We start from the raw sequence: 72,089 nt of genomic DNA on the forward strand, positions 1-72,089 counted from the left end.
ACACAAAGTTTCTTTTTAGTTGAAAACTATACACCGTACATTTATATGGGGAAGTACTAGCTCCAACTCGGTTTAACACTAAAAACTGCTGGAACTTCAAACCAGCACGAGGAAACAGACTGAGAAACCAGAGTAAAGGTTTCTCCTGCAACCCGTTCTGTTTGTGCTAGATGAAGGAATGTCTCTCCACATGCTCAGTTCAGAGAGATAAGTGTGTTTGAAAGCCATCCTTCAGCTAGCATTTTGCGAACTCATAGATTCTTTTCAGCTGCAAAGTACACTGCATAAATATATAACGGTAGGTACTATAACCAACTCGCTTTTACAATGATAACTGCAGAAATATCAAAACAGATTAAGGAAAAAGACTGAGAAACCTGAGTAAAACATTCTCCTGCAAACCGTTCCCATTTTGCTACATGAATGAAGGTCTCTCCACATGCTCAGTTCCGAGAGGTAAGTTTGTTTGTAAGCCATCCTTCAGCTAGCATGTTGGGAACACATAGTTACTTTTCAGCTGCAAAGTACACTGCATACATATATATGGGGAGGTACTAGAACCAATTCGGTTTTACACTAAAACTGCAGAAATATCTAACCAGATCTAGGAAGGAGAATGAGAATACAGAGTAAAACTTTCTCCTGCAACCCATTATCTTTGTGATAGATGAACGAACATCACTCCACATGCTCAGTTATGAGATATAATTATGTGTGAAAGCTGTCCTTCACCTAGCTTGTTGGAGACACAAAGATTATTTTAAGGTGCAAACTACACTCCATACATATATATAGGTAAGTACTAGCTCCCATTCGATTTTACTGAAAACTGCAGGAACTTAAAACCGGCACTAGGAAACACATTGTGAAACAAGAGAAAAACTTTCTCCTGCAAACCGTTCACGTTGTGCTCGATGAATGAATGTGTCTACACATGCTGAATTCTTATATAAGTGTGTGTTAATGCCGTACTTCACCTAGCTTGTTGGGAACACAAAGATTCTTTTCAGTTGGAAACTACAATCCATACATATATATGGGGACGTATTTGCTGAAAGTAACTTTTACAATGAAAATTGCAGGAACTTCAACCAGCACTAGGAAACAGACTGAGAAACCAGAGTAAAACTTTCTCCTGTAAACCGTTCAGTTTGTGCTAGATGAATGAACGTCTCTAAACATGCTCAGTTTAGAGAAATAGTGTGTTTGGAAGCCGTACTTCAGCTAGCATGTTTGGAACACTTAGTTTTTTTTTCAGCAGCAATGTACACTGCATAAATATATAAGGGGAAGTACTATAACCAATTCGGTTTTTCAATGATAACTGCAGAAATATCAAACCAGATGTAGGAAAAAGACTGAGAAAGCAGATTAAAACTTTCTCCTGCAAAACGTTCCCCTTGTGCTAGATGAATGAACGTCTCTCCACATGCTCAGATCTGAGATATAATTATGTGTGAAAGCTGTACTTCACCTAGCTTTTTGGAGACACAAAATTTCTTTTAAGGTGCAAACTACACTCCATACATATATATATAAGTAAGTACTAGCTACCGTTCAGTTTTACACTGAAAACTGCAGGAATTTCAAACCAGCACTAGGAAACCGATTGTGAACCAAGAGAAAAACTTTCTCCTGCAAACCGTTCCCTTTGAGCTAGATGAATGAAAGTGTCTACACATGCTAGGTTCTTATATATAGGTGTGTGTTAAAGCCGTCCTTCAACTAGCTTGTTGGGAACACAAAGTTTCTTTTCAGTTGGAATCTACAATCCATACATATATATGGGGAACTACTAGCTGAAACTAAGATTTACAATGAAATTTGCAGGAACTTCAAACCAGCAGTAGGAAACAGACTGAGAAACCAGAGTAAAAGCTTCAACTGCAAACAGTTACCTTTGTGGTAGATGAATGAACGTATCTCCACAAGCTCAGTTCAGAGAGATAACTGTGTCCGAAAGCCGTCAACACATAATTTTTGGGAACTCAATGTTTCTTTTAATTGCAAAATAGACTTGAAACATATATATGGGTAGGTAATTGTTCCAACTCGGTTTTACAGTGAAAACTGCAGGAACTTCAAATTGGAACTAAGGAAGAGATTGTGATTCAAGAGTAAAAGTTGCTCCTGCAACCCCTTCCATTTGTGCTAGAAGAACATACTTCTCTCCACATGCTCAGGTCTGAGAGATAAGTGTGTGTGAAAGCCGTATTTCACCTAGCTTGTTGGGATCACAATGTTTCTTTTTAGTTACAAACTACTCTACATATATATATATATGGGGATGTACTAGCTATAACTCGATTTTACAGTGAAAACTGCAGTAATTTCAAATCGGCAGTAGGAAAAAGACAGAGAAACCACAGTAAAAGTTTCCCCTGCAAACCGTTCCCTTTGTGCTAGATGAAAGAACGTTTATCTACATGCTCAGTTCAGAGAGATATGTGTGATTAAAAACCGTCCTACACCTAGCTTGTTGGGAACACAAGGTTTCTTTCCAGTTTCAAACAGCAATCGTTACATATATATGGGTTGGTACTAGTTCCAACTCGATTTTACACTGATCAATGAAGGACTTTCAAACTGGCACAATGAAACAGACTGAGAAACCAGAATAATATTTTCCCCTGCAGCCTGTTCCTTTGTGCTAAATGAACGAAAATCTCTCCACATAACCACTTCTGTGAGATAAGTGTGTGTGAAAGCCGTCCCACACCTAGCTTGTTGGGAACACTGTTTCGTTTCAGCTGGTATCTGCACCCCATAAATTTATATTGGGATGTACTAGCTGAAACTCGGTGTTACAATGAAAATTGCAGGAACTTCAAACCGGCCATAGGAAACAGATTGTGAAAGATGAGTGAAACTTTTCCTGCAAAAAGTTTTCTTTGTGCTAGACGAAAGTACGTCTCTCCACACGCTCAATTCTGATGGATAATTTGTGTGTAAGCCGTCCTTCACATAGCTTGTTGGGAACACAAATTTTCTTTTTAGTTGCAAACTATACACCGTACATTTATATGGGGAACTACTAGCTCCAACTCAGTTTAACACTAAAAACTGCTGGAACTTCAAACCGGCACGAGGAAATAGACTGAGAAACCAGAGTAAATGTTTCTCTTGCAACCCGTTCCGTTTGTGCTAGATGAACGAATGTCTCTCCACATGCTCAGTTCTGAGAGATAAGAGTGTTTGAAAGCCGTCCTTCAGCTAGCTTGATGAGAACACAAAGTTTCCTTTAAGTTTCAGTGTACAGTGCATAAATATATATGGGGAGGTAATAGAACAAATTCAGTTTAACACCAAAAACTGCTGGAACTTCAAACCGGAACTAGGAATGGGACTGAGAAACCAGAGAAAAGGTTTCTCCTGAAACCCGTTCCCTTTGTGCTAGATGAACGAACGTCTCTCCACATGCTCAGTTCTGAGAGATAAGAGTGTTTGAAAGCCGTCCTTCAGCTAGCTTGATGAGAACACAAAGTTTCTTTTAAGTTTCAGTGTACAGTGCATAAATATATATGGGGAGGTAATAGAACAAATTCGGTTTAACACCAAAAACTGCTGGAACTTCAAACCGGAACTAGGAATGAGACTGAGAAACCAGAGAAAAGGTTTCCCCTGAAACCCGTTCCCTTTGTGCTAGATGAACGAACGTCTCTCCACATGCTAAGTTCTGAGAGATAATGTGTGTATGAAAGCCGTACTTAACCGAAATTTTTGTGAACACAAAGTTTATTTTCAGTTGCAAATTACACTCCATTCATATATATGGGAAGTACGAGTTCTAACTCGGTTGTACAATGAAAATTCCAGAAAATTCATACCGGCACTTGGAACAGACAGTTATACCAGAATAAAAGTTTCCCTGCAAAACGTTCCCTTTGTGCTAGATGAGCGAACGTCTCTCCACATGCTAAGTTCTGAGAGATAATGTGTGTATGAAAGCCGTACTTAACCGAAATTTTTGTGAACACAAAGTTTATTTTCAGTTGCAAATTACACTCCATTCATATATATGGGAAGTACGAGTTCTAACTCGGTTGTACAATGAAAATTCCAGAAAATTCATACCGGCACTTGGAACAGACAGTTATACCAGAATAAAAGTTTCCCTGCAAAACGTTCCCTTTGTGCTAGATGAGCGAACGTCTCTCCACATGCTCAGTTCTGAAAGATAAGAGCGTGTGAAAGCCTTCTTCCAAGTAGCATGATGTGGACACAAAGTTTATTTTAATTTGCTAACTACACTCCATACATATATATGGGGAGGTAATTGCTTCAACTCGGTTTATAGTGAAAACTGCAGGAACTTCAAACCGGCACTAGGAAACAGACTGAGAAGCCCGAAGAAATGTTTCTCCGGCAACCCGTTCACTTTGTGCTAAATGAACGAACTTCTCGTCACATGCTCAGTTAAAAGAGATAATGTGTGTGAAAGCCTTACTTTAACTAGATTATTGGGAACACGAAAATTCTTTTTAGTTGCAATCAATACTCCATACATTTAAATGGGAAAGTACTAGCTACAACAGGGTTTAACACCGTAAACTGCAGGAACGTTAAAACGGTACTAGGAAACAGACTGAGAAACAAGAGTAATTGTTTCTCCTGCAAACCATTCCCTTTGTGCTAGAAGAATGAACGTCACTCCACATGCTCAGTTCTGAGAGATAAGTGTGTGATAATGCCATTGTTCACCTAGCTTGTTGGGAACACAAAGATTCTTTTTATTTGCACACTACACTCCATACATATATAAGGGGTGGTACAAGCTTCCATTCAATTTTACAGTGAAAACTTCAGGAACTTCAAAATGGTGCTGGGAAACAGACAGTGAAACAAGAGTAAAACTTTCACTTGCAACACATTCCATTTGTGCTAGATGAACGAAAGTCTCTGCAAATGCTGAATTCTGTGATATATTTGTTTGTGAAAGCCGTACTTCACCTAGATTGTTCGGAACACAAAGTTTCTTTTCAGCAGCAAACTACACTCCATACATTTATATGGTTAAGTACTTGCTCCCGTTCGGCATTACACTGAAAACTGCAGGAACTTCAAACCGGCACTAGGAAACAGATTGAGAAACCAGAGTAAAAGTTTTCCTGGAAACTTTTCCATTTGTGCTAGAAGAACGAACGTCTCTTCCCATGCTCATTTCTGAGAGAAAATGTGTGTGAAAGCCGTTCTTAACCTCGCTTGTTGAGAACACAAAGATTCTTTTCAGTTGCAAACTATACTCCGTATATTTATAAGGTGAAGTAATAACTCCAACCCATTTTAACACTGAAAAATGCAGGAACACCTAACCGGCACTAGGAAACAGACTGACAAACCAGAGAAAAATTTTCTCCTCCAACCCCGTCCATTTGTGCTAGATGAACGAACGTATCTACTCATGCACATTTCTTAGAGATAATTGTGTGTGAAAACGTCATTCATCTAGCTTGTTGGGAACACAAAGTTTCTTTTCATTTGCAAACTACACTCCATAAATATATATGGGGACGTACTAGCTGAAACTAACTTCTACTTTGAAAATTGCAGGAACTTCACCCAGCAATAGGAAACAGACTGAGAAACCAGAGAAATACTTTCTCCTGCAAACCGTTCCCTTTGTGATAAATGAAAGAAGTTCTCGCCACATGCTCAGTTAAAAGAGATAATTTGTGTGAAAGCCTTACTTTAACCTGATTATTGGGAACACGAAGATTCTTTTTAGTTGCAAACAATACTCCATACATGTAAATGGGAAAGTAGTAGCTACAACAGGGTTTAACAGTGTAAACTGCAGGAACGTTAAAACGGTACTAGGAAACCGACTGAGAAACAAGAGTAATAGTTTCTCCTGCAAAACATTCCCTTTGTGCTAGAAGAATGAACGTCACTCCACATGCTAAGTTCTGAGAGATAAGTGTGTGATAAAGCCATTGTTCACCTAGTTTGTTGGGAACACAAAGATTCTTTTTATTTGCAAACTACACTCCATACATATATAAGGGGTGGTACAAGCTTCCATTCAATTTTATAGTGAAACATTAAGGAACTTCAAAATAGTGCTGGGAAACAGACAGTGAAACAAGAGTAAAACTTTCACTTGCAACACGTTCCATTTGTGCTAGATGAACGAACGTCTCTGCAAATGCTGAATTCTGTGATATATTTGATTGTGAAAGCCGTACTTCACCTAGATTGTTCGGAACACAAAGTTTCTTTTCAGCAGCAAACTACACTCCATACATTTATATGGTTAAGTACTTGCTCCCGTTCGGCATTACACTGAAAACTGCAGGAACTTCAAACCGGCACTAGGAAACAGATTGAGAAACCAGAGTAAAAGTTTTCCTGGAAACTTTTCCATTTGTGCTAGAAGAACGAACGTCTCTTCCCATGCTCATTTCTGAGAGAAAATGTGTGTGAAAGCCGTTCTTAACCTCGCTTGTTGAGAACACAAAGATTCTATTCAGTTGCAAACTATACTCCGTATATTTATAAGGTGAAGTAATAACTCCAACCCATTTTAACACTGAAAAATGCAGGAACACCTAACCGGCACTAGGAAACAGACTGACAAACCAGAGAAAAATTTTCTCCTCCAACCCCGTCCATTTGTGCTAGATGAACGAACGTATCTACTCATGCACATTTCTTAGAGATAATTGTGTGTGAAAACGTCATTCATCTAGCTTGTTGGGAACACAAAGTTTCTTTTCATTTGCAAACTACACTCCATAAATATATATGGGGACGTACTAGCTGAAACTAACTTCTACTTTGAAAATTGCAGGAACTTCACCCAGCAATAGGAAACAGACTGAGAAACCAGAGAAATACTTTCTCCTGCAAACCGTTCCCTTTGTGATAAATGAAAGAAGTTCTCGCCACATGCTCAGTTAAAAGAGATAATTTGTGTGAAAGCCTTACTTTAACCTGATTATTGGGAACACGAAGATTCTTTTTAGTTGCAAACAATACTCCATACATGTAAATGGGAAAGTAGTAGCTACAACAGGTTTTAACAGTGTAAACTGCAGGAACGTTAAAACGGTACTAGGAAACCGACTGAGAAACAAGAGTAATAGTTTCTCCTGCAAAACATTCCCTTTGTGCTAGAAGAATGAACGTCACTCCACATGCTAAGTTCTGAGAGATAAGTGTGTGATAAAGCCATTGTTCACCTAGTTTGTTGGGAACACAAAGATTCTTTTTATTTGCAAACTACACTCCATACATATATAAGGGGTGGTACAAGCTTCCATTCAATTTTATAGTGAAACATTAAGGAACTTCAAAATAGTGCTGGGAAACAGACAGTGAAACAAGAGTAAAACTTTCACTTGCAACACGTTCCATTTGTGCTAGATGAACGAACGTCTCTGCAAATGCTGAATTCTGTGATATATTTGATTGTGAAAGCCGTACTTCACCTAGATTGTTCGGAACACAAAGTTTCTTTTCAGCAGCAAACTACACTCCATACATTTATATGGTTAAGTACTTGCTCCCGTTCGGCATTACACTGAAAACTGCAGGAACTTCAAACCGGCACTAGGAAACAGATTGAGAAACCAGAGTAAAAGTTTTCCTGGAAACTTTTCCATTTGTGCTAGAAGAACGAACGTCTCTTCCCATGCTCATTTCTGAGAGAAAATGTGTGTGAAAGCCGTTCTTAACCTCGCTTGTTGAGAACACAAAGATTCTATTCAGTTGCAAACTATACTCCGTATATTTATAAGGTGAAGTTCTAACTCCAACTCATTTTAATACTGAAAAATGCAGGAACACCTAACCGGCACTAGGAAACAGAATGACAAACCAGAGTAAAAGTTTCTCCTCCAACCCCGTCCATTTGTGCTAGATGAATGAACGTCTCTACTCATGCACATTTCTTCGAGTTAAGTGTGTGTGAAAACGTCATTCATCTAGCTTGTTTGGAACACAAAGTTTCTTTTCAGTTGCAAACAACACTCCATAAATATATATGGGGACGTACTAGCTGAAACTAACTCCTAGTTTGAAAATTGCAGGAACTTCACCCAGCAATAGGTAACAGACTGAGAAACCAGAGAAATACTTTCTCCTGCAAACCGTTCACTTTGTGCTAGATGAACGAACGTGTCTCCACATGCTCAGTTCTTAGATATAATTGAGGGTTAAAGCCATCCTTCACCTAGCATGTTGGGAAAAGTAAGATACTTTTCAGTTGCAAACTACACTCCATACATATATATGGGGATGTACTGGATCCAACTAAGCATTACAGAGAAAATTGGAGGAAATTCAAATTGGCACTAGGAAACTAATGGAGAAACCAGAGTAAAAGTTTCTCCTGCAAACCTTTCCATTTGTGCTAGAAGAACGAACGTCTCTCCACATGCTCAGTTCTGAGAGACAATGTGTATGAAAGACGTACTTCAGCTAGTTTGTTGAGAACACAAGGATTCTTTTCAGTTGCAGTCTATACTCCTTATATTTATATGGTGAAATAATAACTCCAACTCATTTTAACACTGAAAAATGCAGGAATATCTAAACGGCACGTGGAAACAGACTGAGAAACCACAGTAAAAATTTCTCCTACTACCTTTTTCCTTTGTGCTAGAAGAACAAACTTCTCTCCACATGCTCATTTCTTAGAGATAAGTGTGTGTGAAAGCCGTACTTCATCTACATTGTTGGGAACACAAAGTTCCTTTTCAGTTGCAAACTAATCTCCATACGTATATATGGGGAGGTACTAGCTCTAAATTGATTTTACAGTGATAGCTGCAGTAATTTCAAACTGGCAGTAGGAAACAGACTGAGAAACCAGAGTAAAACTTTCCCCTGCATAATGTTCCCTTTGTGCTAGATGAATGAACTTCTCTCCACATGCTCAGTTCAGAGAGAAATTGTGTATGAAAGCCTTCAACACATAATTTTTGGGAACTCAAAGATTCTTTTAATTGCAAAATAGACTCGAAACATATATATGGGTAGGTAATCGTTCCAACTCCGTTTTACAGTGAAAACTGCAGGAACTTCAAACCGGCTCTAGGAAACATAATGTGAAACGAGAGTAAAAGTTTCTCCAGTAACCCGTTCCCTTTGTGCTAGATGAACGAACGTCTCTCCACATGCTCAGATCTGAGAGATATTGTGTGTTAAATTAGTCCTTCACCTCTTTTGTTGTGAACATGCAGTTTCTTTTCATTTGAAACCTTTACTCCATACACTTATATGGGAAATAAAAGCTCCAACTCGGTTTAACAATGAAAACTACAGGAACTTTAAATCAGCTCTAGGAAACAAACTGAGAGGCCAGAGTGAAGAGTATCTCCTGCAACCCGTTCCATTTGTTCTAGATGAACGAACGTCTCTCCACATGCTCAGTTCATAGAAATAAGTGTGTTTGAAAGCCGTACTTCACCTAGCTTGTTGGGAACACAAAGTTTCTTTTCAGTTGCAAAGTACACTGCATACATACATATGGGGATGTAATAGAAACAACTCGGTTTTACACTGAAACTTCAGAAACTTCAAACCGAAACTTGGAAAGAGTCTGAGAAAACAGAGTAAAAATTTCTCCTGCAATCTGTTCCCTTTTGTGCTACATGAACGAACGTCTCTCCACATGATCAGTACTGGGATATAATTGTGTGGGAAAGCTGTCCTTCAACTAGCTTCTTTGGAACACAAAGTTTCTTTTCAGGTGCAAACTACACTCCATACATATATATTGGTAGGCACTAGCTCCCATTTCGTTTTTCATTTAAACCTGCAGGAACTTCAAACCGGCATTAGGAAACAGATTGTGAAAGATGAGTTAAAGTTTCCCTGCAAAACATTCCTTTTGTTCTAGATGAACGAACATCTCTCCACATGCTCAGTTCTGAGAGATAAGAGCGTGTGAAATCCTCTTTCAAGTAGCATGATGTGAACACAAAGTTTATTTTAAGTTGCTAACTACACTCCATACATATGTAGGGGAGGTAATTGCTTCAACTCGGTTTATATTGAAAACTGCAGGAACTTCAAACCGGCACTAGGAAACAGACTGAGAACCCTGAAGAAATGTTTCTCCTGCAACCCGTTCCCTTTGTGCTAGACGAACGTACTTCTCTCCACATGCTCAAATCTGAGGGATAATGTGAGTGTAATCCGTCCTTCACATTGCTTGTTGGGAACACAAAGTTTCTTTTTAGTTGAAAACTATACACCGTACATTTATATGGGGAAGTACTAGCTCCAACTCGGTTTAACACTAAAAACTGCTGGAACTTCAAACCAGCACGAGGAAACAGACTGAGAAACCAGAGTAAAGGTTTCTCCTGCAACCCGTTCTGTTTGTGCTAGATGAAGGAATGTCTCTCCACATGCTCAGTTCAGAGAGATAAGTGTGTTTGAAAGCCATCCTTCAGCTAGCATTTTGCGAACTCATAGATTCTTTTCAGCTGCAAAGTACACTGCATAAATATATAACGGTAGGTACTATAACCAACTCGCTTTTACAATGATAACTGCAGAAATATCAAAACAGATTAAGGAAAAAGACTGAGAAACCTGAGTAAAACATTCTCCTGCAAACCGTTCCCATTTTGCTACATGAATGAAGGTCTCTCCACATGCTCAGTTCCGAGAGGTAAGTTTGTTTGTAAGCCATCCTTCAGCTAGCATGTTGGGAACACATAGTTACTTTTCAGCTGCAAAGTACACTGCATGCATATATATGGGGAGGTACTAGAACCAATTCGGTTTTACACTAAAACTGCAGAAATATCTAACCAGATCTAGGAAGGAGAATGAGAATACAGAGTAAAACTTTCTCCTGCAACCCATTATCTTTGTGATAGATGAACGAACATCACTCCACATGCTCAGTTATGAGATATAATTATGTGTGAAAGCTGTCCTTCACCTAGCTTGTTGGAGACACAAAGATTATTTTAAGGTGCAAACTACACTCCATACATATATATAGGTAAGTACTAGCTCCCATTCGATTTTACTGAAAACTGCAGGAACTTAAAACCGGCACTAGGAAACACATTGTGAAACAAGAGAAAAACTTTCTCCTGCAAACCGTTCACGTTGTGCTCGATGAATGAATGTGTCTACACATGCTGAATTCTTATATAAGTGTGTGTTAATGCCGTACTTCACCTAGCTTGTTGGGAACACAAAGATTCTTTTCAGTTGGAAACTACAATCCATACATATATATGGGGACGTATTTGCTGAAAGTAACTTTTACAATGAAAATTGCAGGAACTTCAACCAGCACTAGGAAACAGACTGAGAAACCAGAGTAAAACTTTCTCCTGTAAACCGTTCAGTTTGTGCTAGATGAATGAACGTCTCTAAACATGCTCAGTTTAGAGAAATAGTGTGTTTGGAAGCCGTACTTCAGCTAGCATGTTTGGAACACTTAGTTTTTTTTTCAGCAGCAATGTACACTGCATAAATATATAAGGGGAAGTACTATAACCAATTCGGTTTTTCAATGATAACTGCAGAAATATCAAACCAGATGTAGGAAAAAGACTGAGAAAGCAGATTAAAACTTTCTCCTGCAAAACGTTCCCCTTGTGCTAGATGAATGAACGTCTCTCCACATGCTCAGATCTGAGATATAATTATGTGTGAAAGCTGTACTTCACCTAGCTTTTTGGAGACACAAAATTTCTTTTAAGGTGCAAACTACACTCCATACATATATATATATAAGTAAGTACTAGCTACCGTTCAGTTTTACACTGAAAACTGCAGGAATTTCAAACCAGCACTAGGAAACCGATTGTGAACCAAGAGAAAAACTTTCTCCTGCAAACCGTTCCCTTTGAGCTAGATGAATGAAAGTGTCTACACATGCTAGGTTCTTATATATAGGTGTGTGTTAAAGCCGTCCTTCAACTAGCTTGTTGGGAACACAAAGTTTCTTTTCAGTTGGAATCTACAATCCATACATATATATGGGGAACTACTAGCTGAAACTAAGATTTACAATGAAATTTGCAGGAACTTCAAACCAGCAGTAGGAAACAGACTGAGAAACCAGAGTAAAAGCTTCAACTGCAAACAGTTACCTTTGTGGTAGATGAATGAACGTATCTCCACAAGCTCAGTTCAGAGAGATAACTGTGTCCGAAAGCCGTCAACACATAATTTTTGGGAACTCAATGTTTCTTTTAATTGCAAAATAGACTTGAAACATATATATGGGTAGGTAATTGTTCCAACTCGGTTTTACAGTGAAAACTGCAGGAACTTCAAATTGGAACTAAGGAAGAGATTGTGATTCAAGAGTAAAAGTTGCTCCTGCAACCCCTTCCATTTGTGCTAGAAGAACATACTTCTCTCCACATGCTCAGGTCTGAGAGATAAGTGTGTGTGAAAGCCGTATTTCACCTAGCTTGTTGGGATCACAATGTTTCTTTTTAGTTACAAACTACTCTACATATATATATATATGGGGATGTACTAGCTATAACTCGATTTTACAGTGAAAACTGCAGTAATTTCAAACCGGCAGTAGGAAAAAGACAGAGAAACCACAGTAAAAGTTTCCCCTGCAAACCGTTCCCTTTGTGCTAGATGAAAGAACGTTTATCTACATGCTCAGTTCAGAGAGATATGTGTGATTAAAAACCGTCCTACACCTAGCTTGTTGGGAACACAAGGTTTCTTTCCAGTTTCAAACAGCAATCGTTACATATATATGGGTTGGTACTAGTTCCAACTCGATTTTACACTGATCAATGAAGGACTTTCAAACTGGCACAATGAAACAGACTGAGAAACCAGAATAATATTTTCCCCTGCAGCCTGTTCCTTTGTGCTAAATGAACGAAAATCTCTCCACATAACCACTTCTGTGAGATAAGTGTGTGTGAAAGCCGTCCCACACCTAGCTTGTTGGGAACACTGTTTCGTTTCAGCTGGTATCTGCACCCCATAAATTTATATTGGGATGTACTAGCTGAAACTCGGTGTTACAATGAAAATTGCAGGAACTTCAAACCGGCCATAGGAAACAGATTGTGAAAGATGAGTGAAACTTTTCCTGCAAAAAGTTTTCTTTGTGCTAGACGAAAGTACGTCTCTCCACACGCTCAATTCTGATGGATAATTTGTGTGTAAGCCGTCCTTCACATAGCTTGTTGGGAACACAAATTTTCTTTTTAGTTGCAAACTATACACCGTACATTTATATGGGGAACTACTAGCTCCAACTCAGTTTAACACTAAAAACTGCTGGAACTTCAAACCGGCACGAGGAAATAGACTGAGAAACCAGAGTAAATGTTTCTCTTGCAACCCGTTCCGTTTGTGCTAGATGAACGAATGTCTCTCCACATGCTCAGTTCTGAGAGATAAGAGTGTTTGAAAGCCGTCCTTCAGCTAGCTTGATGAGAACACAAAGTTTCCTTTAAGTTTCAGTGTACAGTGCATAAATATATATGGGGAGGTAATAGAACAAATTCAGTTTAACACCAAAAACTGCTGGAACTTCAAACCGGAACTAGGAATGGGACTGAGAAACCAGAGAAAAGGTTTCTCCTGAAACCCGTTCCCTTTGTGCTAGATGAACGAACGTCTCTCCACATGCTCAGTTCTGAGAGATAAGAGTGTTTGAAAGCCGTCCTTCAGCTAGCTTGATGAGAACACAAAGTTTCTTTTAAGTTTCAGTGTACAGTGCATAAATATATATGGGGAGGTAATAGAACAAATTCGGTTTAACACCAAAAACTGCTGGAACTTCAAACCGGAACTAGGAATGAGACTGAGAAACCAGAGAAAAGGTTTCCCCTGAAACCCGTTCCCTTTGTGCTAGATGAACGAACGTCTCTCCACATGCTAAGTTCTGAGAGATAATGTGTGTATGAAAGCCGTACTTAACCGAAATTTTTGTGAACACAAAGTTTATTTTCAGTTGCAAATTACACTCCATTCATATATATGGGAAGTACGAGTTCTAACTCGGTTGTACAATGAAAATTCCAGAAAATTCATACCGGCACTTGGAACAGACAGTTATACCAGAATAAAAGTTTCCCTGCAAAACGTTCCCTTTGTGCTAGATGAGCGAACGTCTCTCCACATGCTCAGTTCTGAAAGATAAGAGCGTGTGAAAGCCTTCTTCCAAGTAGCATGATGTGGACACAAAGTTTATTTTAATTTGCTAACTACACTCCATACATATATATGGGGAGGTAATTGCTTCAACTCGGTTTATAGTGAAAACTGCAGGAACTTCAAACCGGCACTAGGAAACAGACTGAGAACCCCGAAGAAATGTTTCTCCGGCAACCCGTTCACTTTGTGCTAAATGAACGAACTTCTCGTCACATGCTCAGTTAAAAGAGATAATGTGTGTGAAAGCCTTACTTTAACTAGATTATTGGGAACACGAAAATTCTTTTTAGTTGCAATCAATACTCCATACATTTAAATGGGAAAGTACTAACTACAACAGGGTTTAACACCGTAAACTGCAGGAACGTTAAAACGGTACTAGGAAACAGACTGAGAAACAAGAGAAATTGTTTCTCCTGCAAACCATTCCCTTTGTGCTAGAAGAATGAACATCACTCCACATGCTCAGTTCTGAGAGATAAGTGTGTGATAATGCCATTGTTCACCTAGCTTGTTGGGAACACAAAGATTCTTTTTATTTGCACACTACACTCCATACATATATAAGGGGTGGTACAAGCTTCCATTCAATTTTACAGTGAAAACTTCAGGAACTTCAAAATGGTGCTGGGAAACAGACAGTGAAACAAGAGTAAAACTTTCACTTGCAACACATTCCATTTGTGCTAGATGAACGAAAGTCTCTGCAAATGCTGAATTCTGTGATATATTTGTTTGTGAAAGCCGTACTTCACCTAGATTGTTCGGAACACAAAGTTTCTTTTCAGCAGCAAACTACACTCCATACATTTATATGGTTAAGTACTTGCTCCCGTTCGGCATTACACTGAAAACTGCAGGAACTTCAAACCGGCACTAGGAAACAGATTGAGAAACCAGAGTAAAAGTTTTCCTGGAAACTTTTCCATTTGTGCTAGAAGAACGAACGTCTCTTCCCATGCTCATTTCTGAGAGAAAATGTGTGTGAAAGCCGTTCTTAACCTCGCTTGTTGAGAACACAAAGATTCTTTTCAGTTGCAAATTATACTCCGTATATTTATAAGGTGAAGTTATAACTCCAACTCATTTTAACACTGAAAAATGCAGGAACACCTAACCGGCACTAGGAAACAGACTGACAAACCAGAGAAAAATTTTCTCCTCCAACCCCGTCCATTTGTGCTAGATGAACGAACGTATCTACTCATGCACATTTCTTAGAGATAATTGTGTGTGAAAACGTCATTCATCTAGCTTGTTGGGAACACAAAGTTTCTTTTCATTTGCAAACTACACTCCATAAATATATATGGGGACGTACTAGCTGAAACTAACTTCTACTTTGAAAATTGCAGGAACTTCACCCAGCAATAGGAAACAGACTGAGAAACCAGAGAAATACTTTCTCCTGCAAACCGTTCCCTTTGTGATAAATGAAAGAAGTTCTCGCCACATGCTCAGTTAAAAGAGATAATTTGTGTGAAAGCCTTACTTTAACCTGATTATTGGGAACACGAAGATTCTTTTTAGTTGCAAACAATACTCCATACATGTAAATGGGAAAGTAGTAGCTACAACAGGGTTTAACAGTGTAAACTGCAGGAACGTTAAAACGGTACTAGGAAACCGACTGAGAAACAAGAGTAATAGTTTCTCCTGCAAAACATTCCCTTTGTGCTAGAAGAATGAACGTCACTCCACATGCTAAGTTCTGAGAGATAAGTGTGTGATAAAGCCATTGTTCACCTAGTTTGTTGGGAACACAAAGATTCTTTTTATTTGCAAACTACACTCCATACATATATAAGGGGTGGTACAAGCTTCCATTCAATTTTATAGTGAAACATTAAGGAACTTCAAAATAGTGCTGGGAAACAGACAGTGAAACAAGAGTAAAACTTTCACTTGCAACACGTTCCATTTGTGCTAGATGAACGAACGTCTCTGCAAATGCTGAATTCTGTGATATATTTGATTGTGAAAGCCGTACTTCACCTAGATTGTTCGGAACACAAAGTTTCTTTTCAGCAGCAAACTACACTCCATACATTTATATGGTTAAGTACTTGCTCCCGTTCGGCATTACACTGAAAACTGCAGGAACTTCAAACCGGCACTAGGAAACAGATTGAGAAACCAGAGTAAAAGTTTTCCTGGAAACTTTTCCATTTGTGCTAGAAGAACGAACGTCTCTTCCCATGCTCATTTCTGAGAGAAAATGTGTGTGAAAGCCGTTCTTAACCTCGCTTGTTGAGAACACAAAGATTCTATTCAGTTGCAAACTATACTCCGTATATTTATAAGGTGAAGTTCTAACTCCAACTCATTTTAATACTGAAAAATGCAGGAACACCTAAACGGCACTAGGAAACAGAATGACAAACCAGAGTAAAAGTTTCTCCTCCAACCCCGTCCATTTGTGCTAGATGAATGAACGTCTCTACTCATGCACATTTCTTCGAGTTAAGTGTGTGTGAAAACGTCATTCATCTAGCTTGTTTGGAACACAAAGTTTCTTTTCAGTTGCAAACAACACTCCATAAATATATATGGGGACGTACTAGCTGAAACTAACTCCTAGTTTGAAAATTGCAGGAACTTCACCCAGCAATAGGTAACAGACTGAGAAACCAGAGAAATACTTTCTCCTGCAAACCGTTCACTTTGTGCTAGATGAACGAACGTGTCTCCACATGCTCAGTTCTTAGATATAATTGAGGGTTAAAGCCATCCTTCACCTAGCATGTTGGGAAAAGTAAGATACTTTTCAGTTGCAAACTACACTCCATACATATATATGGGGATGTACTGGATCCAACTAAGCATTACAGAGAAAATTGGAGGAAATTCAAATTGGCACTAGGAAACTAATGGAGAAACCAGAGTAAAAGTTTCTCCTGCAAACCTTTCCATTTGTGCTAGAAGAACGAACGTCTCTCCACATGCTCAGTTCTGAGAGACAATGTGTATGAAAGACGTACTTCAGCTAGTTTGTTGAGAACACAAGGATTCTTTTCAGTTGCAGTCTATACTCCTTATATTTATATGGTGAAATAATAACTCCAACTCATTTTAACACTGAAAAATGCAGGAATATCTAAACGGCACGTGGAAACAGACTGAGAAACCACAGTAAAAATTTCTCCTACTACCTTTTTCCTTTGTGCTAGAAGAACAAACTTCTCTCCACATGCTCATTTCTTAGAGATAAGTGTGTGTGAAAGCCGTACTTCATCTACATTGTTGGGAACACAAAGTTCCTTTTCAGTTGCAAACTAATCTCCATACGTATATATGGGGAGGTACTAGCTCTAAATTGATTTTACAGTGATAGCTGCAGTAATTTCAAACTGGCAGTAGGAAACAGACTGAGAAACCAGAGTAAAACTTTCCCCTGCATAATGTTCCCTTTGTGCTAGATGAATGAACTTCTCTCCACATGCTCAGTTCAGAGAGAAATTGTGTATGAAAGCCTTCAACACATAATTTTTGGGAACTCAAAGATTCTTTTAATTGCAAAATAGACTCGAAACATATATATGGGTAGGTAATCGTTCCAACTCCGTTTTACAGTGAAAACTGCAGGAACTTCAAACCGGCTCTAGGAAACATAATGTGAAACGAGAGTAAAAGTTTCTCCAGTAACCCGTTCCCTTTGTGCTAGATGAACGAACGTCTCTCCACATGCTCAGATCTGAGAGATATTGTGTGTTAAATTAGTCCTTCACCTCTTTTGTTGTGAACATGCAGTTTCTTTTCATTTGAAACCTTTACTCCATACACTTATATGGGAAATAAAAGCTCCAACTCGGTTTAACAATGAAAACTACAGGAACTTTAAATCAGCTCTAGGAAACAAACTGAGAGGCCAGAGTGAAGAGTATCTCCTGCAACCCGTTCCATTTGTTCTAGATGAACGAACGTCTCTCCACATGCTCAGTTCATAGAAATAAGTGTGTTTGAAAGCCGTACTTCACCTAGCTTGTTGGGAACACAAAGTTTCTTTTCAGTTGCAAAGTACACTGCATACATACATATGGGGATGTAATAGAAACAACTCGGTTTTACACTGAAACTTCAGAAACTTCAAACCGAAACTTGGAAAGAGTCTGAGAAAACAGAGTAAAAATTTCTCCTGCAATCTGTTCCCTTTTGTGCTACATGAACGAACGTCTCTCCACATGATCAGTACTGGGATATAATTGTGTGGGAAAGCTGTCCTTCAACTAGCTTCTTTGGAACACAAAGTTTCTTTTCAGGTGCAAACTACACTCCATACATATATATTGGTAGGCACTAGCTCCCATTTCGTTTTTCATTTAAACCTGCAGGAACTTCAAACCGGCATTAGGAAACAGATTGTGAAAGATGAGTTAAAGTTTCCCTGCAAAACATTCCTTTTGTTCTAGATGAACGAACATCTCTCCACATGCTCAGTTCTGAGAGATAAGAGCGTGTGAAATCCTCTTTCATGTAGCATGATGTGAACACAAAGTTTATTTTAAGTTGCTAACTACACTCCATACATATGTAGGGGAGGTAATTGCTTCAACTCGGTTTATATTGAAAACTGCAGGAACTTCAAACCGGCACTAGGAAACAGACTGAGAACCCTGAAGAAATGTTTCTCCTGCAACCCGTTCCCTTTGTGCTAGACGAACGTACTTCTCTCCACATGCTCAAATCTGAGGGATAATGTGAGTGTAATCCGTCCTTCACATTGCTTGTTGGGAACACAAAGTTTCTTTTTAGTTGAAAACTATACACCGTACATTTATATGGGGAAGTACTAGCTCCAACTCGGTTTAACACTAAAAACTGCTGGAACTTCAAACCAGCACGAGGAAACAGACTGAGAAACCAGAGTAAAGGTTTCTCCTGCAACCCGTTCTGTTTGTGCTAGATGAAGGAATGTCTCTCCACATGCTCAGTTCAGAGAGATAAGTGTGTTTGAAAGCCATCCTTCAGCTAGCATTTTGCGAACTCATAGATTCTTTTCAGCTGCAAAGTACACTGCATAAATATATAACGGTAGGTACTATAACCAACTCGCTTTTACAATGATAACTGCAGAAATATCAAAACAGATTAAGGAAAAAGACTGAGAAACCTGAGTAAAACATTCTCCTGCAAACCGTTCCCATTTTGCTACATGAATGAAGGTCTCTCCACATGCTCAGTTCCGAGAGGTAAGTTTGTTTGTAAGCCGTCCTTCAGCTAGCATGTTGGGAACACATAGTTACTTTTCAGCTGCAAAGTACACTGCATACATATATATGGGGAGGTACTAGAACCAATTCGGTTTTACACTAAAACTGCAGAAATATCTAACCAGATCTAGGAAGGAGAATGAGAATACAGAGTAAAACTTTCTCCTGCAACCCATTATCTTTGTGATAGATGAACGAACATCACTCCACATGCTCAGTTATGAGATATAATTATGTGTGAACGCTGTCCTTCACCTAGCTTGTTGGAGACACAAAGATTATTTTAAGGTGCAAACTACACTCCATACATATATATAGGTAAGTACTAGCTCCCATTCGATTTTACTGAAAACTGCAGGAACTTAAAACCGGCACTAGGAAACACATTGTGAAACAAGAGAAAAACTTTCTCCTGCAAACCGTTCACGTTGTGCTCGATGAATGAATGTGTCTACACATGCTGAATTCTTATATAAGTGTGTGTTAATGCCGTACTTCAACTAGCTTGTTGGGAACACAAAGTTTCTTTTCAGTTGGAAACTACAATCCATACATATATATGGGGACGTAGTAGCTGAAAATAAGTTTTACAATGAAAATTGCAGGAACTTCAAACCAGCACTAGGAAACAGACTGAGAACCCAGAGTAAAACTTTCTCCTGTAAACCGTTCAATTTGTGCTAGATGAATGAACGTGTCTCCACACGCTCAATTCTTGGATATAATTGAGTGTTAAATCCATCCTTCACCTAGATTGTTGGTAAAATTAAGATACGTTTCAGTTGCAAACTACACTCCATACATATATATGGGGATGTACTGGATCCAACTCAGCATTACAGTGAAAATCGCAGGAAATTCAAATTGGCACTAGGAAACTAATGGAGAAACCAGAGTAAAAGTTTATCCTGCAAACCTTTCATTTGTGCTACAAGAACGAACGTCTCTCCACATGCACATTTCTGAGAGACAATGTGTTTGAAAGACGTACTTCAGCTAGTTTGTTGAGAACACAAGGATTCTTTTGAGTTGTAATCTATAATTCTTATATTTACATGTTGAAATAATAACTCCAAATCATTTTAACACTGAAAAATTCAGGAATATCTAAATGGCACTTGGAAACAGACTGAGAAACCACAGTAAAAATTTCTCCTACTACCTGTTCCCTTTGTGCTAGAAGAACAAACTTTTCACCACATGCTCATTTCTTAGAGATAAGTGTGTGTGAAAGCCGTACTTCATCTACATTATTGGGAACACAAAGTTCCTTTTCAGTTGCAAACTAATCTCCATACATATATATGGGGAGGTACTAGCTCTAACTCGATTTTACAGTGATAGCTGCAGTAATTTCAAACCGGCAGTAGGAAACATACTGAGAAACCAGAGTAAAAATTTCCCCTGCAAACATTTCCCTTTGTGATAGATGAATGAACTTCTCTCCACATGCTCAGTTCAGAGAGAAAAGTGTGTGTGAAAGCCTTCAACACATAATTTTTGGGAACTCAAAGATTCTTTTAATTGCAAAATAGACTCGAAACATATATATGGGTAGGTAATGGTTCCAACTCCGTTTTACAGTGAAAACTGCAGGAACTTCAAACCGGCTATAGGAAACATAATGTGAAACCAGAGTAAAAGTTTCTCCAGTAACCTGTTCTCTTTGTGCTAGATGCACGAACGTCTCTCCACATGCTCAGTTCTGAGAGATATTGTGTGTTAAATTAGTCCTTCACCTATTTTGTTGGGAAGATGAAGTTTCTTTTCATTTGGAATCTTTACTTCATAAACTTATATGGGAAGTAATAGCTCCAACTCGGTTTAACAATGAAAACTACAGGAACATTATATCGGCACTAGGAAACATACTGAGAGGCCAGAGTGAAAAGTATCTCCTTCAAACCTTTCCATTTGTTCTAGATGAACGAACGTCTCTGCAAATGCTGAATTCTGTGATATATTTGTGTGTGAAAGCCGTCCTTCACCTAGATTATTCGGAACACAAAGTTTCTTTTCAGCAGCAAACTACACTCCATACATTTATATGGTTATGTACTTGCTCCCGTTCGGCATTACACTGAAAACTGCAGGAACTTCAAACCGGCACTAGGAAACAGATTGAGAAACCAGAGTAAAAGTTTCTCCTTGAAACTTTTCCATTTGTGCTAGAAGAACGAACGTCTCTCCACATGCTCATTTCTGAGAGAAAATGTGTGTGAAAGCCGTTCTTAACCTCGCTTGTTGAGAACACAGAGATTCTTTTCAGTTGCAAATTATACTCCGTATATTTATAAGGTGAAGTTATAACTCCAACTCATTTTAACACTGAAAAATGCAGGAACACCTAACCGGCACTAGGAAACAGACTGACAAACCAGAGAAAAAGTTTCTCCTCCAACCCCGTCCATTTGTGCTAGATGAACGAACGTATCTACTCATGCACATTTCTTAGAGATAAGTGTGTGTGAAAACGTCATTCATCTAGCTTGTTGGGAACACAAAGTTTCTTTTCAGTTGCAAACTACACTCCATAAATATATATGGGGACGTACTAGCTGAAACTAACTCCTACATTGAAAATTGCAGGAACTTCACCCAGCAATAGGAAACAGACTGAGATACCAGAGAAATACTTTCTCATGCAAACCGTTCACTTTGTGCTAGATGAACGAACGTGTCTCCACATGATCATTTCTTAGATATAATTGAGGTTTAAAGCCATCCTTTACCTAGTTTATTGGGAAAATTAAGATACTTTTCAGTTGCAAACTACATTCCATACATATATATGGGGAAGTACTGGATCCAACTCAGCATTACAGTGAAAATTGCAGGAAATTCAAATTGGCACTAGGAAACTAATGGAGAAACCAGAGTATAAGTTTCTCCTGCAAACCTTTCCATTTGTGCTAGAAGAACGAACGTCTCTCCACATGCTCAGTTCTGAGAGACAATGTGTGTGAAAGACGTACTTCAGCTAGTTTGTTGTGAACAGAAGGATTCTTTTCAGTTGCAATCTATACTCCTTATATTTATATGGTGAAGTAATAACTCCAACTCACTTTAACACTGAAAAATGCAGGAATATCTAAACGGCACTTGGAAACAGACTGAGAAACCACAGTAAAAATTTCTCCTACTACCTGTTCCCTTTGTGCTAGAAGAACAAACTTCTCTCCACATGCTCATTTCTTAGAGATAAGTGTGTGTGAATGCCGTACTTCATCTACATTGTTGGGAACACAAAGTTCCTTTTCAGTTGCAAACTAATCTCCATACATATATATGGGGATGTACTAGCTCTAACTCGATTTTACAGTGATAGCTGCAGTAATTTCAAACCAGCAGTAGGAAACATACTGAGAAACCAGAGTAAAAGTTTCCCCTGCAAACTGTTCCCTTTGTGATAGATGAATGAACTTCTCTTCACATGCTCAGTTCAGAGAGAAAAGTGTGTGTGAAAGCCTTCAACACATAATTTTTGGGAACTCAAAGATTTTTTAATTGCAAAATAGACTCGAAACATATATATGGGTAGGTAATCGTTCCAAATCCATTTTACAGTCAAAACTGCAGGAACTTCAAACCGGCTCTAGGAAACATAATGTGAAACCAGAGTAAAAGTTTCTCCAGTAACCCGTTCCCTTTGTGCTAGATGAACGAACGTCTCTCTACATGCTCAGTTCTGAGAGATATTGTGTGTTAAATTAGTCCTTCACCTATTTTGTTGGGAAGATGAAGTTTCTTTTCATTTGAAAACTTTACTCCATACACTTATATGGGAAGTAATAGCTCCAACTCGGTTTAACAATGAAAACTACAGGAACTTTAAATCGGCACTAGGAAACAAACTGAGAGGCCAGAGTGAAGAGTATCTCCTGCAACCCGTTCCATTTGTTCTAGATGAACGAACGTCTCTCCACATGCTCAGTTCATAGAAATAAGTGTGTTTGAAAGCCGTACTTCACCTAGCTTGTTGGGAACACAAAGTTTCTTTTCACTTGCAAAGTACACTGCATACATACATATGGGGATGTAATAGAAACAACTCGGTTTTACACTGAAACTTCAGAAACTTCAAACCGAAACTTGGAAAGAGTCTGAGAAAACAGAGTAAAAATTTCTCCTGCAATCTGTTCCCTTTTGTGCTACATGAACGAACGTCTCTCCACATGATCAGTACTGGGATATAATTGTGTGGGAAAGCTGTCCTTCAACTAGCTTCTTTGGAACACAAAGTTTCTTTTCAGGTGCAAACTACACTCCATACATATATATGGGTAGGCACTAGCTCCCATTTCGTTTTTCATTTAAACCTGCAGGAACTTCAAACCGGCATTAGGAAACAGATTGTGAAAGATGAGTTAAAGTTTCCCTGCAAAACGTTCCTTTTGTTCTAGATGAACGAACATCTCTCCACATGCTCAGTTCTGAGAGATAAGAGCATGTGAAATCCTCTTTCAATTAGCATGATGTGAACACAAAGTTTATTTTAAGTTGCTAACTACACTCCATACATATGTAGGGGAGGTAATTTCTTCAACTCGGTTTATATTGAAAACTGCAGGAACTTCAAACCGGCACTAGGAAACAGACTGAGAACCCTGAAGAAATGTTTCTCCTGCAACCCGTTCCCTTTGTGCTAGACGAACGTACGTCTCTCCACATGCTCAAATCTGAGGGATAATGTGTGTGTAAGCCGTCGTTCACATTGCTTGTTGGGAACACAAAGTTTCTTTTTAGTTGAAAACTATACACCGTACATTTATATGGGGAAGTACTAGCTCCAACTCGGTTTAACACTAAAAACTGCTGGAACTTCAAACCGGCACGAGGAAACAAACTGAGAAACCAGAGTAACGGTTTCTCCTGCAACTAGTTCCGTTTGTGCTAGATGAATGAATGTCTCTCCACATGCTCAGTTCTGAGACATAAGAGTGTTTGAAAGCCTTCCTTCAGCTAGCTTGATGAGAACACAAAGTTTCTTTTAAGTTTCAATGTACACTGCATAAATATATATGGGGAGGTAATAGAACAAATTCGGTTTAACACTAAAAACTGCTGGAATTTCAAACCGGAACTAGGAAGGAGACTGTGAAACCAGAGTAAAACTTTCTCCTGAAACCCGTTCCCTTTGTGCTAGATGAAGGAAAGTCTCTCCACATGCTCAGTTCAGAGAGATAAGTGTGTTTGAAGCCGTCCTTCAGCTAGCATGTTGCGAACACATAGATTCTTTTCAGCTGCAAAGTACACTGCATAAATATATAACGGTAGGTACTATAACCAACTCGCTTTTACAATGATAACTGCAGAAATATCAAAACAGATTTAGGAAAAAGACTGAGAAACCAGAGTAAAACATTGTCCTGCAAACCGTTCCCATTTTGCTACATGAATGAAGGTCTCTCCACATGCTCAGTTCAGAGAGGTAAGTGTGTTTGTAAGCCGTCCTTCAGCTAGCATGTTGGGAACACATAGTTACTTTTCAGCTGCAAATTACACTGCATACATATATATGGGGAGGTACTAGGACCAATTCGGTTTTACACTAAAACTGCAGAAATATCTAACCAGATCTAGGAAGGAGAATGAGAATACAGAGTAAAATTTTCCCCTGCAACCCATTATCTTTGTGATAGATGAACGAACGTCACTCCACATGCTCAGTTATGAGATATAATTATGTGTGAAAGCTGTCCTTCACCTAGTTTGTTGGAGACACAAAGATTCTTTTAAGGTGCAAACTACACTCCATACATATATATAGGTAAGTACTAGCTTCCGTTCGGTTTTACACTGAAAACTGCAGGAAATTAAAACCTGCACTAGGAAACACATTGTGAAACAAGAGAAAACCTTTCCCCTGCAAACTTTTCACGTTGTGCTAGATGAATGAATGTGTCTACACATGCTGAGTTCTGATATATAAGTGTGTGTTAAAGCCGTACTTCACCTAGCTTGTTGGGAACACAAAGTTTCTTTTCAGTTGGAAACTACAATCCATACATATATATGGGGAAGTAGTAGCTGAAAGAAAGTTTTACAATGAAAATTGCTGGAACTTCAAGCCAGCACTAGGAAACAGACTGAGAAAGAAGAGTAAAACTTTCTCCTGTAAACCGTTCAATTTGTACTAGATGAATGAACGTCTCTCAACATGCTCAGTTTAAAGAATTAGTGTGTTTGGAAGCCGTACTTCAGCTAGCATGTTGGGAACACTTAGTTTCTTTTAAGCAGCAATGTACACTTCATAAATATATAAGGGGATGTACTATAACCAATTCGGTTTTACACTTAAACTGCAGAAATATCTAACCAGATCTAGGAAGGAGAATGAGAATACAGAGTAATACTTTCTCCTGCAACCCGTTCCCTTTGTGATAGATGAATGAAAGTCTCTCCACATGCTCAGTTCTGAGATATAATTATGTGAGAAAGCTGTCTTTCACTTAGCTTGTTGGAGACACAAATTTTCTTTTAAGGTGCAAACTACACTCCATATATATATATATATATATATGTAAGTACTAGCTACCATTCGGTTTTACACTGAAAACTGCAGGAATTTCAAACCAGCACTAGGAAACAGATTGTGAACCAAGAGAAAAACTTTCTCCTGCAAACCGTTCCCTTTCAGCTAGATGAATGAAAGTGTCTACACATGCTCAGTTCTGATATATAATTGTGTGTTAAAGCTGTCCTTCAAATAGCTTGCTGGGAACACAAAGTTTCTTTTCAGTTGGAATCTACAATCCATACATATATATGGGGACGTGCTAGCTGAAACTAAGATTTACAATGAAATTTGCAGGAACTTCAAACCTGCAGTAGGAAACAGACTGAGAAACCAGAGTAAAATTTTCAACTGCAATCAGTTCCCTTTGTGCTAGATGAATGAACGTCTCTCCACAAGCTCAGTTCAGAGAGATAAGTGTGTCTGAAAGAGGTCAACACATAATTTTTGGGAACTAAAAGTTTCATTTAATTGCAAATTAGACTTGAAACATATATATGGGTAGGTAATTGTCGCAACTCGGTTTTACAGTGAAAATTGCAGGAACTTCAAAATGGAACTAAGGAAGAGATTGTGATTCAAGCGTAAAAGTTTCTCCTGCAACCCCTTCCATTTGTGCTAGAATAACAAACTTCTCTCCACATGCTCAGGTCTGAGAGATAAGTGTGTGTGAAAGCCGTACTTCACCTAACTTGTTGGGATCACAATGTTTCTTTTCAGTTGCAAACTACTCTCCATATATATATATGGGGAAGTAGTAGCTATAACTCGATTTTACAGTGAAAACTGCAGTAATTTCAAACCGGCAGTAGGAAAAAGACAGAGAAACCACAATAAAAGGTTCCCCTGCAAACCGTTCCATTTGTGCTAGATGAAATAACGTTTATCTACATGCTCAGTTCAGAGAGATAAGTGTGATTGAAAGCCGTCCTACACCTAGCTTGTTGGGAACACAAGGTTTCTTTCCAGTTGCAAACTGCAATCTTTACATATATATGGGTTGGTACTAGTTCCAACTCGATTTTACACTGATTAATGCAGGACTTTCAAACTGGCACAATGAAACAGACTGAGAAACCAGAATAATAGTTTCCCCTGCAGCCTGTTCCTTTGTGCTAAATGAACGAAAATCTCTCCACATAACCACTTCTGTGAGATAAGTGTGTGTGAAAGACGTCCCTCACCTAGCTTGTTGGGAACACAGTTTCATTTCAGCTGGTATCTGCACTCCATAAATTTATATTGGGATGAACTAGATGAAACTCGGTGTTACAATGAAAACTGCAGGAACTTCAAACCGGCCATAGGAAACAGATTGTGAAAGATGAGTAAAAGTTTTCCTGCAAAAGGTTCCCTTTGTGCTAGACGAACGTACGTCTCTGCACACGCTCAATTCTGAGGGATAATGTGTGTGTAAGCTGTCCTTCACATAGCTTGTTGGGAACACAAAGTTTCCTTTATTTTGCAAACTATACACCGTACAATTATATGGGGAAGTACTATCTCCAACACAGTTTAACACTAAAAACTGCTGGAAATTCAAACCGGCACTAGGAAACAGACTGAGAAACCAGAGTAAATGTTTCTCCTGTAACCCGTTCCATTTGTGCTAGATGAACGAATGTCTCTCCAAATGCTCAGTTCTGAGAGATAAGAGTGTTTGAAAGCCGTCCTTCAGCTAGCTTGATGAGAACACAAAGTTTGTTTTAAGTTTCTATGTACAGTGCATAAATATATATGGGGCGGTAATAGAACAATTTTGGTTTAACACCAAAAAATGCTGAAACTTCAAACCGGAACTAGGAAGGAGACTGAGAAACCAGAGTAAAATTTTCTCCTGAAACCCGTTCCCTTTGTGCTAGATGAACGAACGTCTCTCCACATGCTCAGTTCTGAGAGATAATTTGTGTATGAAAGCCGTACTTAACCTAAATTTTTGTGAACACAAATTTTATTTTCAATTGCAAATTACACTCCATCCATATATATGGGAAGTACGAGTTCCAAGTCGGTTGTACAGTGAAAATTGCAGGTAATTCATACCGGCACTAGGAACAGACATATATACCAGAGTAAAAGTTTCCCTGCAAAACGTTCCCTTTGTGCTGGTTGAGCGAACGTCTCTCCACATGATCAGTTCTGAGAGATAAGAGAGTGTGAAAGCCTTCTTTCAAGTAGCATAATGGGGACACAAAGTTTATTTTAAGTTGCTAACTACACTCCATACATATATATTGGGAGGTAATTGCTTCAACTCGGTTTATACTGAAAACTGCAAGAAATTCAAACCGGCACTAGGAAACAGACTGAGAACCCTGAAGAAATATTTCTCCTGCAACCCGTTCCTTTTGAGCTAAATGAACGAACTTGTCGCCACATGCTCAGTTAATAGAGATAATGTGTGTGAAAGCCGTACTTTGCCTAGATTATTGGGAACACGAATATTCTTTTTAGTTGCAAACAATAATCCATATATTTAAATGGGAAAGTACTAGCTACAACAGGTTTTAACACTGTAAACTGCAGGAACGTTAAATCGGTACTAGGAAACAGACTGAGAAACAAGAGTAATAGTTTCTCCTGCAAACCATTCCCTTTGTGCTAGAAGAATGAACGTCTCTCCACATGCTAAGTTCTGAGAGATAAGTGTGTGATAAAAACATTGTTCACCTAGTTTGTTGGGAACACAAAGATACTTTTCATTTGCAAACTACACTCCATACATATATAAGGGCTTGTACAAGCTTCCATTCAATTTTACAGTGAAAACTGCAGGAACTTCAAAATGGTACTGGGAAACAGACAGTGAAACAAGAGTAAAACTTTCTCTTGCAAAGCGTTCTCTTTGTGCTAGATGAACGAACGTCTCTGCAAATGATGATTTCTGTGATATATTTGTGTGTGAATGCCGTCCTTCATCTAGATCATACGGAACACAAAGTTCCTTTTCAGCAGCAAACTACAATCCATACATTTATATGGTTATGTACTTGCTCCCGTTCGGCATTAAACTGAAAACTGCAGGAACTTCAAACCGGCACTAGGAAACAGATTGAGAAACCAGAGTAAAAGTTTCTCCTGGAAACTTTTCCATTTGTGCTAGAAGAACGAACGTCTCTCCACATGCTCATTTCTGAGAGAAAATGTGTGTGAAAGCCGTTCTTAACCTCGCTTGTTGAGAACACAAAGATTCTTTTCAGTTGCAAACTATACTCCGTATATTTATAAGGTGAAGTAATAACTCCAACTCATTTTAACACTGAAAAATGCAGGAACACCTAACCGGCACTAGGAAACATACTGACAAACCAGAGAAAAAGTTTCTCCTCCAACCCCGTCCAATTGTGCTAGATGAACGAACGTCTCTACTCATGCACTTTTCTTAGAGATAAGTGAGTGTGAAAACGTCATTCATCTAGCTTGTTGGGAACCCAAAGTTTCTTTTCAGTTGCAAACTACACTCCATAAATATATATGGGGACGTACTAGCTGAAACTAACTCCTACTTTGAAAATTGCAGGAACTTCACCCAGCAATAGGAAACAGACTGAGATACCAGAGAAATACTTTCTCCTGCAAACAGTTCACTTTGTGCTAGATGAACGAACGTGTCTCCACATGCTCACTTCTAAGATATAATTCAGGGTTAAAGCCATCCTTCACCTAGCTTTTTGGGAAAAGTAAGATACTTTTCATTTGCAAGCTACACTCCATACATATATATGGGGATGTACTGGATCCAACTCAGCATTACAGTGAAAATTGCAGGAAATTCAAATTGGCACTAGGAAACTAATGGAGAAACCAGAGTAAAAGTTTCTCCTGCAAACCTTTCCATTTGTGCTAGAAGAACGAACGTCTCTCCACATGCTCAGTTCTGAGAGACAATATGTGTGAAAGACGTACTTCAGCTATTTTGTTGAGAACACAATGTTTCTTTTCAGTTGCAATCTATACTCCTTATATTTATATGGTGAAGTAATAACTCCAACTCACTTTAACACTGAAAAATGCAGGAATATCTAAACGGCACTAGGAAACAGACTGAGAAACAACAGTAAAAATTTCTCCTACTACCTGTTCCCTTTGTGCTAGAAGAACAAACTTCTCTCCACATGCTCATTTCTTAGATATAAGTGTGTGTGAAAGCCGTACTTCATCTACCTTGTTGGGAACACAAAGTTCCTTTTCAGTTGCAAACTAATCTCCATATATATATATGGGGAGGTACTAGCTCTAACTCGATTTTACAGTGATAGCTGCAGTAATTTAAAACCGGCAGTAGGAAAAAGACTGAGAAACCAGAGTAAAAGTTTCCCCTGCAAAACGTTCCCATTGTGCTAGATGAATGAACGTCTCTCCACATGCTCAGTTCAGAGAGAAAATTGTGTGTGAAAGCCTTCAACACATAATTTTTGGGAACTCAAAGATTCATTTAATTGCAAAATAGACTCGAAACATATATAAGGGTAGGTAGTCATTCCAACTCCGTTTTACAGTGAAAACTGCAGGAACTTCAACCCGGCACCAGGAAACATAATGTGAAACCAGAGTAAAAGTTTCTCCAGTAACCCGTTCCCTTTGTGCTAGATGATCGAACGTATGTTCACATTCTTATTTCTGAGAGATATTGTGTGTTAAAATAGTCCTTCAACTATTTTGATGGGAACACGAAGTTTCTTTTCATTTGAATCCTTTACTCCACACACTTATATGTGAAGTAATAGCTCCAACTCGGTTTAACAATGAAAACTTCAGGAACTTTAAATTGGCACTAGGAAACAAACTGAGAGGCCAGAGTGAAGAGCTTCTCCTGCAAACCTTTCCATTTGTTCTAGATGAACGAAAGTCTCTCCACATGCTCAGTTCAGAGAGATAAGTGTGTTTGAAAGCCGTCCTTCAGCTAGCATAATGGGAACACATAGTTTCTTTTCAGCTGCAAAGTACACTGCATACATAAATATGGGGAGGTACAAGAACCAACTGAGTTTTACACTGAAAACTGCAGAAATATCAAACCTGAACTAGGAAGGAGACTGAGAATACAGAGTAAAACTTTCTCTTGAAACCCGTTCCCTTTTTGCTAGATGAACGAACGTCTCTACTCATGCTCAGTTCTTGGAGACAAGTCTGTGTGATAAACGTCCTTCACCTTGGTTGTTGGGAACACAAAGTTTCTTTTCAGTTGCAAACTACACTCCATACATATATATGTGGAGGTACTAGAACCAACTCGGTTTTACAGTGAAAAATGCAGGAACTTCAAACCGGCACCAGGAAACATAATGTGAAACCAGAGTAAAAGATTCTCCTGTAAACCGTTCCCTTTGTGTTGGAGGAATGAACGTCTCTCCACACGCTCAGTACTGAGAGATAATTGTGTGTGAAAGCCAGCCTTCACATAGCTTGTTGGGAACACAAAGTTTCTTTTCAGGTGCTAAAAACACTCCATATATATATATTGGTAGGTACATGCTCCCATTATATTTTACACTGAAAACTGCAGGAAATTCAAACCGGACCTAGGAAACAGTTTGTGAAAGAAGAGTAATACTTTCTGTGGTAAACATTCACTTTTTGCTATATGAATGATCGTGTCTCCACATGCACAGTTCTGAGATATAACTGAGTGTTAAAGCCGTCCTTCTCCTAGCTTGTTGGGAAAACAAGGATTCTTTTCAGTTGCAAACAATACTCTGTATATTTATATGGTGAAGTACAAACTTCAACTCATTTTAACACTGAAATATGCAGGAACATCTAACTGGCACTAGGAAACTGAGAAAACAGAGTAAACATTTCTCCTGCAAACCATTCAATTTGTGCTGGATGAATGAAATTCTCTCCACATGCTCATATCTTAGAGATAATTGTGTGTGAAAGCCGTCCTTCACCTAACATGTTGGGAACATAAAGTTTCTTTTCAGTTGCAAACTACACTCCACACATATTTATGGGTACGAACCAGTTGATAATAAATTTTACACTGAAAATTGCCGGAACTTCAAACCACCACTCGGAAACAGAATGAACTACAAGAGTAAAACTTTCTCCTGCAAACTGTTCCCTTTGTGCTAGATGAATGAAAGTCTCTCCAAATGCTCAGTTCAGAGAGATAAGTGTGATTGAAAGCCGTCCTTCAGCTAGCATGTTGGGAACACACAGATTCTTTTCATCTACAAAGTACACTGCATACATATATACGGGGAGGTACTAGAACCAACTCGGTTTTACAGTGAAAACTGCAGGAACTTCAATATGGCACTAGGAAACAGATAGTGAAACAAGCGTAAAATTTTCTCCTGCAAACGGTTCCCTATGTGCTAGATGAATGAAAGTTTCTCCACATGCTCAGTTCTGAGATATAAGTGTGTGATAAAGCCTTTGTTCATCAAATTTATTGGGAACACAAAGATTCTTTACATTTGCAAACTACACTCCTTACATATATATGGGGATGTACAAGCTCCCAATCAGTTTTACAGTGAAAACTGCAGGAACTTCAAAATGGTACTAGGAAACAGTGAAACAAGAGTAAAACTTTCTCTTGCAATCAGTTCCCTTTGTGCTAGATGAACGAACGTCTCTTCACATGCTCAATTCTGTGATATATTTGTGTTTGAAAGCCGTCCTTCAACTTGCTTGTTGGGAACACAAAGTTTCTTTGCATTTCAAAGTACACTGCATACATATATATGGGAGGTACCTGAAACAAATCGGTTTTACACTGAAAACTGCTGAAATTTCAAACCAGAACTAGGAAAGACACTGAGAAACAGAGTAAAATTTGGTCCCTCAAACCGTTCCCTTTGTGCTAGATGAACAAATGTCTATCCTCATGCTCAGACCTGGGATATAAGTGTGTGTGAAAGCCGTCCTTCACCTAGCTTGTTGGGAACACAAAGATTCTTTCAGGTGCAAACTGCACTCCATACATATATATGGGGAGGTACTAGCCCCCATTCTGTTTTACACTGAAATGTGCAGGAACATCAAACCTGCACAAGGAAACAGATTGTGAAACGAGAGTCAATTTTCTCCTGCAAAGCATTCACACTGTGTTAGATGAACGAACGTGTCTCCACATGCTCAGTTCTGAGAGATAAGTGAATGTTAAATAGTTTCTTCAACTTCCTTGTTAGGAAAACTAAGTTTCTTTTCAGTTGCAAACTATAATCCACACATATGTATGTATATGTACTAGATCCAAATCGGTTTTACAGTGTAAACTGTAGTAACTTCAAACTGGCCCTAGGAAACAGAAATAGAAACCAGAGTACTAGTTTCCCCTGCAAACCATTCACTTTTTGCTAGATGAATGAACGTCTCTTCACATACTCACTTTAGAGAGAGTATTGGGTGTGAAAGCCATTCTTCAACAAGCTTGATGGGAACACAAAGTTACTTTTCAGTTTTAAAGTACAATCCATACATATATAAGGGTGGTACTAGCTCCGACGATGTTTTACATTGAAAATGGCAGGAATTTCAATCCGGCACTAGGAAACAGACATTCAAACCAGAGAAAAAGTTTCTCATGCAAACCTCTCCCTTTATGCTAGATGAATGAACATCCCTGCACATGCTAATTTCAGAGATATAAGTGTGCTGGAAACCCGTCCTTCAGCTAGCATGTTGGGAACACAAAGTTTCTTTTCAGATGCAAACTAAACTGCATACATATATATGGTTAGTTACTAGAACCAACTCGGATATACAATGAAAACTGCAGAAATATCAAACCAGTAGTAGTAAACAGAGTGAGAAACCAGAGAAAATCTTTCTCCAGCAAAATGTTCCCATTGTGCTAGATGAATGAACGTCTCTCCACATGCTCAGTTCTGAGAGATATTGTGTGTTAAAGTAGTCCTTCACCTATTTTGTTGGGAACACGAAGTTTCTTTTCATTTGAAACCTTTACTCCATACACTTATATGGGGAAGTAATAGCTCCAACTCAGTTTAACAGTGAAAACTACAGGAACTTTTACTCGGCACTAGGAAACAAACTGAGAGGCCAGAGTAAAGAGTTTCTCCAGCAAACCGTTCCATTTTTTCTAGATGAACGAAAGTCTCTCCACATGCTCAGTTCAGAGAAATAAGTGTGTTTGAAAGCCGTACTTCACCTAGCTTGTTGGGAACACAAAGTTTCTTTTCAGTTGCAAAGTACACTTCATACATATATATGGGTAGGCACTAGCTCCCATTCGGTTTTACACTGAAAACTGCAGGAAATTCAAACCGGCATTAGGAAACAGATTGTGAAAGATGAGTAAAAGTTGTCCTGCAAAACGTTCTCTTTTTGCTAGACGAACGAACGTCTCCCCACATACTCAATTCTGAGAGATAATGTGTGTGTAAGCCTTCCTTCACATAGTTTGTTGGGAACACAAAGATTATTTTTAGTTACAATCTATACTCCTTATATTTATATGGGGAAGTACTAGCTCCAACATGGTTAAACACTAAAAACTGCTGGAAATTCAAACTGGCCCTAGGAAACAGACTGAGAAACCAGAGTAAATGTTTCTCCTACAACCCGTTCCGTTTGTGCTAGATGAACGAACGTCTCTCCACATGCTCAGTTCTGAGAGATAAGAGTGTTTGAAAGCCGTCCTTCAGCTAGCTTGTTGGGAACACAAAGTTTCTTTTAAGTTTCAAAGTACACTGCATAAATATATATGGGGAGGTACCAGAACAAATTCGGTTTTACACTAAAAACTGCAGAAACTTCAAACCGGAACTAGGAAGGAGACTGAGAAACCAGAGTAAAATTTTCTCCTGAAACCCGTTCCCATGTGCCAGATGAATGAACGAATCTCCACATGCTCAGTTCTGAGAGATAATGTGTGTATAATAGCCGTACTTAACCTAAATTATTGTGAACACAAAGTTTATATTCATTTGCAAACTACACTCCATACATATATATGGGAAGTACGAGCTCCAACTCGGTTGTACAGTGAAAATTCCAGGAAATACATACCGGCACTAGGAACAGACAGATATACAAGAGAAAAGTTTCCCTGCAAAACGTTCCCTTTGTGCTAGATGAACGAACGTCTCTCCACATGCTCAGTTCTGAGAGATAAGTGTGTGTGAAAGCCTTCTTTCAAGTAGCATGATGTGAACACAAAGTTTATTTTAAGTTGCAAAATAAACTTCAAACATATATATGGGGAGGTAATTGCTTCAACTCGGTTTGTACTGAAAACTGCAGGAAATTCAAACCGGCACTAGGAAACAGACTGAGAACCCTGAAGAAATGTTTCTCCTGCAACCCGTTCCTTTTGTGCTAAATGAACGAACTTCTCGCCACATGCTCAGTTAAAAGAGATAATGTGTGTGAAAGCCTTACTTTACCTAGATTGTTGGGAATACGAAGATTCTTCTTAGTTGCAAAAAATAGTCCATATATTTAAATGGGAAAGTACTAGCTGCAACATGTTTTAACACTGTAAACTGCAGGAAATTTAAAACGGTACTAGGAAACAGACTGAGAAACAAGAGTAATAGTTTCTCCTGCAAACCATTCCCTTTGTGTTAGATGAACGAACGTCTCTCTACACGCTCAGTTCTCGGAGATAATTGTGTGTGAAAGCCAGCCTTCACATAGCTTGTTGGGAACACAAAGTTTCTTTTCAGGTGCAAACTGCACTCCATATATATATATATAGGTAGGTACTTGCTCCCGTTATGTTTTACACTGAAAACTGCAGGAAATTCAAACCGGACCTAGGAAACAGTTTATGAAAGAAGAGTAATACTTTCTAGGGAAAACGTTCACTTTTAGCTAGATGAATGACCTTTTCTCCACATGCTAATTTCTGAGATACAAGTAAGTGTTAAAGCCGTCCTTCACCTAGCTTGTTGGGAACACAAGGATACTTTTCAGTTGCAAACTACACTCCATACATATATAAGGGGAGGTACTAGAACCAAATCGATTACAGTGAAAACTGCAGGAACTTCCAACTGGCACTAGGAAACACATGGAGAAACCAGAGTAAAGGTTTCTTTTGCAAACCTTTCCATTTGTGCTAGAAGAACGAACGTCTCTCCACATGCTCCGTTCTGAGAGATAATATCTGTGAAATCCGTACTTCAACTAGCTTGTTGAGAACACAAGGATTCTTTTCATTTGCAAACTATACTCTGTATATTTATATGCTGAAGTACAAACTCAAACTCATTTTAACACTGAAAAATGCAGGAATATCTAACCGGCACTAGGAGAAATACTGAGAATCCAGATTAAAAAGTTTCCCCTGCAACCCGTTCCTTTGTGCTAGAATAACAAACTTCTCTCCACATGCTCAATTCTGAGAGATATTGTGTTTGAAAGCCTTAATTCATCTTCCTTGTTGGGAACATAAAGTTTCTTTCCAGTTGCAAATTAATCTCCATAAATATATATGGGGAGGTACTAGTTCTAACTCGGATTTACAGTGATAATGGCAGTAATTTCAAACCGGCCGTAGGAAACTGACTGAGAAACCAGAGTAAAAGTTTCCCCTGCAAAACCTTTACCTTTGTGCTAGATGAACGAACGTTTCTAATCATGCTCATTTCTTGGAGACAAGTCTGTGTGATAAACGTCCTTCACCTTTGTTGTTGGGAACACAAAGTTTCTTTTCAGTTGCAAACTACACTCCATACATATATATGGGGAGGTACTAGAACCAACTCGGTTTTACAGTGAAAAATGCAGGAACTTCAAACCGGCACCAGGAAACATAATGTGAATCCAGAGTAAAAGTTTCTCCTGTAAACCGTTCCCTTTGTGTTAGAGGAATGAACTTCTCTCCACATGCTCAGTACTGAGAGATAATTGTGTGTGAAAGCCAGCCTTCACATAGCTTGTTGGGAACACAAAGTTTCTTTTCAGGTGCTAACAACACTCCATATATATATATGGGTAGGAACATGCTCCCGCTATGTTTTACACTGAAAACTGCAGGAAATTCAAACCGGACCTAGGAAATAGTTTGTGAAAGAAGAGTAATACTTTCTCTGGAAAACGTTCACTTTTTGCTAGATGAATGATCGTGTCTCCACATGCACAGTTCTGAGATATAAGTGAGTGTTAAAGCCGTCCTTCTCCTAAGTTTTTGGGAACACAAGGATTCTTTTCAGTTGCAAACTATACTCTGTATATTTATATGGTGAAGTACAAACTTCAACTCATTTTAACACTGAAATATGCAGGAACATCTAACTGGCACTAGGAAACAGACTGAGAAACAAGAGTAAACATTTCTCCTGCAAACCCTTCCATTTGTGCTAGATGAACGAAATTCTCTCCACATGCTCATTTCTTAGAGATAATTGTGTGTGAAAGCCGTCCTTCACCTAACTTGTTGGGAAAACAAAGTTTCTTTTCAGTTACAAACTACACTCCACACATATTTATGGGTACGTACCAGTTGATAATAAATTTTACACTGAAAATTGCCGGAACTTCAAACCAACACTCGGAAACAGAATGAACTACAAGAGTAAAACTCTCTCCTGCAAACTGTTCCCTTTGTGCTAGATGAATGAAAGTCTCTCCAAATGCTCAGTTCAGAGAGATAAGTGTGATTGAAAGCCGTCCTTCAGCTAGCATGTTGGGAACACATAGATTCTTTTCATCTACAAAGTACACTGCATAAATATATACGGGGAGGTACTAGAACCAACTCGGTTTTACAATGAATATTGCAGAAATATCAAACCAGAACTAGGAAACAGACTAAGAAACCAGAGTAAAACTTTCTCCTGCAAACCGTTCCCTTTGTGCTAGATGAATGAACGTCTTTCCACATGCTCAGTTCAGAGAGATAAGTGTGTTTGTAAGCCGTCCTTCAGCTAGCATGTTGGGAACACAAAGTTTCTTTGCATTTCAAAGTACACTGCATACATATATATGGGGAGGTACCTGAAACAAATCGGTTTTACACTGAAAACTGCTGAAACTTCAAACCAGAACTAGGAAAGACACTGAGAAACAGAGTAAAATTTGGTCCCTCAAACCGTTCCCTTTGTGCTAGATGAACAAATGTCTCTCCTCATGCTCAGTTCTGGGATATAAGTGTGTGTGAAAGCCGTCCTTCACCTAGCTTGTTGGGAACACAAAGATTCTTTCAGGTGCAAACTGCACTCCATACATATATATGGGAAGGTACTAGCCCCCATTCTGTTTTACACTGAAATGTGCAGGAACATCAAACCTGCACTAGGAAACAGATTGTGAAACGAGAGTCAATTTTCTCCTGCAAAGCATTCACACTGTGTTAGATGAACGAACGTTTCTCCACATGCTCAGTTCTGAGAGATAAGTGAATGTTAAATAGTTTCTTCAACTTCCTTGTTAGGAAAACTAAGTTTCTTTTCAGTTGCAAACTATAATCCACACATATGTATGTATATGTACTAGATCCAAATCGGTTTTACAGTGTAAACTGTAGTAACTTCAAACTGGCCCTAGGAAACAGAAATAGAAACCAGAGTACTAGTTTCCCCTGCAAACCATTCACTTTTTGCTAGATGAATGAACGTCTCTTCACATACTCACTTTAGAGAGAGTATTGGGTGTGAAAGCCATTCTTCAACAAGCTTGATGGGAACACAAAGTTACTTTTCAGTTTTAAAGTACAATCCATACATATATAAGGGTGGTACTAGCTCCGACGATGTTTTACATTGAAAATGGCAGGAATTTCAAACCGGCACTAGGAAACAGACATTCAAACCAGAGAAAAAGTTTCTCATGCAAACCTCTCCCTTTATGCTAGATGAATGAACATCCCTGCACATGCTAATTTCAGAGATATAAGTGTGCTGGAAACCCGTCCTTCAGCTAGCATGTTGGGAACACAAAGTTTCTTTTCAGATGCAAACTAAACTGCATACATATATATGGTTAGTTACTAGAACCAACTCGGATTTACAATGAAAACTGCAGAAATATCAAACCAGTAGTAGTAAACAGAGTGAGAAACCAGAGAAAATCTTTCTCCTGCAAAATGTTCCCATTGTGCTAGATGAATGAACGTCCCTCCACATGCTCAGTTCTGAGAGATATTGTGTGTTAAAGTAGTCCTTCAACTATTTTGTTGGGAACACGAAGTTTCTTTTCATTTGAAACCTTTACTCCATACACTTATATGGGGAAGAAATAGCTCCAACTCAGTTTAACAATGAAAACTACAGGAACTTTAAATTGGCACTAGGAAACAAACTGAGAGGCCAGAGTAAAGAGTTTCTCCTGCAAACCGTTCCATTTGTTCTAGATGAAGGAACGTCTCTCCACATGCTCAGTTCAGAGAAACAAGTGTGTTTGAAAGCAGTACTTCACCTAGCTTGTTGGGAACACAAAGTTTCTTTTAAGCTTCAATGTACACAGCTTAAATATATAGGGGGTGGTAGAAGAACAAATTCGGTTTTACACTAAAAACTGCAGAATCTTCAAACCGGAACTAGGAAGGAGACTGAGAAACCAGAGTAAAATTTTCTCCTGAAACCCGTTCCCATGTGCCAGATGAATGAACGAATCTCCACATGCTCAGTTCTGAGAGAAAATGTGTGTATAAAAGACGTACTTAACCTAAATTTTTGTGAACACAAAGTTTATTTTCATTTGCAAACTACACTCCATACATATATATGGGAAGTACGAGCTCCAACTCTGTTGTACACTGAAAATTCCAGGAAATAAATACCGGCACTAGGAACAGACAGATATACCAGAGTAAAAGATTCACTGCAAAACGTTCCCTTTGTGCTAGATGAACGAACGTCTCTCCACATGCTCAGTTCTGAGAGATAAGTGTGTGTGAAAGCCTTCTTTCAAGTAGCATGATGTGAACACAAAGTTTATTTTAAGTTGCAAAATAAACTTCAAACATATATATGGGGAGGTAATTGCTTCAACTCGGTTTATACTGAAACCTGCAGGAACTTCAAACCGGCACTAGGAAACAGACTGAGAACCCTGAAGAAATGTTTCTCCTGCAACCCGTTCCTTTTGTGCTAAATGAACGAACTTCTCGCCACATGCTCAGTTAAAAGTGATAATGTGTGTGAAAGCCTTACTTTACCTAGATTGTTGGGAATACGAAGATTCTTCTTGGTTGCAAAAAATAGTCCATATATTTAAATGGGAAGTACTAGCTGCAACATTTTTTAACACTGTAAACTGCAGGAACTTTAAAACGGTACTAGGAAACAGACTGAGAAACAAGAGTAATAGTTTCTCCTGCAAACCATTCCCTTTGTGTTAGATGAACAAACGTCTCTCCACACGCTCAGTTCTCAGAGATTATTTTGTGTGAAAGCCAGCCTTCACATAGCTTGTTGGGAACACAAAGTTTCTTTTCAGATGCAAACTACACTCCATATATATATATATATATATATATGTAGGTACTTGCTCCTGTTATGTTTTACACTGAAAACTGCAGGAAAATCAAACCGGACCTAGGAAACAGTTTGTGAAAGAAGAGTAATACTTTCTCTGGAAAACGTTCACTTTTAGCTAGATGAATGATCGTGTCTCCACATGCTCAGTTCTGAGATATAAGTGAGATTTAAAGCCGTCCTTCACCTAGCTTGTTGGGAACACAAGGATTCTTTTCAGTTGCAAACTACACTCCATACATATATAAGGGGAGGTACTAGAACCAACTTGGTTTTACAGTGAAAACTGCAGGAACTTCAAACTGGCACTAGGAAAAACATGGGGAAACCAGAGTAAACGTTTCTCCTGCAAACATTTCCATTTGTGCTAGAAGAACGAACGTTTCTCCACATGCTCTGTTCTAAGAGATAAGTGTGTGTGAAAGACGTACTTCACCTAGTTTGTTGAGAACACAAGGATTCTTTTCAGTTTCAAACGATACTCTGTATATTTATATGGTGAAGTACAAACTCCAACTCATTTTATCACTGAAAAATGCAGGAACCTCTAACTGGCACTAGGAAACAGACTGAGAAACCAGAGTAAACATTTCTCCTGCAACCCCTTCCCTTTGTGCTAGATGAACAAACTTCTCTCCTCATGCTCATTTCTTAGAGATAATTTTGAGTGAAAGCCGTCCTTCACCTAGCTTGTTGGGAACACAAAGTTTCTTTTCAGTTGCAAACTACACTCCATACATATTTATGGGTAAGTACCAGTTGATAATAAATTTTACACTGAAAATTGCCGGAACTTCAAACCACCACTCGGAAACAGATTGAGATACAAGAGTAAAACTTTCTCCTGCAAATTGTTCCCTTTGTGCTAGATGAATGAAAGGCTCTCCAAATGCTCAGTTCAGAGAGATAAGTGTGTTTGAAAGCCGTCCTTCAGCTAGCATGTTGGGAACACATAGTTTCTATACACCTACAAAGTACACTGCATAAATATATAAGGGGAGGGACTATAACCAACTCGGTTTTACAATGAAAACTGCAGAAATCAAACCAGAACTAGGAAACAGACTAAGAATCCAGAGTAAAACATTCTCCTGCAATCCGTTCCCTTTGTGCTAGATGAATGAACGTCTCTCCACATGCTCAGTTCAGAGAGATAAGTGTGTTTGTAAGCCGTCCTTCAGCTAGCTCGTTGGGAACACATAGTTTCTTTTCAGCTGCAAAGTACACTGCATACATATATATGGGGAGGTACTAGAACCAACTCGGTTTTACAGTGAATACTGCAGGAACTTCAATATGGCACTAGGAAACAGATAGTGAAACAAGCGTAAAAGTTTCTCCTGCAAAGATTTCCCTATGTGCTAGATGAATGAAAGTTTCTCCACATGCTCAGTTCTGAGATTTAAGTGTGTGATAAAGCCTTTGTTCATCAAGTTTATTGGGAACACAAAGATTCTTCACATTTGCAAACTACACTTCTTACATATATATGGGGATGTACAAGCTCACAATCAGTTTTACAGTGAAAACTGCAGGAAATTCAAAATGGTACTAGGAAACAGACAGTGAAACAAGAGTAAAACTTTCTCTTGCAACCCGTTCCTTTTGAGCTAAATGAACGAACGTCTCTTCACATGCTCAATTCTGTGATATATTTGTGTTTGAAAGCCGTCCTTCACCTTGCTTGTTGGGAACACAAAGTTTCTTTGCATTTCAAAATACACTGCATACATATATATGGGAGGTACCTGAAACAACTCGGTTTTACATTGAAAACTGCAGAAACTTCAAACCGGAACTAGGAAAGAGACTGAGAAACCAGAGTAAAATTTGGTCCCGCAACCCGTTCCCTTTGTGCTAGATGAACAAAAGTCTCTCCGCATGCTCTGTTCTGGAATATAAGTGTGTGTGAAAGCCGTCTTTCACCTAGCTTGTTGGGAACACAAAGATTTTTTCAGGTGCAAACTGCACTCCATACATATATATGGGTAGGTACTAGCCCCCATTCCGTTTTACAGTGAAATGTGCAGGAACATCAAACCTGCACTAGGAAACAGATTGTGAAACAAGAGTAAATTTTCTCTTGCAAAGCATTCACACTGTGCTAGATGAACGAACGTGTCTCCACATGCTCAGTTCTGAGAGATACAGTGTGCTTAAACCACCCTTGACCTTATTTGTTGGGAACACAAAGTTTCTTTTCATTTGAAATCTATACTCCTTACACTTATATGGGGAAGTACTAGCTCCGAATCTGTTTAACAATGAAAAGTGCGGGAACTTCAAACCAGCAATAGTAAACATACTGGAAAACCAGATAATAAGTTTCTCCTGCAACCCATTCCCTATGTGCTAGATGAATGAACGTCCCTCCACATACTCTGTTCTGAGAGATAAGTGGGTGTGAAGGCCGTCCTTCACCTTGCTTGTTGGGAACACAAAGTTTCTTTGCAGTTCAATGTACACTGCATACATATATATGGGGAGGTACTAGAAACAACTCGGTTTTACACTGAAAACTGTAGAAATTTCAAACCGGCATAGGAAACAGAAATAGAAACCAGTGTAAAAGTTTCTCCTGCAACCCTTTCCCTTTGTGCTAGGTGAACAAAAGTCTCTCCTCATGCTCCGTTCTGGGATAAAAGTGTGTGTGAAAGCCGTCCTTCACCTAGCTTGTTGGGAACACAATGATTCTTTCAGATGCAAACTACACTCCATACATATATATGGGTAGGTGCTAGTCCCCATTCGGTTTTACACTGAAATATGCAGGAACATCAAACCTGCACTAGGAAACAGATTGTGAAACAAGAATAAAATTTTCTCCTGCAAAGCATTCACTTTGTGGTAGATGAACGAACGTGTCTCCACATGCTCATTTCTGAGAGATAAGTGAATGTTAAATCCTTTCTTCACCTTCCTTGTTGGGAAAACAAAGATTCTTTTCAGTTGCAAACTATAATCCATACATATGTATGTGTATGTACTAGATCCAAATCGGTTTTACAGTGTAAACTGTAGTAATTTCAAACCGGCCATAGGAAATAGAAATAGAAACCAGAGTAAATGTTTCTCCTGCAACCCTTTCCCACTGTGCTAGATGAACGAACGTCTCTCCACATGCTGAGTTCTGAGTGATTATGACTGTGAAAGCCGTCCTTCATATAGCTTGTAGAGAAGACAAAATTTCTTTTCAGTTACAAACTACAATCCATACGTATATATTGGGAGGTACTGGCTCAAACACGGTTTAACACTGAAAACTGCAGGAAGTACAAACTGGCACTAGGAAACAAACAGAGAATCCAGAGTAAAGAGTTTCTCCTGCAACCCATTCCCTTTTTTCTAGATGTATGAAGGTCTTTCCACATGCTCAGTTCTGAGAGATATGTGTCTTTGGAAGCCGTCCTTCACCTAGCTTGTTGGGAACACAAAGATTCTATTCAGTTGCAAAGTACACAGCATACATATATATGGGTAGGTTATAGATCAATCTCAGATTTACAATGAAAACTGCAGAAACTTCAAACCTGAACTAGGAAAGAGACTGTGAAACCAGAGGAAAAGTTTCTCCTGCAACCCATTCCATTTTTGCTAGAAGAACGAAAGTCTCTCCACATGATAATTTCTGAGAGATAAGTGTGTGTGAAAGCCGTCCCTCACCTAGCTTGTTGGAAACACAAAGTTTCTTTCCAGCTGCAAACTGCACTCCATAAATTTATATGGTGACGTACTTGCTCCAACTCGTTGTTACACTGAAAACTGCAGGAACTTCAAACCGGCACTAGGAAACAGACTGAGAAACCAGAGTAAAAGATTCTCCTGCAACCAATTCCCTTTGTGCTAGATGAACGAACGTCTCTCCACATGCTCACTTCTGAGATTTAATGTGTGCTAAAACCGCCCTTGACCTTATTTGTTGGGAACACGAAGTTTCTTTTCATTTGAAATCTATACTCCTTACACTTATATGGGGAAGTACAAGCTCCAACTCTGTTTAAGAATGAAAAGTGCAGAAACTACAAACCAGCACTAGGAAACATACTGGGAACCAGATTATAAGTTTCTACTGCAACCCATTCCCTTTGAGCTAGATGAATGAACGTCTCTCCACATACTCTGTTCTTAGAAATAAGTGTGCTTGAAAGCCGTCCTTCACTTTGCTTGTTGGGAACACAAAGATTCTTTGCAGTTCAAAGTACACTGCATACATATATATGGGGAGGTACAAGAAACAACTCGGTTTTACACTGAAAACTGCAGAAACTTCAAACCGAAACTAGGAAAGCGAATGAGAAACCAAAGTAAAAGTTGGTCCTGCAACCAATTCCCTTTTTGCTAGATGAACAAAAGTCTCTCCTCATGCTCTGTTGTGGGATATATGTGTGTGTGAAAGCCGTCCTTCACCTAGCTTGTTGGGAACACAAAGATTCTTTCAGGTGCAAACTACACTCCATACATATATATGGGAAGAACTAGCTCCAAATCGGTTTTACAGTGAAATCTGCAGGAACTTCACACCGGCATTATGAAACAGACTGAGAATCCAGAGTAATAGTTTCTCCTGCAAACCGTTCCGTTTTTGCTAGATGAACGAACGTCTCTCCACGTGTTCAGTTAAGAGAGATAAGTGTGTGTTAAAGCCTTCCTTCACCTACCTTGTTGGGAACACAAGGATTCTTTTCATTTGCAAACTACAACCCATATATATGTGTGTATGTACTAGCTCGAAATTGTTTTTACCGTGAAAACTGCAGGAACTTCAAAACGGCACTAGGAAATAGACAGAGAAACCATAGAAGAAGTTCCTCCTGCAAACCTTTCCCTTTGTGCTAGATGTACAAACGTCTCTCCACATGCTCAGTTCTGAGATATTATGTGTTTTAAAGCCGTCATTCACATAGCTTGTTGGGAACACAAAGTTTCTTGTCACTTGCAAAGTATGCTGCATAAATATATATGGGAGGTACTAGAACAATCTCAGTTTTACACTGAAAAATGCAGATATTTCAAATTGCAACTAGAAAAGAGGCTGAGAAACCAGAGTAAATGTTACTCCTGCAACCCTTTCCCTTTGTGCTAGAAGAACGAAAGTCTCTCCACATGCTCAGTTCTAAGATATAAGTGTGTGTGGAAGTCGTACTTCACCTAGCTTGTAGGGATCACAAAGTATCTTTTCAAGTGCAAACTACACTACATACACTTATATGAGTAGGAACTAGCTCCCATTCGATTTTACACTGAAAACTGCAGGAACTTCATACCGGCAAAAGGAAATAGATTGTGAAACAAGAGTAAAAGATCTTCTTTCATACGTTTCATTTTGTGCTAGATGAACGAACGTTTCTCCACATGCACAGTTCTGAGAGATAAGTGTATATTAAAGCTATCCTTCACCTACCTTGTTGGGAACACATAGATTCTTTTCAGTGCAAACTACAATCCATACATTTATATGTGTATGTACAAGCTCCAACTCGGTTTTACAGTGAAACTGCAGCAACTTCAAACCGGCACTAGGAAACAGACGGAGATCCCAGAGTAAATATTTCTCCTGCAACCCGTTTCCTTTTTGCTAGATGAATGAACGTATCTTCACATGCTCAGTTCTGAGAGATTATGTGTGTTAAATCCATACATCACTTATCTTGTAGGGAACACAAAGTTTCTTTTAAGTTGCAAACTATATTCCGTACATTTATATGGGGAACTTAGCTCCTAATCGGATAAAAATTGAAAACTGGAGGAACTTCCTACTGGCACAAGGGAACAGAATGAGAAATCAGAGTAAATGGTTCTCCTGCAACCTGTTCCCATTGTGTTGATGAATGAACGTCTCTCAACATGCTCAGTTCAGAGGGATAAGTGTGTTTGAAAGCCTTCTTTAACCTAGCTTGTAGGGAACACAAAGTTTCTTTTCAGTTGCAATCTATACTCCATACATATATATGTGGAAGTACCAGCTCCAAATCGGCTTTATACTGAAAACTGCAGGAATTTCAAACTGGCACAAGAAAACAGATGGAGAAACCAGAGTAAAAGTTTCTCCTGCAACCCGTTCCCTTTGTGCTACATGAATGAATGTCGATCCACATGCTCAGTTCTAAGAGATAATTGTGTGTGAAATCCGTCCTTCACCGATCTTGTTGGGAAGAAAAAGTTTCTTTCAGTTGAAAATTACACTCCATACATATATATGGTGAGTACGAGCTTCAAATTGGTTTTAGATTGAAAACTGCTGGAACTTCAAACCAGCAATTTGAAACAGACTGAGAAACTAGAGTAAAAGTTTTTCCTGCAAACCGCTCCCTTTTTGCTAGATGAACGAACGTCTCTCCACGTATTCAGTTCAGAGAGATAAGTGTGTGTGAAAGCCTTCCTTCACATAGCTTGTTGGGAATACATAGTTTCTTTTAAATTGCTAACTAAACTCCATAAATATATATCTGGTGGTACTAGCTCCAACTCGGTTTTACACTGAAAATTGCATGACCTTCAAACAGTCACTAGGAAAAATACGGAGAAACCAGAGTAAAAGTTTTTCCTGCAACCAGTTCCATTTGTGCTAGATGAACGAGCATCTCTCCACATGCTCAGTTCTGAGAGATAAGTGTGAGTGAGTGCCGTCCTACAACTAGCTTTTTGGGAACTCAAAGTTTCTTTTCAGTTGCAAACTACATTCCATACATATATATTGGTAGTTAATAGCTCCAACTCTTATTTACACTGAAAAATGCAGGAACTTTAACCCGGCAGTAGGAAACAGGCTGAGATACCAGAGTAATATTATTTCCTGCAACCCGTTCACTTTGTGCTATATGAAAGAAAGTCTCTCCACATGCTCAGTTTTCAGATATATTTCTGTGTGAAAGCCGTCCTTCAACTAGCTTGTTAGGAACACCAAGTTCCTTTCATTTGCAAACTATAATCCATACATCTATATTTGTACTGTCTAGCTCCAAATCAGTTTAACAGTGAATACTCCAGGAACTTCAAACTAACACTTAGAAACAGGCTGAGAAACGACTAAAAATTTCTCCTACAACTCATTCCCTTTGTGCTAGTTGAACGAACGTCACTCCACATGTTCCGTTCTGAGAGATAATTGTGTGTGAAAGCCTTCCTTCACCTCTCTTTTTGGGAACACATGTTTCCTTTTCAGTTGCAATCTACACCCCATATATTTATGGGTAGGAAATAGCTCCAGCACATTTTTCCAGTGTAAACTGAAGGAAATTCAAACCGGCACTAGGAAGCAGGCTGAGAAAACAGAGAAAAAGTTTCTCCTGCAAACCATTCAATTTGTGCTAGATGAACGAACGTCTCTCCCCTTGTTCAGTTATGAGATATACGTGTGTGTGAAAGCCGTCCTTCACATAGCTTGTTGGGAACACAAAGTTTCTTTTCAGTTGCAATCCTCACTCCATACATATATGGGGAGGAACTAGCTCCAACTCCATTTTCATGTGAAAACTGCAGGAAATTCAAACAGAATCTACGAAACAGACTGAGAATCCAGAAAAAAGTTTCTCCTTCAGCCCGTTCCTTTTGTGCTATATGAACAAATGTATCTCCACATGCTAAATTCTGAGAGATAATTGTGTGTGAAAGCTGTTCTGCACCTTTGTAATTTGGAACACAAAGTTACTTTTCAGTTGCCAACTACAATGCATGCATTCATATTTGGATGAACTAGTTCCAAATCTGTTTAACAGTGAAAAATGCAGGAACTTCAAACCGGCACTTAGAAACAGGCTGAGAACTGACTGTAAAATTTTCACCTGCAACTCTTTCCCTTTGTGCTAGTTGAACGAATGTCACTACATATGCTCCGTTCTGAGAGATAACTGTGTGTGAAAGCCGTCCTTCAGCTAGCTTGTTGGGAACACAAATATTCTTTCCAGTTTCAAACTACACTCCATATATATATTGGGAGGTAATAGCTCCAACTGCGTTTTCCAGTGAAAACTGCAGGAACTTCAAACCGGCACTAGGAAACAGACTGAGAAATGTGAGTAAAAGCTTCTCCTGCAGACAGTTCCCATTGTGCTAGATGAATAAACGTCTCTCCACATGCTCATTTTTGACAGATATTTGTGTGTGAAAGCCGTCTTACATCTAGCTTGTTTGGAAAACAAAGTTTCTTTTCAGTTGCAATCTACACTCCATAAATATATTGGGAGGTACGAGCTCCAAATCGGTTTTCCACTGAAAACTGCAGGAATGTCAAACCGGATCTAGGAAACAGGCTGAGATACCAGTGTAAAATTTTTTTCTGCAACCCATTCCATTGGTGCTAGATGATCGAAAATCTCTCCACATGCTAATTTCCGAGATATACTTGTGTGTGAAAGCCGTCCTTCAACTAGCTTGTTAGGAACACCAAGTTCCTTTCATTTGCAAACTACAATCCGTACATCTATATTTGGATGTATTAGCTCCAAATCAGTTTAAAAGTGAAAACTGCAGGCACTTCAAATCAGCACTTAGAAACAGGCTGAGAAACAAATAAAAAGTTTCTCCTGCAACTCATTCCCTTTGTGCTAGTTGAACGAACGTCACTCCACATGCTCCATTCTGAGAGATAAGTGTGTGTGAAAGCCGTCCTTCACATCTCTTGTTGGGAGCACATATTTCCTTTACAGTTGCAATCTACATTCCATATATTTGTTGGTAGGAAATAGCTCCAACACAGTTTTCCAGTGAAAACTGAAGGAATTTCAAACCGGCACTAGGAAGCAGGCTGAGAAATCAGAGAAATAGTTTCTTCTGCAACCCGTTCAATTTGTGCTAGATGAACAAACATCTCTCCACATGCTCAGTTCTGGGAAATAATTGTGGATGAAAGCCGTCCTTCACCAAGCTTCTTGGGAACACAAAGTTCTTTTCAGTTCCAAACTACACTCCATAAATATATATGCGGAGTTACTAGCTCCAACCCAATTTTACAGATAAAACTGCAGGAATTTCAAACCCGAACAAGGAAACAGGCTGAGAAACCAGAATAAAAGTTTCCCATGCAATCCAACCCTTTTAGGCTAGATGAACGAACATCTCTCCACTTGTTCAGTTCTGATATATACGTGTGTGGGAAAGCCATCTTTCAACAAGCTGGTTGGGAACACAAAGTTTCTTTTCAGTTGCAATCTACACTCCATACATATATTGGGAGGTACTAGCTACAAATCCGTTTTCCTGTGTAAACTGCAGGAACTTCAAACCAGCAATGGGAAACAGGCTGAGAAACCAGAGTAATATTTTCTCCTGCAACCCGATCATTTCGTGCTAGATGAAAGAACGTCTCTCCACTTGCTCAGTTCTGAGAGATATGTGTGTGTGAAAGCCATCCTTCACCTTGCTTCTTGGGAACAGAAAGTTTCTTTTCAGTTGCAAACTACACTCCATACATATACATGGGGTGGTACTTGCTCCAAGTCGGTTTTACAGTGAAAACTGCAGGAACTTCAAACCCGAACACGGAAACAGGATGAGAAAGCAGAATAAAAGCTTCCCATGAAACACGTTCCTTTTGTGCTAAATGAACGTATGTGTCTCCATATGCTCATTTCAGAGAAATAATTGTGTGTGAAAGCCGTCTTACACCTAGCTTGTTTAGAAAACAAAGTTTCTTTTCAGTTGCAATCTACACTCCATACACATATGGGGAGGTATTAGCTCCAACTCTGTTTTCCAGTGAAAATTGCAGGAACGTCAAACCGGATATAGGAAACAGGCTGAGATACCAGTGTAAAATTTTTTCTGCAACCAGCTCCATTTGTTCTAGATCAACGATCGTCTCTCCATGTGCTCAGTTCTGAAAGATAATTGTGTGCGAAAGCTGTCCTTCACCTAGTTTTTCAGAACACAAAGTTTCTTTTCAGTTGCAAACTACAGTCCTTACATATATATTGGGAGGTACTAGTTCCAACATGGTTTTACAGTGAAAATTTCAGGAACTCCCATCAGGAACTATTAAACAGGCTGAGAAAGCAGAGTAAAAGTTTCTCCTGCAACCCGTTCAATTTGTGCTAAATGAACTAACGTCTCTCCACATGCTCAGTTCTGAGAGATAAGTGTGTGTGAAAGCCGTACTTCACCTAGCTTGTTGGGAACACCAAGTTACTTTTCAGTTGCACACTACAGTCCATACATTTATACTTGTATGTACTAGCTCCAACTCTGTTTAACAGTGAAATCTGCAGGAAATTGAAACAGGCACTTAGAAACAGGCTGAGAAACGAATGTAAAGTTTCTCCTGCAAATCATTCACTTTGTGCTAGTTGAATGAACGTCAATCCACATGCTCCTTTCTGAGATATAAGTGTGATTGAACACCGTCCTTCACCTAGCTTGTTGAGAACACAAAGATTCTTTTCAGATGCAATCTACACTCCATAAATATATGGATAGGTACTAGCTCCAACTCGGTTTTCCAGTGAAAACTGCAGGAACTTCAAACCGGCACTAGGAAACAGGCTGAGAAAACAGAGTAAAATTTTCTCCTCAAATCTTTCCCTTTGTTCTAGATGAACGAATGTCTCTCCACATGCTCATTTCTGAGAGATAATTGTGTGTGAAAGCCGTCCTTCACCTATCTTGTTCAGAACACAAATTTTCTTTTCATTTGCAAACTACACTCCATACATATATATAGGGTGGTACTAGCTCCAACTCTGTTTTACAGTGAAAATTGCAGGAACTTCCATCTGGCACAAGGAAATATGCTGAGAAAGCAGATTAAAAGTTTTTCCTGCAATCCGTTCACTTTGTGCTAGATGAACGATAGTCTCTCCAAATGCTGAGTTCTGAGATATATTTGTGTGTGAAAGCCGTCCTTCTCCTATCGTGTTAGGAACACCAAGTTCCTTTTCATTTGCAAACTACAGTCCATACATGTATATTTCTATGTACTAGCTCCAAATCGTTTAACAGTGAAAACTGCAGAACTTCAAATAAGCACTTAGAAACAGGCTGAGAAACAGCTGAAAAGTTTCTCCTGCAACTCGTTCCCATTGTGAAAGTTGAACGAATGTCTCTCCTCATTCTCAGTTCTGAATCTCCCAGTTGTTATTATTGTCAGCCATTTCCTTACCTGTGGTTTACGATGCATTTGCTCCAGGGAAGTTCCCGAGATAAAGCAGGAGCAGATGACTGAGGCAGTTGTTGACGTCCACTTGTGTCAAGCCTGTTAAGAATGATATTTGGGGGATTTGTTGAATGTGCCAGTCTTTCCAGTGAGTGATGATGATCCCCTGCATCTGCTTTGGAGTCAGCCTCATCCCCTCCTTTGCTCCGTTCTCATTTATCTCTCTTCAGCAGGTGAACCATTGATCAGTACTTCGATGATACATAAAATACTTCTTATTTCATGGTAGAATTTGGGGTCTGCTATGAAAACGCATATGTTTTTAGTGTGAATTGAGTCAGAGGTTTAAACTTAAAGCCCCCTTGATTAAGAATCAGAAATTAATATGTTGGAGGGAGGGTATAGCCCAGTGGTAGAGTGCATGCCTAGCATGCATGAGGTCCTGGGTTCAATCCCCAATGCCTCCATTTAAAAAACAAATATATAAACCTAATTATGCCCCCCAAAAAAACAAAGAAAAAAAGAAATTAATATGAGGATGAAGCTACAGAGTAACTATGTGTCTTCTGAAACTACATTCTGTCTCTCTGCAAGAAATTCTACAGAGAGAAGTTCAGAATCTACTTTGCTTGGCTGGGCTATTACACTCAGATGCTCCTCCTGGCAGCAGTCATGGGGGTGACTTGCTTTCTGTATGGATATGTTAATCAAAATAACTCTACCTGGAGGTACCTTCTCTTTATTTCTTGTTACAGTGCTTAATTTACTTAGAATGACATTCTCCAGGAGCATCCTTGTTGCTGTAAGTGGCTTTATGTTGTCAGCTTTTATGGCCGAGTAGTACTCCATTGTATAAATATACCACCTCTTCTTTATCCAGTCATCTGTTGATGGACATTTAGGTTGTCTCCATGTCTTGGCTATTGTAAATAGTGTTTCTATGAACATTGGGGTGCAGGTGTCATCCTGAAGTAGGGTTCCTTCAGGATATATGCCCAGGAGAGGGATTCCTGGGTCATACAGCAAGTCTATTCCTAGTCTTTTGAGGAATCTCCATACTGTTTTCCACAGTAGCTTCACAAACTGCATTCCCAACAGCAGTGTAGGAGGTTCCCCTTTCTCCACAGCCTCTCCAGCACTTGTCACTTGTGGATGTTTGAATGATGGCTATTCTGACTGGTGTGGGGTGATACTTGATTGTAGTTTTGATTTGAATTTCTCTGATAATTAGTGATTTTGAGCATTTTTTCATGTGCCTTTTGATCATTTCTATGTCTTCCTTGGAGAATTGCTTGTTTAGGTCTTCTGCCCATTTTTGGATTGAGTTATTTGGTTGTTTCTTATTAAGTCATATGAGCTGCTTATATATTCTGGAGATCAAGCCTTTGTCAGTTTCATTTGCAAAGATTTTCTCCCATTCCGTGGGTTGTCTTTTTGTTTTACTTATGTTTCCTTTGCTGTGCAGAAGCTAGTAAGTTTCATTAGGTCCCATTTGTTTATTCTTGCTTTTATTTCTATTGCTTTGGTAGACTGCCTAGGGGAACATTTTTTAGATGTTTGTCAGATTTTTTGCCTGTATTTCTTCTACAAGGTTTATTGTATCTTGTCTTATGTTTATCTTGCTGAAGAGACTGTCTTTATTCCATTGTATATTCTTGCCTCCTTTGTTGACCAAAAGCTTGTGGGTTCATTTCTGGGCTCTCTATTCTGTTCCATTGCTCTATATGTCTGTTTTGGTACCAATATCTTGCTGTCTTCATGACTGTAGCTCTATAGTATTGTCTGAAGTCTGGGAGAGTTATTCCTCCAGCCTCTTTCTTTTTCTTCAGTAATGACCTGGAAATTCTGTGTCTTTGATGGTTCCATATAAATTTTATTGTGATTTGTTCTAGTTCTATGAAATATGTCCTGGGTAATTTGATAGGGATTTCATTAAATCTGTATATTGCCTTGGGCAGTGTGACCATTTTAACAATATTGATTCTTCCAATCCAAGAGCATGGGATACCTTTCCATTTTTTTAAGTCTTCTTTAATTTCCTTTACCAATGGCTTATAGTTTTCTGTGTATAATTTTCTCACCTTCTTGGTTAGATTTATTCCTAGGTGTTTTATTACTTTGGGTGTTATTTTAAAGGGGATTGTTTCTTTACTTCCTTTTTCTGTTGATTCATCATTAGTGCAAAAAAAATGTAACTGATTTTTGAACATTATCTTGTAACCTGGTACCTTGCTAAAGTCTTCGATCAGCTCTAGTAGTTTTTGTGTGGACCTTTTAGAGTTTTCTATATATACTATCATGTCATCGGCATATAGTGACACTTTTACCTCTTCTTTTCCAATTTAGATCCCTTTTACTTCTCTAACTTGCCTGATTGCTGTGACCAGACTTCCAAGACTATGTCGAATAGGAGTGGTGATAGTGGGCATCCTTGTCCTGTCTCAGATTTTAGTGGGAATCTTTTGAGTTTTTCACCATTGAGTGCTATGCTGGCTGTAGGTTTATCATATATACCTTTTATGATGTTGAGATATGTTCCCTCAATACCCACTTTGGTGAGAGTTTTTATCATAAATGGATGGTGAATTTTATGAAAAGATTTTCTGCATCTATTGAGATGATCATGTGGTTTTTGTCCTTTATCTTGTTGCTGTGATGTATTACATTGATTTATTTGCATACGTTGAATCATCCTTGTGTCCCTGAGATGAACCCCATTTGAGCATGATGTATAATTTTTTTATCTGCTGTTGGATTCTATTTGCTAGTATTTTGGTAAGGACTTTTTGCATCTGTGTTCATCACTGATATTGGTCTGTAATTCTCTTTTATGGTGGTGTCTTTGCCTGGTTTTGGTATCAGGGTGATGGTAGACTCGTACAATGAGTTTGGGAATATTCCCTCTTTTCAGTCTTCTGGAAGAATTTGAGAAGGACTAGTATGAGTTCTTCTTTGTATGTGTGGTAGAATTCCCCAGTGAAGCTGTCCAGTCCTGGACTTTAATCTGTAGGGAGGTTTTTTATTGTTAATTCAATTTCATTTCTAGTGATTGGTTTGTTCAACTGGTCAGTTTCTTCTTGATTCAGTCTTGGTGTACTGTATGTTTCCAGAAACTTGTTCATCTCCTCTAGGTTATCCATTTTTGTTCCATATAGTTTTTCATGATATTCTCATATGATATTCTGTATTTCTATGTTATTTGTTGTAATTTCTCCATTTTCCTTTCTTATTTTCACAATTGTGCTCTCTCTTTCTTCTTCTTTGTGAGTGTGGCCAGAGGTTTGTCGATTTTATTTACTCTTTCAAAAAACCAGCATTTGGTTTGATTGATTTTTTTCGAATCTCTATTTTATTCATTTCCTCCCTAATCTTTATTATTTCCTTCCTTCTGCTGACTTTTGGGTGTTTTTGCTCTTCTTTTTCTAGTTCTTTTAGCTGGTGGGTTAGATTGTTTATTTGAGATTGTTCTTCTTTTTTGAGGATGTCCTGTATTGCCCTAAACTTCCCTCTTAGCACTGCTTTTGCTGAATCCGGTAAGTTTTGTGTGGTTGTGTTTTCATTTTCATTTGTCTCAAGGTATTCTTTAATTTCAACTTTGATTTCATCATTGACCCATTGGTTTTTTAATAGCATGTTGTTTAATCTCTATGCTTTCCTTTTTTTCTCCTTTGTTTCTCTGTAGTTGATTTCTAGTTTCAATGCATTGTGGTCAGTAAAGATGCTTGAGATAATTTCTATCTTCTTAAAATTGTTGAGGTTTCCTTTGTGACCAAGTACATGATCAGTCCTAGGAAATGTTCCATATGCACTTGGATAGAATGCATATCCTATTTTTGGGAGTTGTAATGCTGTGAAAATATCCACTAAATCTAATTTTTCTATTGTATCATTTAATTTCTCTCTTGCCTTATTTATTTTCTGTCTGGAAGATCTGTCTAGTGATATTAATGTGGTGTTAAAATTTCCGACAATGATTGTATTCCCATCAATTTCCCCCTTTATCTGTTAGTAGTCATTTTATGTACTTAGGTGCTCCTATGTTGGGTGCATATATATTAATGATTGTAATATTCTCATCTTGTATTACTCCTTTAATCATTATAAAATGACCTTCTTTATCTGTCTTTATGGCCCTTGTTTTAAAGTCTATTTTGTCTGAAATTAGTACTGCTACACCTGCTTTTTCAGTGTTTCCATTTGCATGGAATATCCTTTTCCATCCATTCACTCTCTATATGTGTCCTTCTCCCTAAAGGGGGTCTCTTGTATGCAGCATATTGAAGGTTCTTGCTTTATTATCTAGTCTGCCACTCTATCTTTTGACTGGAGCATTTAGTCCATTAACATTTACAGTAATTAATGATAGATGAGTGTTTATTGCTATTTTGAACTTATTTTTGCAGTTGATTTGGTATTTCCTCTTTGTTCCTTTATTCTTCCTTTTGTGGTATGGTAATTTTCCTTTCTATTATCTTGGATTGTGTTTAGTTTTTGTGACTCACTTGTAAGTTTTTGGCTTGTGGTTACACTTTTTTGTCAGTCTCTTAACCAATTACTGTAACTGTGTGTAGTAAACAGATAGTAATGTAATCTCAAACCCATCCTACCGAGAAAAAATTAAAAAAAAGAAAGAAAGAAAATAATACTCTATATTTTCTTGCTTCCCTCTCCCACTCAATGATTTAGATGTCTTCTTTTACAATTTCATGTTTATTCTATTTGTAATTCATGGTAGTTATCACCTTTCCAGTTATGAGTTCTCATTTCTGTAGCATCCTGCTTCCTTTCTATTTACAGTAGACCTTTCAATATTTCTTTTAGCATGGGTTTAGTGTTGCTAAACTCTTTCAGTTTTTGCTTGCCTGTGAAATTCTTTATCTCTCCTTCTATTCTAAAGGATAGCCTTGTGGGAGAAACTATCCTAGGCTGTATCTTTTTTTCATTCAGGACTTTGAATATATCTTGCCACTGCCTTCAGGCCTGTAGTGTTTGTGTAAAGAAATCAGCTGAGAGCCTTATGGGGATTCCCTTGTAACTCACTCTTTGTTTTTCTCTTGCTGCCTTTAGGATCATTTCTTTATGCTTGACTCTGGCCATCTTGATCATGGTATATCTTGATGTGGGTCTGTTTGGTCTCTTCCTGTTTGGGAACCTCTGAGCCTTCTGTACTTGGGTGTCTGAATCCTTCTTTAGGTTTAGGAAGTTTTCAGTCATGATTTTTTTAAATACCTTTTCCATTCCCTTTATTCTTTCTTCCCCTTCTGGAACCCCTATTATTCATAGATTGGCATGCTTTATATTATCCCATGTGTTCTTTATATTGTTTTCATTGTTTTTTACTTGTTTTTCTCTCAGCTGTTCTGATTGGGTGCTTTCTGTTGTCCTGTCTTCTAGGTCACTTATTCATTCCTCTGCATTATCTAGTCTGCTTTGTACAGCCTTTAGGTCAGATCTCATTTCAGCCAATGAATTTACCAATTCTACTTGGTTCTTCTTTATAGCTTCAATTTTGTTTTTGACATATTTTATATCTCTAAACACTATCTCTTTTAGTTCCTTCAGTAATTTGATCACTCCTTTTTTGAAATCTTGATCTAGTAGGCCATCAATGTCTATTCCATTGATCAATTTTTCAGGGGATTTCTCTTGCTTTTTAATTGGGAGTAGTTCCTCTGCTTCTTCATATTGCTCATATCTCTCTGGCACTGTGGCTTAAGGAGTATCAGTTATCTATTGTGGTCCTTAAGGAATTTATTTATTTATCTATCTAAAGCCTATGTGGGAATAAAACTTAAAAAAAAATAGAGAGAGATTTTAAAAGAATGGAGGAAAAGAAGGTTTGAAAACAGTGTATAATCAATAATAGAAGAGCAAGTTGAAGCAGAAGTAACAATTGAGTTGAGACGTCTTTTAAAAACGTTAAAAAAAGGAGAAAAGATATGAAAACAATATTTGAGACCTGTGTATACTCAATAACATGACATCAAAACCAAGAGAAATAAAAATGAAATGTGTATTTTTTAAAGTAATAAAAATAAAAATAAAAATATTTTTTAAAAAATTAAGGGATTAAAACTGGAGACATATACAATTGTTTGAAAAGTAAATTTTTAAAAGGTAATAGAAAATAGAATTGATTTTAATAAAAAGTGAATTTTAAAATAAGGGAAAAAACTGAAAACATTGTGTAATCAATAATAGAAGAGCAACTTGAAGCAGAATAGAAATCGAGTTGAGATGTCTTTTTAAAACCTTAATAAAAAGAAGAAAAAAATCAAAACACAATATTTGAAATCTGTGAATAATCAATAACAGATCAAAACCAAGAGAATTAAAAATGAAATGAGAACTGTAAACATATACAACTGTTTACAAAGTAAAAAATAAAAAGGTAATAGAAAATAAAACAGATATAAAAAATATTTAAAAAACAAAGATGTGTTCTCCTAGAGATTGTGTGCTCTTAATGGTTTTACTGAGAGGTCTTTGTGTCTTCACCCTGTTTCACGATCTCAGCTTGCTGTTTCCAGAGGCCCTCTGTTGGCCCCCTTTTCTGTGCTGCTTACAGTGCCTGTTGACAAGAAGATCACTCCCCTCCAACACTGGGTAAGGTGCTGCTCTCCTTTGCAGTGGGGGGCACATCACTCCCCCTCCAGATGCCACAGTCAGTGCTGTGCCAGGTGCTCCATAGGTGGGCTCAGCTTCAAGAATAACAGCTTTATGGAGATGTAATTCACATACCATAAAATGCAGTGTACATTAGGGTTTTAAGTACATTTCAGGGTTGTGCAGCCATCACCCCCAAAAGGAACCAGTACCCTTTAGCAAGTCACTCCCTAACCTTCCTTTCTCTTAGCCCCCGGCAGCCACCACTCTACTTTCTGCCTCTATGGATTTGCCTGTACTGCACATTTCATATGAGTAGAGCCATACAGTATACTGCCTTTTGTGATTGTTGTCTTCCATTTAGTATGATGTTGTCAAGGATCATCCATGGTGTAGCATATATCAGTACCCCATTCCTTTTTGTGTTCAAATAATATGCCATTTTTGTAAATACACCACATTGCTTATCCATCCATCAGTTGATGATGAATAATTCTGCTGTAAATGTTCATGGACAAGTTTTTGTGCAAACACATATTTTCCATTCTCTTGAGAATATATCAAATAATGGAATTGCTGGGATGTATTCTACTTTTAACATTTTGAGGAATTGCTAAAGTATTTTTTAAAGTGACCACACCATTTTATATTTCCAGTAGTAATGTATGAGGAGTCCAGTTTCTCCACATCCTCATCAACACTTTTTATTACCGGGATTATAGATACATGTTTATATATCATATATCATATATATTTGTCATTCTAGTTGGTATGAAGTGACATGACATTGTGCTTTTGATTTCTGTTTCCCTAATGCCTAGTGATATTGAACATCTTTTTATGTGCTTATTTACCATTTGTATGTCTTCTTTGGAGAAACATCTATTCAAATTCTTTGCCCATTTTAATTGTATTTGTTTTTGTATTGTCACGTTTTAAGTGTTCTTTGTCTGTTCTGGATAAAAGTCCCTTATCAGGGAAAATATTGGAAATATTTTCACCCATTCTGTGGATTGCCTTCTTACTTTCTTGATGATGTCCTTTGAAGCACAGAAGCTTTTAATTTTACTGAAGTCCAGTTAGCCTGATTTTTTTTTTCTTCTGTTGTTTGTGCTTTTGGTGTCATATCTTAGAAGAATTTGTAATCCAAAGTCCTGAAGATATTCTCAGTGTTCATTTTCTAAAAGTTTTATAGTTTCAGGTCTGTGATTTATTTTGAGTTAATTTTTGTAAATGGTGTAAGATAAAATTTCAGTTTTCTTTCTTTACAGGTACCTGTTCAGGTGTCCCAGCATCATTTCTGTAAATATTATTTTTTCCCCATTGGATTGTCTTGGCACATTTGTCAAAAATTAACTGGATGCATGTAAGAGTTTTTTTTATGGGCTCTCAGTTCTTTTTTATCAATCTATTGTCTGTCCTTTATGCAAGTACCACACTGTATGGATTGCAGTTTTGTTTGTGACTTTTGAATTTGGAAACTTCAAAACTTTGTTCTTTTTCAAGATTGTTTTGACTATTCTGGGTATCTTGCATTTCCATATTGAATTTAGGATCAGCTTGTTCATTTCTGCAAAAAAGCCAGAGTTGCATTGAATCTATAGGTCATTTTGAGGATGATTGCCATCCTAACAGTAATAAGGCTTCTGATCCATGAACACAGAAGAGCTTTCCATTTATTTAAGTCATCTTTAACTTCTATCAGTAGTATTTTACAGTTTTCAATATAGAAGTTTTGCACATTTTTCTCCATATTCCACACATTTTTCTTAATATTCCTAAGTATTTTATTCTTTTTGATGATATTATAAATTAAAGTGTTTCCTTCACTTTATTTTTAGATTATTCACTGCTGTTGTATAGAAATATAATTACATTTTTATATATTGATTTGTGTCTTACAACTTTGGTTGGACTGGCTTATTTTAATAGATTTTTTGGTGAATTCCTTATTATTTTCATATATAAAATCATGTCATCTGGAATAGAAATAGTTTTATTTCTTTATTTCTAATCTAGAGGCTTTATTTTCTGTGTCTGGTTGCTTTAACTAGAACCTCTAGTACAATGTTGATCTTGGGAGGAAAGAATTCAGTTTTTTGCCATTAAGTATATTTGCTCTAGGCTTTTCTTTGTCAAGTTGAGGAAATTCTCTTCTATTCCTAGTTTTTATTCATTATTCTATTAATATGGCACATTACATGAATTGATTTTTATATGTTGAACTGCCTTTTCATACCTGGATACATCCCATTTGATTGTGGTCTGTTTTATATGTTACTGGATTGGATTTGCTTGTATTCTGTTGAGAACTTTTGCATTTATATTCATAAGAGATAGTCTATAGTTTTCTTGTGATGACTTTGGTTTTGGTATCAGTGTAATACTAGTCTCATTGAATGAATTGGGAAGTGTTCCCACCTCTTTATTTTTAGACGAGTTTGTGAAGCATTCTTTGTTTTGTTTGTTTGTTTGTTTGTTTTTTGTATTTTCTTAATGGTTGCCCTGGAGATTATAATTAACATCATGTTTTAAAGCAATCTAGTTCACATTAATGCCAACTTAATTTCAATAGTACACAAAAATTTGCTTTGGTATCAATCTTTTCCATCCCCATCCTCATGCTGTTACTGTCGTACAAATTACATCTTTATGCATTTATAAGCCCATCTACACACTTTCATAAGTATTGTTTTATGCAGTTGTCTTTTACATCAAATAGAAGAAAACACTTACATGTAATACTCTATTTATACTGTTTAATTTATTTATTTATTTATTTACATATGTAGTTATCTCTACTAGTGCTCTTTAGTTTTTCAGGTGAGTGTCCTTTCATTTACACCTGCTGGACTATCCATAGTATTTCTTCTAGGGCAAGCCTGGTAGCAATGGATTCTTTCAGATTTTGTTTTTGTAGGAGTGTCTTAATTTCTCCTTTAATTTTTTGGAAGAATCATTTGCTGTATGTAAAATACGTGGTGACTGTCTTTTCCTTTTACAATTTTGATGATACCATCCCACTACCGTCTGGTCTCCATGGTTTTTGATGAGAAATCAACTGTTTGTCTTACTGAGGAGCCCTTGTATATGTTGAGCCACTTTTCTCTTCCTTCTGTCAGGGTTCTTTGTTCTTGGATTTTGACACACTGAGTCTGGTGTGCCTATGTTTAGATGTCTCTAAGTTTATACCATGTGGAGTTTGTTGAGCTGCTGGGAGGTACAAATTAATGTTTTCATCAAATTTGGGAAGTTTTTCAGCCATTATTTCTTTATATGTTCTTTCTGCCCATTTTTTTCTCTCCTTCCTTCTGGCACTCCCATTGTGTGTGTATTGGTATTGTTGATGGTGTCCTACCTATCTGACAAGGTGTTCATTTTTTTTCATTCCTTTTTCTTTCTGTTCCACAGACTGGATAATCTCAATAGTTTTAAGTTAACTGACTTTTTCTTCAACTATTTCATATCTACAGAGAAACCTCTTTAGTGAATTTTTCATTTTAGTCATTATATTTGTATCTCTAGAATTTTTAGTTGGTTTTTAATATAAATTTTATCTATTGATATTCTCTGTACAATGAGATGCTCACATACTTTAATCCTTTAGGCATGGTTTCTGTTAGCTCTTTGAACATATGTATAATTTCTTATTTATGTCTTTCTCTAGTAAGTGCAGTGGCTGGACTTCCTCAGGGAGTTTCTATTGACTACTTTTTCCCCTGTGTTATGGCCAAACTTTTCTGTTTCTTTGTACATCTTGTAATTTTCTGATGAAAACTGGACATTTAAAATATTACAATGTGCCAGATCTGAGAGCCAGATTTTCCTCATCTCCAGGGCTTATCATTGTTTCCATTGTCATTACTGCTGCAGCTATTTATTTAGTTACCTTCTTGAACAAATTCTGTAAAGTCTGTATTCTTTATCATACATGGCCATGGGATCTGTATGAGTGCAGAAAGCCTAGTTGTCATCACTGTAATAATGATTGGACAGTGATTTCCTTCAATGCCTGGAGCCAATCATTTGAGCTGTTGCCAGGTGGCTGTGTGTCTGTGTGCTGAGGATGCCCTCAGCACCATCAGGCAGTCTGTGGCTCTTCCATAGCCTTTAGTCCTTGCTTATGCAGAACCTCTAGTTCAGCCAGAGTTGAAGGCTTAAGGTTTTCTCAAGTCTTTCCTTGCCTTGTGCCACACATGTGTATGGTCTTCTACAATTCTCAGAATTTTCTGGAGCTTTTGAACCCTACCTCCACCCCTAGAACATCTCATAACTCAATTTTGCCTTCTAAGTTTCCTAGTCAGCATCTAGTTAGCCTCTACTGGTACCACTGCCTCAGGCAATTGTAATGTTAAATACTCACTGCTGATTGTTTTCCACAAACACTCTGGGGACAGGCTGTTTGCACAGCATGAGTTTGAGATAGGTCAAATAGAGACAGCTCTCTTAGGATGGGTTTTTTGGGTAACTTCAAACCACTTCTGCCCATACCTTGATTGTGAGACTGTTGCTTTTAAAGGCCACCATTTAGGTGAGGATACGGGGATGGGGTAGATCAAGTTACAATGCCACAAAACTCACTATCTTTATGGAGATTTAGCTGTTTTATATTTTCTCAAATACACACTCCGCAGATTGCTGGAAGCCTTTGTTTAATTTCCAGAGTTCTGCAGAGATTAATTTTAACAAATTTTGCCATTGTGATTGTTTCATAGAAGAGTAAGTTTTCCAAGATTTTCACTCAGATATTCAAGAAGTGTATCCTATTTGCATTTGTTTTTAAGTGAGTTACTTGCAAGACTAACTAATTCTACAGCTCCAGCCCCATGCATATAAGAGTCCATCTTCATGGCTTCTACTACAGGGAGCGGTGTGCAACCTGTTGTCTGTTTGTTGTTTTTCTTATTAAAATGTCAGAGTTTTTAAAAATACACTCATGAATATCCCTTTGTCATTTGTACATGTTACAAAACTTCCACTAGTCTGTGGCTATTTTTTTTCCCTTTCTTTTCGTTACTTTAATGAAGTTCTCAGTTTAAAGGATTTTCAGTACAACAATATGTCAGTGCTGATCACACGGGCGAGACATTTAACTACTATCTAAACCTCAGTCTTTGCTCTGATTCACTGTCTAGAAGATCTGAACACATCTTCTGAACCCCGTATACCAATGGATCTGACAGCCCTAATTTAAAAAAAATGCTTTTAAGTAAAGCAAAAAATATTAACTTTGACACTAGAAAAGACAAATCTCAAATTTCCTAGCTGATCTTGCTTTCTGTGATCATTAGCTACATCATGTTTATAGAGCTGACAGGCATATTGAGCTACTGATTTTATTTCATTGGATTTTAGAATGCAGAACACATTTCAGGCCCACTTATAGCACCATATGTGTATCTTTAAGGATATGTACATATGATGATGTCTTTATTTTAAGTACTTATTGCTGTGAACCTCATTAAGGAAACCTTGGAACTGCAGAACTGAAATTTTTCATACCACCATCATCCCATAGCATCTCTTTTGCACTTAGATGTTATGTTGCAGAGTATTTTTCTGCTCCCTAGAAATGATCAATGTTGAAGGGAAAAACAAAAATACTCTTCTAATAAATATAGTCCAAATCACACACTTATCTGAACAATGGCCACCATTTTAGTCCACAACAATCCATCTACTCATACTGACTCAGAATCCTCAACAGCAACAACCCACTGCTGAAGTCAGGGTCCTCAGTACACGTTTTCTCCCCTCATTTCTTGTTTCTGATCTACTTTTGTCCAACGCTTCCTGCCAGTCTCTTCGCTGCCTGACTGCAGATTTTAATTTTTACCTTTGAGTTCCAGGCTGTGCCTAGTGATTTCCAGAGAAACGCCAGACACCTGGCTCATTAGGAGGGGTGGGGAGGGTTTCAGGAAGCTGTTATCCTAACTCACTTGCAGATCAGTGAGTGGCTGTTTTGACCACTCTGTCTAGATCTCTGCCATGCTGGCTGCATCCACCCCAGCAAAATAATGCAGCTCCTCCAACCACCTCTGCCTCCATTCATCTGGGCTTCTTCTTTCAGTGACACTCAGATGCCGCTGATGGGTATTTAAAATATATATATATATACACACACACACATATATATACATATATATTTTTAATTGAACTATAGTCAGTTACAATATGTCAATTTTTGATGTACAGCACAATATTCCAGTTATTCATATACAAGTATATATGTATGACTTGCTTTTCATATTCTTTCTCATTAAATGTTATTACAAGGTATTAAATATAATTCCCTGTGCTATATAGAAGATATTGATTTTTTTAGCTATTTTTATATATAGTAGTTAATATTTGCTGATCTCAAAATCTGATGGGCATTTTTAAAGCCACATCTGGAACCCTTGCTGCAGGAGAGTCTGAGAAATATATTTTCAACCTCATAGCTTTTTGGTTAGGAATTTGGAATAAAGGCTGAGCTGGCTCACCTACCTTGTCTGCCTTTGTGAGTATAGAGGTCTGGAATTTCAAGGCCCAATGAAATGCCCCAGCCCTTCAGCTGCAAAGTCTTAAAGCAATCAAAATGCTCCCATCTAGCAGAGCATGTCTTGTCCTTAGACACTGCTGGACATAACCACCAACGCTGTCTAAGGCATCGTCTTCATCTGGAGCACACTTTCTTTAGATGTCTAACATCCTGATTAACAGGACAAGCTGGTTTGGATTCCCAAGGTCGCAGGCAGCCTTCTGCCTGCCTTTGGTGTATATATGTTCATTGAAGAGTCCTCTCTCTGACCAGCTAGAGCTGCCTGGTGTGTTGTTTGCCAGAGAATATGTGTGCAGGGCTCCCAACTGGAGTCCTGCCAGTTGTTTTACTGCAGGAAAAGAGAGAGCAAAAGAGACAGAACAGGAAGTTCTTGTCCAGCTTCAAACACAGTCACCCCACCCAGGGCTCTCACTCTGGGACACACAGCAGTGCAGGTCAGCAGTGATTTGACCCCAGTGTACTCCAAAACATGGCATGGTTTTACTGGGCTATCTGTGCTTTTCCAGGACCCTGCAAAGTTCTCAGCTTTGTGAAATGGGGAACTAAGGAACTCCCACCCATGCCTGTAGCTCCCAGGGTTTGCACACTTACGGGCTTTGAGGATTTGCTTGCAACTTATTCTTTCTCACCAGGTCATTTCTCTCTGACACATTAGTCCTGTGACCCTCATCAGAACTGCTCCTTAATTTCAAGATTTAGTGAAAGATGCCATTTTACCCTGTATGTTCAAGTTCAGGGAGGAGGAGGAAGAAAGCACAGATCAGAATTGCTGTTTTGCTTTGTTTTTTTGGTTTGTTTGTTTTGTTTGTTTTTGTTTTTATAAGCTGTCTCCTGTTGCTGGATACACTGAGGAAATGAATGGCTGTTACACTCCCATTTGAAGGATGAGGAAATTGACACTCACGGAGAGGAGGGAAATTGCCTGAGTTTCCTAAGACAAAAAGGGATGAGCACAGAATCAGAGCCCTGCAAATTTCTCTGCTGTCATCTGCCTTTAGGTCAGCGACAGAGTGCCATGTGTAGTAGTAAAGTTGTAGCATGCTTTTAGAAGGGTGCAGACATACTTGTTTTTGTTGATACAGTTGCACTGTTTTGTCTGGGACTCTGAAAATTAGAAATGGGTTAGAAAATGTTGGTTTCTCATCCTTGGCCCTTCCTCACCCTCACAGATATGGACCCTTCCATCTGTGGCAGGAATAAGACAGCCCCAGCCTTCCCACCTCATGAGATCAGTCCTCATTCATTTCATCCCTGTCCACCTGTATGTGCTAAAGCACAGCACGATTTTCATGTCCTGCATCATAGATTCTTCTGAAATTAGGTGTTTGAAGATAGAAACTCATGAAAGGAAGCTGCTTTTTTTAATATAAAGTGAAGTAATTTTCTTGGCAGAGAAGGAAACTGAGGATTTTCTTCATTGAAAATCAATACAGATTTCAAGAGAATCTGTATTACTAATGCATAGATTAAAATGACAAAATCTAGAGGGATTACAGAAACACAAGGAAGATACCCAAAGTGTCTTTAAAGAGCTTTTCCTAGGCTGGGCTTGTAAAGAGACTGTTAATTGATGGAGACATTCTTCTCACCCATAGTCCCTCTCCTTAGGTTGGAAAGGGCCAGCATCTCCCCTGTGTGTGGTGCTGGTGCTTCAAGTGAGTTGTGGGGTAGGGTGGTGCACATGGTACTGCCTTCAGTCTATCCGTCCTGAGTAACCCCCAGCAGTCAAGGGGGAAGGGTGTTGAAACCTCACGAACCAGCCACCACAGTCTCCAGGGTGTGTGCTCATCTCAGCTCACCCCAGCTCAGGTGATGGCAGAGCAGAGAGTGGTGGCTAGAGGTCAGTCATGAATAGCAGGGAGCAGCTGGTGTCAGCTGGGACCCAAGTGGCTAGAAGTCCCATGTGGAATTCCCAGGACTTCCCACAGCTCATTCACTCAACTAATACTCCTCCAGCACCTGCAATGTGCTGGTGCTTCTGCTGTGAACAGAACCAAATCCCTGTCCTCATGAAGGTGATGTTCTAGTGGACATGAGAAATGACACATGCAGAAGCAGATCCAGGACAGGACACATGAGTGCTGTCTAGTTTGGAGTGCACAAGGTGAGGTACTTTGGGAAGGAATGTAATATACAGGAAAATGTGGGGGAGAGGATGGCCATATCCCAGGTCTTGGTTGGGTCACTGGGACACACCTCACCAAGTGTGGGTCCTTGGCTTTGCACAGGAAAGAATTCAGGAGCAAGCCACAGCTCAGTAAAGGTAGATTTACTCAGAGAGATACATACTCCATAGACAGAGTGGGCTGTTTCAGAAGGCAAGAGACAGGCCATGAGGCGTGGGGGTTGGGTGCTCCAGTTTAAAGTAAAAGTAGATACACACACCACAGACAGATTGTGGGCTGTCTTCCTCAGATGGGAGAGCAGCAATGAGGTGTGGGGTTGTTAGTTTTTATGCCCTCAGTATCTTCATATGCTAACAAGTGGGAGGAATATTCCAACGGCTTTGGGGAAGGTGCTGGGATTCCCAGGAATTGGGCCACCACTCACCCTTTGATGTTTTATGGTCAGCCTTGAACCTGTCCTGGCACCTGTGGGAGTGCCATTTAGCATCCTGCTGTACTTTGGTGAGTGTGTATTGAAGCTCAAGATCTAGTGGGAGTTGACTCTTCCACCATCTTGGTGCTAATGGCTGTGCCATTCTTTTAATGGCTGTGCCCGGCCCCCTTCCCTCCTGTCTCATGAAGGAGCTCTGGACTGTTTGCACAATTGCAGAACAGGGGACAGAGTGGAAAGAACTTCATGAGTGGAAGGTGGAAGGTGGAAGGCAGTGTTGGCAGTAGAATTCTCAAGTCAATTACAAAGTAAGGGTCTTCTGTTTGTTGGGGGTACTTGGTGTCACAGTAGGGAGCTGTGAGCCTAGGGGACTTCAGTGAGTTGTTGGTTCACTGTGTATACTGTGTTATTTCTTAGGCGGCCCAAGGACAGTTGGCTTATAGGTGACTCATTACCTCAAGCAGGGGTCTCTGGGGATTTTCTGCACATGAGGTTAACATGGGTCACATGGGGAGAAGGACCAGCCATTCACAGTCACCTAGTGCCCTCAAGGCTTTCATCCCATGGATGAATCACCTCCCCCTGGGTGGGGACAAGGGCACAAGTGGTGGGGCAGCTTCTCAGTGGTGGAGACACTGATCTCCAGACCCAACACTCAACAGCATGGACCACTGGCTTTGGCCACAGTCTTGGCTAGATGAGGATGTTTGGCAGCTGAGCTCATGAGATGTGGGTGCCATGCTTTCATTTTCACCAAGAGCTCTACTTTTGAAGGTTCTGGTCAGAAAGCCACAAATACTCCCTTACCTATAAACAAAGAACAGTTCCTTTCAGTTGGGGAAGTGCACACAGAAGGAGAAAGGATCATCCTGAGAGCAGGAGAGGCCAAATCATTCCTGCCATCAGGAGTCTGACAGGTGAACCAGCTCAGTTTCTCTTATAAGTTGTTTACTTGGAGGATCTGGGCTATTTGGGTGACCTGCAAGTGTCAGGAAATAATATGCAATTGTAGATTTCCCAGCCCAGTGTTAACTCACCCCATTGTAGCTGTCATGCAAGGAGACAGAACTTGGTGGACAACAGGCCATGGCCTCTGCTCCCTGGTGGAGCCAGGAGATTACAATGTTAAGTACGACTGCGGGGGCATCAGTTCTATGTTGAGAGGCCAGATGGCCTTACATAACTCTCATGCTGTATGTCAAAGTTGCAGAGGGAAACTAGATTTCATCCAGCTCTCCAGCCAAAGAGGAGACCAGAAGTGGCCTCCCCCACCAACTGTGAGCTCTTTGCCTACACTGACAGCAGCATCTATAGCAAAAAGCTGGGCTGCCACCTGCAGTTCCGTGTAAACATCTGAGTAGCCACAGCAATGGCCTCTTGAGGGTTGGTGTGCCCAAGGAAGCGATGTGTGGATGGAGGGAGGAGTGCCAGGGTCAGACACTGGGTGGGCAGGCAGGCAGTGAATACATCTGTGCAAAGCAAGCACCATAGAACTGAGCCAAAGGGAGGCAGGTTTCAGAGCAGGGAGCTTCGGCAGTGCCATGTTGTTCATAAGAAGATCCTGGGCTCTGGAGCCAAGAAGGCATTGGGTTGATTCCTGACCTGAACCCTCATCTTGGGCAAATATTTGAAGCTTTCTGTGTCTCTGTTTCTTGGTATCCCAAATGGGGATAATAGTAGCAATTACCTCTGAGAGTCAGGAGGGCCTTTATAGATGTCATTTCATTGTGCTCATAGCAGCCCACGAGCACGGTTCTAGGTCCCCCATTTTACATGTGGCAGACAGGTAACCTTTTAATCAGCAATCACACAGCTAAGAACGGTCAGAACCAGCATTTGAATTTGATCCCTGTGACCAGATTATTTCTATTCTCTCTCAGTATTACTGGAAAACTAGTAAAGTCAGAACAAACGCTGCTGGGAAGTGGGTGCTTGAAACATTTTTGTCATCTTCACCATTGGGGAGTGTTGAGTTCACATTCCTCACAGCCCGCCCGAGACTCCCTGTGTCTCTGGCTGCCCCTAGTTGGGCCTGCAGGACTCTGGGCAGCTTCTCCTTGCTCTCTACTCCAAGGCTGTCTACTCTTTACAGGTTGATTCTCAACCCTGACTGCTCAGTAGAGCTAATGCCTAAAAACAAACAAAAAAAAAGTTGGGGAGGATATAGTTCAGTGGTAGAGCACGTGCTTAGCATGCATGAGGTCCTGGGTTCAATTCCCAGTACCTTCATTAAAATAAATAAAGCTAATTACCCCTCCAACAACAAAAAAGAAAGATTTTAAAAACAAAAAACAGCACAAAGGCCCCACTCCAGGCTGGCGCACACTGTTTTTTAAAAACTCCCAGATGCTTCCCATGTGCAGGAGGGTGAGAGCTACCCCTCCACACCTCTTCTAGTGAGCTTGTCCACTTACACTCGTTATCCTCTTGAAACAGGAAACTTACTTGGCTCAGCCTAGAACTTTCTCCCGATTTCTAGACTTTTATTTGCCTACTGGACATCTTTCCTGGAGCCCACAGGCACCCAGTCAGAACCGGATCAGTTGTGTCCTCTCATGACTTGCCCCTCTTCCTGCCCTTCTTACTTCAGGGAATGGCACCAAAGCCGGAAAGCTGGCTGGCATTTTTGACCTCTTTCTGCCCTTCCATCACACCTGTGGCCAATCTGTCAACCTGCTGAAATGCTTTCTTCTCTATCCTCCTGGCCGGGCCTCAGTAGGCCTTGCCATGTACCTGTCAGGTGGTCTCCCTACCTCTACCTAGTCTCTTTCTAGACCACCTTACATATCTCCTACACCTTGAAGGCACACAGAGTCCTTTGTGGTGTGCACCTGTGATCTCTCTACCTGGCTACCTCACCTGCCTCCCACACCCTGTGCTCACTTCTAGACTACTTAAGGTTTGTGGAAGGGACCTGGCTCTCTTTGGCCTCTCTCCTTTGCATATGCAGCTCCCCAGGGAGAAATGGCCTTAACATTATACCTTCACCTGATCACTTCTAGGGCATCTCAGAACTCACCACAGTGGTTCCCTCTTCTGGGAGAGCCTTGGCTACAGTTCCGGCTCTCTGCCCCGAGCACCCTCTGCTGACTGTTATCCAAGCCCTCTTAACACGTTTCCTCAGCCATCATTTCACAATGACTCCTGCGCATCTAGGAGCTCCTGGAAGCAGGGACCGTGTCTTTTTTCTCTTTATTCTCAGAGCATGATAGAGACTCAGGTATAATGCTGGAGGGAACAATGGTTATTCTGGAATTTCTCTATTGGTGGGGCCTAGGGGTAACAGTCTGGTTGGAAGAAGGGCTTAAGGGATTTACTCTGAAACCACATTTTCAATTAACATTTCATGTTGTTTTTGTCTACTATTTGAAGTTACGAGTCTTAAAACAGAATAACAATTTTTTAAAGTTACTTTAGCGAAGATTGAGAAAAATGGCATTTTTCCACATTTAAGAATATTATTTTAATTTCAGGTGGCTGGGGTGGTGGAAAATAGAAATGCAGGGGCTACTAAAGCATTCTCATCCCCTCCCCCCACACTCAGGTCCTTTGGACAGAAGAGACAGAGGGATGTGAGAAGACTTGGAGGGTGGACTGTGCACTGCTCTTAAATTATGACAGTTACTTGTGCTTTTTTTTTAACTTTTTTTAATGGAGGTAATGGGGCTTGATCCCAGGACCTTGTACATGCTAAGCACATGTTCTACCACTGAGCTATACCCACCCTTCCCCCCGATGTTTGTGTTTTTAGTGGGCATAATGTGCTGGTAGCAGGTACTTTAGCATCAGACACAGTCACCTGCCTCTGACCATAGCATTACTACCTTTCACCTGAGCTAGATAACTAGATAGTCTGTTTTCAGAAGTTCAATAAATTATCTACATTTTCTTTTTTCTTAAAAAAGGGCATTAATTCATGTTTCTCTTTAGTATTGCCTATAAATAAAATGTGATTTTATGAACCATTTACCAAAGTGTTAAGGGTACTAAATATTAAGTAAAGATTTCTGAAGCATCAGCCATCACTGAAGATCCACATTCTGCTGTTCTCTTTCTCTGTTAGTCACCTTGCTTCTGGAGTTCTGGAAGTGGCACCAGGCAGAACTTGAGTACTAATGGGACACAGTTTAGCAGGAAGAACAAGCCCGGCCAGAATAGGAGGTGTGGTGTCCCTATGTGGAGATAGATGAGATTACCCAGGAAAAGCGGGCACTGTTTAGATGTGCTTTATTCTGTTTTCTTCTGGACTTGTCAGCCTTGGCCGCATGTTGGAATCACCAGGGGACCTTAAAAAATGTTGGTGCCTGCATTCCATCACTGCATACTCTGATGGTACTTAGTGGCCTGGGGTGTGTTCTGGCATAGGGAAGTTTTTAAAACTCCTCTGGTTATTCTAATGTGCAGCCAAGGTGAAGGAACACTGCCTGGAATGGTGGACACAGAAGAGAAGTGTGGTCTTTTCTTCATAATAACAGTAAAAATGGAAAAATAAAAGAAAAAAGACTGGTATAAATGTATAAGAAAAGAGGCATTGATTGTGTCCTTTCATAAGACCAATAAAAAAAATGGAAAAAAAAATTAGCCTCTATGACATAGATGTAGAAGGAAAGGCACATTGGTTTTTATAGTTGATTCCCATTTTTTCACATGTGCATTCATTATTGCAGCCTCCTTTTCATTGTAGACTAGGTGCCCCTTTGTCTTGAACTAAGTCCCAGTCACTGCTCCCTCTTCCGGTTGGGATGTGCACAAAGCAGCGTGGCTCTCATCCTAAAGTCAGAGAAAGGGTAGAGGAAACAGTGAAACCTTTGTTGAGGTGCCATCAGTGTTTGGGCACTGAGCTAGTCATTTTATATAATTGTAAATGTAAATTTATTGCTGCCACTCCTGCTGCAAAATTAAAAAAAAAAAACTATGTATCTTTGTATAAACATTCCAGAACTATGAAAAGATGATTTTTGAGTCATCTGTATTATTGCTTCTTTCCATCAGCTGAGATAAATTAGTGCTGATTGTACTTGCAGTCAGCAGCAGCAGGACAGTAGGTTGTGAG

Source organism: Camelus bactrianus, chromosome 29, assembly GCF_048773025.1.
Source record: "Camelus bactrianus isolate YW-2024 breed Bactrian camel chromosome 29, ASM4877302v1, whole genome shotgun sequence".
NCBI classification, from domain to species: Eukaryota; Metazoa; Chordata; class Mammalia; order Artiodactyla; family Camelidae; genus Camelus; species Camelus bactrianus.